Below are 59,523 nucleotides of genomic sequence, written 5' to 3' on the forward strand. Positions count from 1 at the left end.
TTTAAGGCAATGTCACGCTTTTTCATGAGCATCCGTACCTGTTCAGTAATCCATGGTAAGTTATTCTTTTTATGCCTGTTTCCAGCAAATGTAGTATATTTATTCCTTATTTTTTGTATTTCCTCTATAAACATTTTATGCGCAGTTTCCACATCTTCAGTAGATAAAAGGGGTGCCCAATCAATTTGTCCAAGCTCTCCTTCGAACGCACTCATATCCTTTTTTAATATTCTAAAGGAATAGTTCTCTTTATTCTGTGTAGAAGTATGGTAATCAAATCTATTCTTATTTAGTTTCCTAGAAATAAGTGTAAGATTGTGATCTGACAATCCAGTTAAAAAATTAAAAATCTTTATTATTCTATCTGGTTTATTAGTAAAAATAAGATCTAATAAAGTTTGCGAAGTGGCTGTAATTCGTGTAGGGCCCTCAACCATTTGTGTAAAATCATATAATTTTGTTATTTCACTTAATTTTTTTTTGGTGATTTTATCAGACCAATTAAGATTGAAATCCCCCATAACAAGACACTCTTTACGCAAATCAATTTCTTTAAGAAGATTTTTTAAATGTTTATAAAATGAGATATCAGATGAAGGAGGTCTATAAACTGCAACTATAGTAAAGGACATTTGCGAAGATAAAGTAATTAAAACGGCAATACATTCAAAATCTTTTGAACATTCAAGTTGAACTTGTTCACATTTAAAATGATCTTTAACATAAATAAGGAGCCCTCCTCCTCTACCAGTTTTCCTATCGTGTCTGAAACATTTATACCCATGCATTATCAAAGCAGCACTAGGAGAAGTTTTGGTTAACCATGTTTCTGATAAACACAAAAAATCTAAATTTGAATCGTTAAGCAAATGTTCAATTTGTTCATGTTTTGGTAACACACTTCTTATATTTAAATGTCCTCCCAAAATACCCTTCGGTTTAGCCCCGCGGTCCCAAATTACTTTAGAATGGTTCATTGTTTGAAAATATTGCAGCTTACGATGCCTTTCGACAGCCGACAGTCCATTGCGTCTCCCGTCGACCAACACACGGCGGCAAGTCGAGCAAGCCCTCTCAACACAGCCGGACAGCACATCCAGACTACAGCCAGCTCCGGCCTGGCCACCAGCATCCACCGCGGGAAATGCAGGTGAGTCTCCAGCAGGTGAGTCTCCAACAGTCAAGCCACGGCCAATCCCAATCCGACCACAAATATCCACTGGCGGCATCTGAAAAACACCTCCAGGCGATGCTCAAGAATTCAATTCGACACCACCGACAATATCCACCAGCGGCGACTGCAAGACATCTCCAGGCGCCGTGCCAGAATTTAAAGCAAGACACTGAGCAACTCCAATGTCACCAGGTCCTGGATTAACATGAATATCACCAGCAAGGAGAAGCGTCGTCATCAAATAAAGCAGAACCTTTTTCTGGGGCCGCTTAGATGTATCTTGTGTTGAATTCTTTGATACAAATGGTGCCAAAGCTTTTCCGTTTTTTAGAACCATGGAATATGAGGCAAACTGTCCCAGTCCGTTTAAATTACTTGGTGACTGAAACTCGTTGCCGTTTGCACGACTAATCCAACAACAGTGAACCGAAGCGTAAAGGAGGGCAAATACATATGCGAAAAACAGAAATCTCTGCGTAGATTTCGTCTTATGGAGGTTTAAGAGAGCCACGGGAAAATTGATCATTAAAATTAACACATTAAAAAGATAAAAATGAGTTTGCTTTAATCTAGTCCTAAGAGCAGCTCCTGCCATACTGCAACTCAGGTCCGCCATCTTGACAAGAGTTCCTTTGCGGATGATGTTGTCGTGTTGGCCTCATCAAGCCAGGACCTTCAGCATGCACTGGGACGGTTTGCAGCCGAGTGTGAAGCGGCTGGGATGAGAATCAGCACCTCCAAATCCGAGGCCATGGTCCTCAGTCGGAAAAGGGTGGCTTGCCCACTTCAGGTTGGTGGAGAGTTCCTGCCTCAAGTGGAGGAGTTTAAGTATCTTGGGGTTTTGTTCACGAGTGAGGGAAGGATGGAACGGGAGATTGACAGACGGATCGGTGCAGCTTCTGCAGTAATGCGGTCGATGTACCGGTCTGTCGTGGTGAAGAAAGAGCTGAGCCGCAAGGCGAAGCTCTCGATTTACCGGTCAATCTACGTTCCTACACTCACCTATGGTCATGAGCTTTGGGTCATGACCGAAAGGACAAGATCCCGGATACAGGCGGCCGAAATGAGCTTTCTCCGCAGGGTGGCTGGGCGATCCTTTAGAGATAGGGTGAGAAGCTCGGTCACTCGGGAGGAGCTCAGAGTAGAGCCGCTGCTCCTCCACATCGAGAGGGGTCAGCTGAGGTGGCTCAGGCATCTGCTCCGGATGCCTCCTGGACGCCTTCCCGGGAAGGTGTTCCGGGCGCGTCCCACTGGGAGGAGACCCCGGGGAAGACCTAGGACACGCTGGAGAGACTATGTCTCCCGGCTGGCCTGGGAACGCCTCGGTGTCCCCCCAGAAGAGCTGGAGGAAGTGTCTAGGGAGAGGGAAGTCTGGGGATCTCTGCTTAGACTGCTGCCCCCGCGACCCGGCCCCGGATAAGCGGAAGAAGATGGATGGATGGCATTTCAGAATTAACCAATTTTCTTTCTTTTTTTCATAAATACACATTACAAAATTCTACACTGGAATCAGCAAATTCATCATCCGTTTGAGCTGTGGAAGTTGAAGAAAGGGTTTTTCCTGGTCTTTCTCTTTCAGTTTCAGAAAGCACGCTCTTCCACTAAATCTGTGAAGATGTTTGTTTGTCACGATTAACAGCTGGAGTGCCCTTGATAGCCACCAGAGGACACTCCATCCCAGACTATTGCCACATCTCGGACTACATTACCCATAAGCCACTGCCCGGACTAATCAACCATGAGTGTCATCAGCCGTTCCTCATAGCCTTGTTAACTCTGTGTATGTAAGCCTGGTTCACTCTGAGGTTCACTTTAGTATGGAGGGATTATTGGGTCAGATTTAAAACTAAAAGTCTAAAACTAAAAGTCTTAAACGAAAACTAAAAGTCTAAATTTGAAACTAAAAGTCTAAGTCGAAAACTAAAAGTCTAAGTCGAAAATGAATTTGGTATTTAGGATTGGGCATTTGGTATTTAGGATTGGGCATTTGGTATTTAGGATTGGGCATTTGGTCATTTAGGATTTAGGATTGGGCATTTAGGGATTAAGGATTGGGAATTTGGTATTTAGGATTGGGCATTTAATCATTTAGCCATTTAGGATTTAGGATTGGGAATTTGGGGATTTAGGATTGGGCATTTGAGGATTGTGAAACATGGTGTCGAAATGTTCAGCGTTTCCTTGTAGCTCAGAGTGTGTTAATGGACTCTCTTGTCTAGTGTTTAGAGCTGTTATCATTCAGAAGCTCCTGGGTCAGTCCTTTTTTTTCTTTCTTTTTTTTAAATTGAAAATAAGTAATATTTTTTTCCTCAAATAGCTTTGTAGTTACTGCTAAACATACGGGTTTTAAAATAGAAGAAAGCACACATTTTAACACATTTAAACATTTTACCAGTCGGATGTTTTAACTACTTTAAAATGGCTTTTTTGGTCACTTATATCTGAATATTTACAGACATCAAGACAATATAAATATAAGTTCACTCAGCTAGTCCTATCACTTGAAGCAGAAAATCCATCCTTCTGTCCTTTTAAATGTCCGTGTTAAAAGAGCACTTTCGGTGGTTTAGTGAATCTGATTGCTGTAGCTTATATCCGACTTAGGCATGGGGTCAGAGATGAGGAACGATCCCAGCTTTTTCCCTCTCAACTTCCAGCACTGTACCTTTCAGAGCTGAGAAGCAACATCCAACCAAATCATGGAAACCTAAGGCCTTCTTCTCAGTCACCAGAACAGAGATCGAAATTCCTATAACTGGGATGAAATCCCGACTCCAGAAGCTCATACCATCTTAAAGCTGTAGATGACCAGATCGTTTCATTTCATTTTTATGAGGGTACATTTCAGCTTACAAATATGAATATTTTGTTCAAGCTCTTGAATTTTACTTTCAAACAAGTATTAAAAACGTGAATTCTAACTTTGAAACTTTCCAACAAGAGCAAGTTTAGTTACATCTGTTTTTACAGGAATGGAAGAGACAACAACTTTTCTTTTAATTAATGCAGGAAACAGGAAACATTACAGTGTTTATGTGATGTTGGTAATCATTTTGTCCTTTTCTTCTTTTTCACTTTCCATGAAGAATAATATCGTCTGCAAGGTATAAGTTAAAAAAAAAAAAAAGTCCAAAATGAATAATAGGGAGCGGCACACATCCTTTGCACTATGTACCTTTGTGCCTGAAGCTATTTGTTTATGTAAGAAATATGAGTGTTTTTTTTTACCCTCTTTTATTTTAGTATTTAAATGTATTGTGTTGTCTATGTATGTGAACCACCAATGTAGCTGAAACTAATTGACCCAAGGGAATTAATAAAACTTTAAACTTAAAGTGAATGGAGAGTCAGATGCAGAAACTCACAGAAGGGACTATGAGCAGAAATGGACAGAGATCACCACACTTGATCTTGAGTGATGAAACATCCTCATATACCCATACGCTCATGTAATATATGTACATATATTACATTTCCATGCATGAGAAATACAGTAGGAACAATTTCATTTTGTAAATATTGAGGGAAAAACATGCAGAAAACCCTTTCGCACCTGACAGAAATCTGCCAGTGAGTGTCTGTATCTTACCACATGTGCAATTCTTCTTCTGTAATTCCGAGAGCAAATATGTAATTCTCTCCATAGGATGACAAGGACTCTTGTGCTCCTGAAAATTATGAAAGAAGAGGATGCCATTCACATGAATTCTGCAGGGATCAGATACATTCAAAAGTGTTTTCTTACTGATAAATGAGTATTCATGATTACATTATTTACAAAAGGATGTTTGTGCAAAAGTAACTATTCAAAATACACCACATATAAAGTATATCTTTACAGGCTTCTGGCTAATATTGTTCACAATGCTCAGTTCACAAACAGGACAGAATGTAATGATACATTTATGGTATATTATGTGGGTATATTATCAGTAATAAAATACTCATTAAACAATGTGTAATCATTAAAAATAAAAATCAGCCATTTTAACCGATGCGATTCAGAGATGAAGGCTACAATACTAATGTTGTCCAATAGAGGGAGACACAGGATAAAACATCCTTTAAGATCTCAGTTTAAAGACTGAAACTTGCTCAATAAATTGACTTGCAGTAAAAATTTGCATATAAGTTCATTATCGTTTCATAAAGTTTAATAAAGCCCAATATAATAAGTTTGCAAAACCTGTAATCTCCAAAATACTTGCAGACCATTAATTTCTTAATTTTAATGATATTGACAACATATTTGTCAAGTTGCCATGACTGAATGAATGTCCAGAAACTTAAGGACTGTAATAAATGTTGGAGAACAATTGATTATGAATTTTTCTAATAAATCTTCTTCTTCTGAAAATGCTTCTCCTGAAAACTCCCCAGAAATTGAACATGTTGAAGACTGGTGGAATGCATTGAGTGTAACGAATGATGATGAAACAGAGAACAGAAATGTTAATGTGACAGACAAAGTTGAGATGTTTATGGACGATCTTGTAGTTGAACACCTCCAGAGGAACCATGCAAAGAGAGCTCGCAAGACGGAGAAGGAGAGAAAGACGCTGGCGAAGGTCTTCCACTAAGACTCAGCCCCCTCGAGACGAACTGATCCATCGTGCACAGCAGTTAATAAAAATGATCAGACAAGTTGAAAGATTAAATAAGAAAATAAGACACATTGCATACAGTTTTATGGTTGAAAACGAAATAAAATGTTCAAATGAGGATGTGTTGAATTTGCAGGGTGAGCTCAAACTAAAGCCTAGTTTGAGCTTGGCCTGTGAACTTTAGGGTCATAGGAAGAGAGTGTGTGTGTGTAGCTATAGGTACATGACATGTTTAAGGGTGTTAAAACCACACGTGTTTTTGAAGAGAACTTGGAGCATCTCTTGCTTCACAGACAGAAAAGGTGTGAAGCTGAAGAGAGGTCAAAGGGGCTGGAACAGGGGAACTTTCGGTATAGAGCTTTTGGTGTGTGTGCTGCATAAGATAAGGGTGATAAGATCTGTAGATAATCTGAATATGTGCTTTCACAAGCTTACGTTAATGAAGGGACTAGGATAAGTCCCAAGCATGACCTTATAAGGGAATTAACTGTACTAAGATGACAGCCCATAGATAGAAGGCGCCCAAAAAAGAGTTAGTATAAAAAGCCTTGTAAGGTTTTTTTTCAGGTCTGCAATTCGGGTGAAGACACTCACGTGTTTATGTTATTTTTATTTTATTATTATTTTTAAGACAGTACATTACGCGTTTACAGGCAGGAGCCATCTTGGAAAACAGTCTCGACTGTAAACACGTAATGTACTGTCTTTATAAAGTATCTTCTTATTAAACTGTCTGTTTAAAGTTACACTTAAACTTTCACTTACAAAGTTCTTGATGCTTCGGTTTGCATGTAGGGACCCTCATTATGCTACCGGGTTAGTGTGAGGCTATTTTGAGCCTTGTTAGTGGTATTAACTAGCGATTTACTTTTACTTACTCTGTGCCACATATACTAGTGTTATGAGCTAATCTGTTTTTAGAGATAAAACTCTTTACAATTCGATGATCATGAAAACACATCCCAGAGAACGATCGACTCGGTAACCATGTGTTAATTACCCCTAGGTTCATTTTTCACCAGAATTGTCCTTTAACAAACCAGGCACTAAGAAAAACAGATGATTCTGATTTGACACAGACTGTGTTTTTGCAAACAGCTGTTAAACATGAAGAATGCCTATTTTCCACATTCCCGACTGGAGGACTCGGGATTACAGACAAAGACTTTGCTGTGAAAAGTGTATCTAGCAGGTCAAGATGACACTGGTTTCAGTCTTCTAGTGTCCGACTGTTGAAGATATATGCATTTCAGGAGTAGCATTTCAGTAACAAACCAATTTTCTCAGAACTGCAGAGACTTAAGCCACTTTCAACAAACGACTGAAACGCTTCTTTTACATCAACACTTGACCCATTAATACTCACACTTACTATTCTATATTACAATACATTACGAGCTCATGAGGGAAAATCACCATATTTGTAACAAACATCTCAGGAAAGGAGACATATTAAACACAATTGCAAAGGTTTTATTGCGAAAATTAGCATTAATCATTCAAATAAAATAAAAAAAGTTGCTAAAAACAGGAATGAACAGACAAGATACAAGAATCACCAAATCAGCTCCATCACACAGAACAGAGAGAGGATTATACAGTCTGAGTCTGTCCATTACTGTATTTAATATTATATTTAAAGCAGTTTATATATGAAGCACAAGAAAATTTTATCTAAACTTGGTGTCACTATTTCTTCATTGTGATCAGAGTTTTTCTCTGTTTTCTGAGAAGAAGAAAATCTAACAATGAACAATCCTCTGTAAGTTTTTGCTATTGTAAATATTGCTGCAGATTTGCTCTAAACTCATCAGTATTTTATTCTAATATTGTCGGCATCTCTATTTCCTCTGGGTGCTTCGAGTCCTTCCTCCCTGCAAAATAAAAGCATTGACTGACCTCTCGTATGTGTTTTTATCATGATTGCAGATTGTTCCAGATCAGATGAGTGTGAATCATCAGATTGTGTGCGGCTCAAAACTCACCAGCTCTTCTTGCACAGATGATCTGAAGAAGAATCACAGTAGGAGCAGCAAACACTGCGATCTCAACAATAATCACAATCACTGCAGGAAACATGAGAGGAAGAAGAGAAACTGTACATGACTGAAGTCAAGGGTATTCAACTATCAACAGTTATTGATGAAGCTTTTACAGACTGACTGATAGTTTAATGTTATAAAGCTGTCAGTATAAATGAACGTGTCGTACCTCTGTATAATGATCCAGCAGTCACACATAATAAAGTTTCTCCTGGATCTGTGGATCACGTCTGTAAGTTCAGTTCAACACATAATGCCACATATACACAACATCATCATCACATAATACTCGAGCTTCACACAGGATTTTCATTTTAGCGGGGCTCAGCTCCCAATGAGTGTATGATTTAAAAATGGTAACACTTTAGTTTAGGATCTAATTCTCACTATTAACTAGTTGCTTATTAACATGCATATTACTAGGATATCAGCTGTTTATTAGTATAAAGGCAGAGTTTTATAATCACTGAGGTCCCAAATGTGAGGCAGTTAGGAGGGTTCGGTTTAGATTTTTCTGATCTACATATGTGCATTTTAAGATGTTTTGAAGGCCAAAAAATTGGATAACAGTGTGAATTAGATTATTTTCTCTCCTCATCTCCATCACTCTCTTTTTCTCTTTGTTTTTATCTTGCCCTGTCTCTTCCCCTCTGTAATAAATGTCGGAAATTGAGAACAAATGATTATGAATTCTTCTGATAAATCCCCATAAATGGTATATATTAAACACTATCTGCATCCCATAGTTAGAAGGCGCCCAGAACAGGGATGGTTTAAAAAGCCTTGAGTGTTTTTTTGGGGCCGCAATAAAAAAAAAAAAAAAAAGACTTTTACGTGTTTATGTTATTTTTGCCTTTGGATTTTTTTGTCTTTGTATTATTCTGAATCTTTTCTAAATAAAATGAAATCATCATGTTGTGGTGATTCGTAAAATGTTTTAAGCAAGTGTAAGAGTAATTTTTCCCCATCAATATTTTTTGTAATTAAATATTAATATTGGCAAACACCCAGTGTATCCGAATTCAAGATTGAGCCGGTTAGAGGCTCCGCCGAGGACCCTGAATCCACATCTTACATCTGTAATCTACAGGTCAGGGCAATGTTTGATTGCTGCAGATTATGGGAATGTTTTAGAAGGATCTAGAGGTTACAGCGGGATAAAAATACAACACCTCCTGAAGCTGAGCTTTGACTGATATAGGCCTTTCATGTTTGTCTCTGTCAGAGAAGAAAGTAAACACAGGGTCTCAGACATGGTCATTTACTGAAGGCTACCAGGAAAGATAGGTAACTAAATTCATTAAATTCATTCACAATAAGTACACATTCATTATTGGTCGTATGCCTAATACAGGGCCATAGTCATTTAGCAGATGCTTTTATCCAAAGCGACTTACAAATTAGGACTAAATTAAGCGAGTCATCATGAAGAGGCAGAAACAATGCAAGAAGAATTTTTTTTGCATTTTTTTTTTTTCTGAGATTAAAGGTGGGGTATGTGATTCTCTTTTTTGTCCATTTTTTTCCAAAATCACTTGAAATCCTATTCCTAACCCACTTACAGCCACTGAGTTAGAAGCAGGACTGTGGAACGGGCAGGACTCGAAAAACTCCAGCCAATCATTTCCAAGACTACCTAGAATCATTGGACAGTAAGTTCATCAATCAAATGGTCGTACAATACCCCCCTCCCCCTATCCCCCTCCCTCCACACGAATGGGTGGAGTCAGGGCCAGCATTGGAGGAAAGAAGGTAGGACCATTTGAGTTGTGTATTTTCAAAATCTGCCGGGCCATTTTGCAAATCCCATACCCTACCTTTAAGTGCTCACGGAAGAGATGAGTTTTCAGTTGTCGAAGCCTGCTGCCGGTTTCATGTTTTAAAGGGGACTGAAGCGATCACAAATTAGTGTACAGTTAATCACACATATTTTAGGGGGGCTAGGCAGAAGTAACTCTGATAGGTAGCCTATATGTAGCCTATATAAGGTCCTCGAATGACTTTGAATATTTCGCCAGCATCAGCCTTTTCACAGTTTGTATCACTCCGCTTGTCTGTGTTTGCGCAACTTGCATCATTAAGCCAGTAGGTGGCGACAATTGACTGTCTTTATGAATGAACAATTGAACTTTAATTGAACTGATTAGTGCCAAAAACATTGATTAACTCAAGAAAGAAACAAGTTGCTGAAACCAATATTTAATGCTAATATATAAATTGCTAATTTGCCTCTGGACACAAAAAGTTTACATCTATGCAAAATAATCCTTAAAAGATTTCTCATTTAAGGCCATTCCTGTTTGGAATATGTGATTGTGTTTTGTCAACAATAAGCAGAAACATTTTTGCATTTCCATTTTGTACTGTGGATCATTCATTTCAACATTTATTCTTATGTTTAAGAATCTGTTATCTGCTTGACAAATAATTTATGCTACTGCCCACTGACATGCTTTTAAAACTATTGTTGTCAAATTTTTTTGGCCTTCAAACACCTTAAAATGCACATGGTTTGAGAAATCCAAATTTTCTCGGGGAGCATGCCCCCGAATCCCACTAACTACCTCACATTTGAATGCGCGTTTCTGTGAGGTAATGTGGGCTGGTGTGGCAACAGTGCCAGGGCTGAATTTTTGAACCAGTCTGCCCCCTGCATATAGGCCTACAATATACAATATTCTCTGTCTCGAATCATGTTATCTTATTACCCACCCCAGCCCCTGATGTTTCGGGCTCAGCCCCTGATGTTTTTAAAACCTAGAAACGCCTCTGGCGTCAAACGGCGGCTGGCTATGTGGACCTGTTGCAGCGGGCATCCGTCTTGACTGAGAACATTTGGGGATGGATGGCAAGGGAAGTTTACAAAAACGGACGTCAGTTCCAGACCGTGGATGCCCTTCGTGAAGCCATCTTCACCACATGGAGCAACGTTCCCAGCAGCCTCCAGGAAACAGTCGCATCAAGCATGCCGAAACGAGTGTTTGAAGGGATCAACAATAACGGTGGGGCTACTCACTACTGAGTCCTTTTTTGACACTTTTAGTTCTGTTGTGGGTTTATTTTTGGGCTATGGTCTTAAACTTTTGATCAGCTGATGCAGTTTTCAATGAATTGCCTACTCTCTATTTTTTGTCTCTTGCTCCTGTTTCTTCTTTTTGCATTTTGAAGCAGTACTTACAACCCTGTTATGATCCACTAGTGCGCAATGCGTAAAACTTTCAATGTTTCCCCCGGTCTTAATAACATTTCTTGACAGTTTTCAGCATCCCTCCACTCACTCTTGGCCTGTTCTTCCACAGCCTGGAATACGGGGGGAGTACTTTGGGTTCAGCACAGCAAATATGCATTTATTCTATCTGACTTATTTGTAAGTGTGAACTTGTGAAATCTCAATTCTCCAGCGGAAGTCATCTTTGTTGTAAACGAATTCAACCCAAGCGCTCGTTGGTGACGTGGATGACTACGTTACTGTTGATCATCTGTTCATCATCGTATAAAGCCCGCCCTGACAATTTGATTGGTCCGAACAGCTCTGGTTCGGGCATAATAGCTCCACAACGGATCAAGTCCAGACCGAACTTCCCGACCTAAAAATGTTGTGGGCGGGGCTAATTAAGCCTACTATCCACTTGAAAAAGATAAGTTTCAGGACATTTTATCTTTTTTTTCTTTTCTTATAATTCACTCCATCAGTATTTTTAATGTTTTAATTCTAGATGTATATTCATGTAAATTCGACATAACTTTGACATGTTTTAATGGGCGCACACACTGAACATTTGAGTAGCACTTAAACAGGAGCGGAGGGAGTTACCATGGAAATGGGACGGAAACTCAACTGACACTGGAATCTCACTGTTGGACTGTAGATGTAAATTAGCCTATGGCTAACTCTGGTACAATGCATCAAATGGTAACATTTATGTTGGAAATTGTACATGGTCCTTAATAAAAAAAACTAAAAAAAAATTTTGTTTTCACAGCTTTCAGGCAAGTCTATGCCCTAAAGTTACACAAATAATACACACAACTGTTCCTGACACTTTCTTAACACTTCTGTTGAATATTTCGTTTACAGAAATGGTTTGTGTCTTCGAAAAAGTCTGTTAGCATCTTAGCCGTTAGGCTAGTTATAACCCACATAGCAACATTGTGACGTCCCAGATCCGGCCCACGTCTGGCACATGTGGAAAGATGATCTGGCCCACATGCGGCGTGGAATGACGGCCCTTGGGCGGACCGCTCCTGTTTGCCAGATCTGGGCCACAAGCAGGCCATAGCAATGCCACATGTCAGCCACGAGCAAAGAAAGATTTCATTTTGGGGTCATAAGACACCCAGACTTGATGAATAACGACACACGGTTACTAACGTAACCTCGGTTCTCTCTAGAGAGGGAACGAGTGTTGCGTAAATTTAGCTTACGCGACAGGAAAACTTTTTTCGAGAATACTGAAGCAAAAAATTATCCTTAATTTTTAGACTGTAAAACGCATTTGCTGCAGCAGGCAGACATAGACGAGACAGCTTGCGCGCCTATTGGCTGCTCTGCGGCAACTGCTGCAACCTATCAGTGCGTCTTGGCATGACTCCAGCGCCAATGGGAAGCCTTCCCGCGCTGTCGTCATGGCCCGCCAAAAGCGGTGTGGCTTCAGCCTATAAAAACCCCTCGCCCAGGTTGCACAAGTGATTACAGTCGACTGGAAGCGAAACCACAGTGCAGCACAAGCACGGCAGGCTACGCAACACTCGTTCCCTCTCTAGAGAGAACCGAGGTTACGTTAGTAACCGAGTGTCGTTCTCTTACGAGAGTACTCTCGTGTTGCGTAAGTTTAGCTTATGCTACGGGAACCCTATGTAAAGTGCCGTGCGTGCTGAGTTTCCAACACTTATGTCCCAAGGGCAGTAGCCCAGGGCTCATGTATAAGTGAAGTGATCGCAACGGCAGAATAGGGCGGGATGACTCGGTGTTATGAGACAGGTGCATACACATATATACACAGTTAAGGCAGTATGACCACCTTAAACTGCATAAGCCCACAGAACATTGCAGCATATCAACAGTCTAATCGAACTGGGTTGGGTAGACAATGTTAGTAACAAACTCAGACTTCCAGGTTATAAAACCTTACAAATGTAGACATCGAGGCCCAGCCTGCTGCCATACAAATGTTGTGAAGTGAGACACCATGGAAAGGTCCCACATTGGAACCGAGGGTGGCCGAGGAGGATTCAGCTGTAGCGTCTGGACCAATCGTACACACACAATTCATTTATTTTATGAATAATCCAGCAAACTCACTGTGAAACTTTCACCAAAACTTAACATCCCCAAATGAAGCTAACACACTGGCAGGACGGTGTCTTGTTACAGGAAACACAGTTTTACGACCCAAAAGAATGTGACCGCATGTGGAAGAGAGAGACAATGGGAAGACAGAAACACTCTGCAAAACAGACTCTCCTGCATTCATTTAGTGATGAATTGACTAACATAAAATTAACATGCATTCCATAACATTTTGAGAATGATTTACTGTTGTGTGTTGTGTCTTGTAATAATTATGTTGATACTATGATCTCTTTGATACTATGTAGTTATTACAGGACCAACAATCAGTGTACCCCACTTATACCATGTTTGGTCTCGATAAATTGGTACTTTGAAGATTGAAATGATTGTGTACATGATATGCCAATAGCTGTGCAACACATTAGTATTACTAAGAATCTTCCTTAGTAGTGTCATTAAACACCAATCCAGCATGCCAGTCCGAGTGAGCACGCTTAAGACAAAGGCTTGTAAATCCTGGTGAAAGAGGAAACTCCCGCCAGAAATTCTACCCTTCTCATTGGGTGAACCAGCCCGCATAGGGTTGTCCTTTGTCAAGCTTTAAAAGTCACTGACCACAAGATCCGGCCCTCTTAGCTCTTGTCCTCGGACCTAAACTGCAGCTCCAAGTGAAACCTGTGGGGGGGGGGGGGGGGGACCCCTTTCCTCCCCCACTGGGCCCTGCAGGCCTCTGCAGGCCGAGTCAGACTGCCTTTCTGAAATCCAACCAAGAAGGAAACGGACAACTCTTGCCTTAAGGATGCCGTGCGGTCCAGCGTGGCCTCAACAGGTCCAGGGCAGGAGGCTTCGAAGCATCCAGGACATGTGCTCACTCCAGCATCAAGGACAACCTCAGGAGTTCAGTGACTTCATTCAACACGGACGAAGTCCCTCGCAACTCTCACCATGTGCTCTTTGTGTCCTGCCGGCCCAGAGCGTGCAGGCCACAATCTGCACTCCAGCCATGCGAACAGCGACAATACAAGTTCATCCTATCTCCTTCACCCAACGGAGAAGAAAGGATTGCAACTCATACAGTGACATTTGACACTCAAGGACCCAACGACGAATTCAATCTTCAACCACTTCAAGAATTGACCATGCAAGTATAAATTTCATGAGGTGCACTGAAATAAGCTGATGGTTCTTTTCATACTGAAATAGATCTTGCTCCATAGTTCTATTTCCTGTTTCCGGTTCCACATCACTCACCCCTTTACCTATGCATGTATGTATGGATGTATGAATGTATTTATGTTTGTTTAGTGTTAGTTATGTTTGTGATTTAGTTAATAAAACTTGTGCACAATTATGAATTTGATTTCTGATCCTCTGTTTCAGTATGTAAGATTTTGATCGTGTTACAGTATGCTCTAATTTCTGTACATGCTAAGGAATAATTATTTTGCAGTGACAATGAAAGATACACTTTTCTTAGAATAAATGAATAATCAAAGAGTTCATTGGAACTGATTAATTGATTGTAATATTAATTAGCTTACCTCAAAGTTAATCTAATTAACTGACCCAAATATTAATAATTAATCATAATTAGTAATTATGGATTATTATTAATATTTCCCCTAATGTCTTTACACAGCCTCCTAGCTCCCCTGAGGAAACGGATTATGAGGTCGTTCTTTCCCAGCGACTGGCCATTTACAGGTTTCGTAAATGCTGCTATGGCCGCCACATACACTTTGAGCATGGATGGGGTTCTCCCGCTATCCAACAGCTCTTGTAGGAAAGAAAGCACCACCGTTACCTCACCATCTAGCAAGTTTAAGTCATGAGCTGAGCACCATTCAGCGAACACTGACCATTTGGACGCATAGAGCCGTCTAGTAGACGGAGCTGAAGACTAAATTTCATCTTTGAATATAATTGCATTATTTTATATTATGTATCTGTATTATTATTCTTTATTACTATTCTTTATTAGTTTACTATTCTTTATTAGCTGTATTATCTTATGAAGTTTAAAATGCACAAGTTAGACTATAGATTGCATGGACACGTGTTTAAGGAACATATTTTGGACACAAGTAGGGTAGCTCTGAGGATTTGTATACCACTAATGTATTAATGTATACACAGAAGGATAGTGGATTGCACCATGTGTAAGAATTAGGTATACATTCCATTTTTAAACATAAGCTATATGTTTTTGATACCTTAAAAGGAAGACAAAAGTTGCTCAGTTGTGTATTTAAGCTCAATCTTACTGTACCCCCACAGATAAAACTTAATGGCATGAGAAACAGAGGTATGAGGGCAGAGAAACATAAAGCGAGAGAAACCATTTCCATCTAGCATGATGGGATGAGAAGATAAAGAAATGGGGAACAGAGAAATCTGGAATGAAGACCTCTCATGTAGCCTTATTCTTATATGCCTGTTTCTCTCTGTCTGACACATGATACATAATAAATTGAATCTCTTGGCAAAGGTAACTGGTGTAGCTTCCGTGATTCAACCAGATTGTGCTGGCCACATATGAGGAGGCGTTTTGCTATTGCAAGAAGACTCCGGGACCTGAGGCCGCCCTGGCGATTTATGTAGGACACCACCGACGTGTTGTCCGTTCTGATCAGAACGTGCTGGTTCCTCAGCGTGGGGAGGAAGAACTGAAGGGCGTTTTCGACCACTTTCATCTCTAGACAGTTTATGTGTAGACACTTCTCCGCGTCTGACCATAGGCCCATTGAAGGTCTCCCTTCGTTTAGGGCACCCCAACCCATGTTGGAAGCATCTGTTGAGACTACTTTGATTCGTGAAGCGATGCCCAGGTTCACGCCGGACTGGTACCAGCCGGCTGTCATCCACGGTTTCAGAGCTGCTACACATGTCTGATTCACTGTGAGAGGGGGAGATTCTTCCCTACAGCGAATTGTAGCGAGTAGCCCTGTTTCGCTATCTTTAGCACCCATTTTGAAGCCCCTGGGATCCCTTCCCATGCTTTCGTGTGAATGGCCAGGGGTAGAATGAAATTTGGGTTCACGTCGCTCGGATACGGGGACGCGGAGACCCGGCCATGATGACGTACTTCGTTCATCATGCTTATTTCGAATGGGGCAGACGGTACTTCGTGCAGAGGCTCTGTAACTGGCACCCTGGCCGTATAAACGGGAAGATGCTTTATTACAGGCGCATCTCTGTGGGCTCGTGGCGCGGGGCACGGCAAGCTTTCCACAAAGTGTGTGCGCTGAGAGGCAGACACGGGATCTGCACTTGAGACACTGCCAGCGCGAGCTGGGTTCATACACGGAGGCGTTATGTGTGTGCGTAGCACAGATACAGTCATATTCACATTTATTGTTTTCGACCCTGGATGAGTGTGACACACAGAGAGGGTAGTGTTTATGTGCAGGGGTGGGCACTGGGCAGTGGGCACCTGTCCTACGTTTAAAACATCTTCGGTCTGAGCCAAAATATATGACCAGACATAATGCTCTTTTTGAGATTTATGTGGGTTGCCGTGAAAACGGCGTTTGTGTGCAGGCGAGCGAGTTGAGGAACTGACTCGTTGGCTGCTGAATACACTCTTCGAGTCACCTCCGTTGAGGGAACTGAGAGAGCGAGTTGTGCTGCTTTCGATGGCGGTCTGGCCGCGGCGGAACTTAACCATCGGCACCTTCCTAGGGAGGCTAGGAAGACTTGGGAGGCTCAAAGCTCGGCACAAGCTTGTGCCTGGGTCCCCGGGCGGGAGGCGGTCTGTGGCGGCTGGTAGAGCACGAGCGCTGACGCGTATCCCGAGCCTGACGATGTTGCGAAGCAGGCGGCTGCTTCTTAGCGCGACTCGCTGCGGAACTGGAGCACCGCGACATAGCCTGAGATGTTTTCTGTACCTCCATGTATCGCTCCGCGAAGCCCTTCACCGAGGGACCAAAGAGACCGGCTGGTGAAACAGGGGCGTCCAGGAAGGTGGCACGGTCAGACTCAGACATGTCGGACAGCGTTAGCCACAGGTGATGCTCAGTGACAGTGAGAGCGGCCATGTTGCGGCCGATATCCTGGGCGGCGGTCTTAGTAGCTCTGAGAGCTAGGTCCGTCGCGCTTCTCAAGTCCGTCACATTCTCCGCCGATGGGCCAGCCTCGTCCAGTGAACGAAGAAGGTTAGCCTGGTAAATCTGCAAAACGGCCATGGTATGCAGGGCGGATGCGGCCTGACCGGCGGCGGCGTAGGCGCGACCAATCAGCGTTGAAGGCTCAACTTGGACCGCCATCTTGCAGAGGGTGGACACAAGTGCATCACTTCCGCTTCCTCGACAGGAGGAACGGAGAGATATCCCCTGTCTTTCGCGCCGTCAAACGCGTAGAGCATTGAAGAGACAGAGGATCTCAGCCTGGCCAAGTACGGGGCTCGCCACGACCTGGAGAGCTCATCATGCAGCTCGGGGAGGAAGGGAGCGGGCCTCGAAACAGGTGCAGAGCGGCGTCCTGGCAGAAAACAGCCATCGAACCTGTTAGGCACGGGCTCCTTGGGCGTAGACCAGTCAAGGCCGAGGTCCTCCACGGCCTTCGTGAGGAGGCGGAGAAGCTCAGCGTCGACGGAAGCCCTCAAGCTGGATTCCTAAGTCGACGGGGTGGGGTCAGGGATGGATCCCGACCAGTCCTCGCTCCCGGATGCCAGGATCGAACAGCTGTCGTCCTCCGTGACATCCCGCGTCGAGAAATGAGATGGGGGACTCAGAGAAAGAGGCTCGCGGGGACACTGACGGTGAGTGCTCTTTCATAGAGGTTTCTGGTGGCCTTTGTGAGCAACGCGGCCCAGCAGGAGGCATAAAAAATAGCGGACTTGGTGGCGAACAAAGCCTGTCTAGCCCGCAGCGTCGAGAGAGGCAAAGATTTGCATTCACGGCAGCCGCCGTCGGCGAGCGCATGGTCCGAGTGGTCTTTTCCCAGGCAGGAAGCACACAACTCGTGGCGGTCCCTCGTGGCGGTCCCACGAGCCGCAGGACATGGTGGCCATTGAAAAATGTCTTTTGCTCTTTTAGGTGAGAGAACGTGTGTGTCGCAGCGGCGAACACCCACGGAGCAGTAAAATGATATGAGCGCCGGATAGCGCAGTAGGTATGGCGAGCGAAGGCGGCGAATATCCAGCTGGTGTCCTTGAATCGAGCTCGTCCCGCTGAGATGCTGTTCTACGGCGTTGCTTCTCACTCGAAAATCCAGCGAAGTCCTTCGTGAAAGGAGACGAAATCACTTGTGCAACCTGGGCGAGGGGTTTTTATAGGCTGAAGCCACACCCCTTTTGGCAGGCCATGACGACAGCGCGGGAAGGCTTCCCATTGGCGCTGGAGTCATGCCAAGACGCACTGATAGGTTGCAGCAGTTGCCGCAGAGCAGCCAATAGGCGCGCAAGCTGTCTCGCCTATGTCTACCTGCTGCAGCAAATGCGTTTTACATGATGTTTTATTAACAAAGTTCGGGAGGAGCACGTTCAAATAATCAAGCAATCAATCAATCAATCAACTCATCAAACAATAACCATGTCTACCCTATCAGCATGAGAGGAAGCATATATATATTCACTCTGTCTACTCACCTAACTTCCTTGACAGTTTCAGCATCCCTCCACCACCCCGACTCCTCACTCTTGGCTTGTTCTTTCACAGCCAGGAATACGGGGGGAGTACTCTGGGTTCGGGCCAAATACCGAGCCCGGAGCCCTCTCCTCGGACAGCACGCCAAATACGCATTTATTCTATCTGACTTATTTGTAAGTGTGAACTCGTGAAATTCTAAAAATTAAGGATCATTTTTTGCTTCAGTATTCTCGAGAAAAGGAGTTTTCCCGTAGCATAAGCTAAACTTACGCAACACGAGAGTACTCTTGTAACAGAACTGAAGTTTTATATGTTAAACTTGTTGCCAAGCATTTATGAGTGTACATCTTATTTTGTGTTTCTCTTTTTTTTGTATATTTGTTTTGTTCACTTTTACGTGTATGTTTTTTGATAATTTTAGTGAGTGGATGAGCAGTGTTTTATGTCTGTTTGGAGTTTTTCATGGATCTACAGTGAATGCGCTGCATGGATGAGCTCAACATATCGTCTTCATGTGACGCTTTCTGGGAGAATCGAGTGAAAGAACCGGAGTGTTATATGAACACACTACTCTCACTGTTTATACTAAACATGTCCTAGAATATGCATAAGTATGCTAATTGGGACACACCATAAAAGTCCATGAAATGAAACTAAAACAACAACAACTTAGTTTCATAAAAAGTTAATATTTTTGCTGTCAAGTTTCAATTCCTTTATTAATTCCAGCATCACGTTTTGGACTGTTCCTTCACTGCAGTTCATTAGTTTGAAGCAATGCTTTGAGTTACTCTTCTGTGAGAGTCAAAGAAGCTTTTGTTCCCTCAGTTTGTTCTGGTTCAGTGATACTGATAGACCTTAGTGTTACTGACATTATGAGGGTCTTCTAACACTGTTTTCTCACCTGAATACTTGACAGTGTATCTGACTGAGGTCTTGACTTGATTTCTGTGAGTAAGCTGACATCTCCACTCTCTATTGTCATCTTCATTCAGGAGTGTTGTATTCAGAGTGATGATACAGTGATATTGATCTGATGATGATAATATCTGATATCTGGAGTCTGTCTTCAGATCAACACCTGCCTGATTCACCCATAACAGCTCAATTCCCTCAGAACTGGCCAGATCATCACAGGAGAATCCAGCATATGAATACAACTGACAGGAGAGAGTCACAGAGCGGCCTGGACTGATCTCAGTCTGTGAGGATGAAGATGATGATGATGATGATGATGGAGACACTGAAACTGAACACAAGACACAAATCACAGACTCTTCAATCATCATCTGAGTTTTTAAATTTACCACATAATCAAACTTACTATGAAGAACATGCAGATAAACGCGTGCATCAGGTAGTATGTCTTTCACATACTGTCTGCAGATGTAAGATCCATAATCTTCTTCTGTGACGGTCTTGATGTTCAGAGAGCAGTCAGACTCCAGACTCAGTCTCTCATGTCTCTCTGTGTCGTTCTTCTTTATCCCTCCAGCAATCAATTCAACTACTACTGAATGTCTGAATCTGTTATAGTAGATCCATGTAGTTGATTTGCAGTCAGAAAGAGTTTTATTACAGGACAGACGAACATTTTCTCCAAAACTGATGAACACATTCTCAATCACTCCACTGGTTCCTGAAACACAGTATATATCAGTGATCATTATGATATACATTAGTAAATGAAACAGAAAACATACCAGCATTAAAAGCAGAAGTTTTAAATCATAGTATTTTTCCTTACTTAAAGCAAACAACACACTCTCCAGAATAAACTATTAGTCTTTATCAGAGAGCTGTTCAAATCACTGACACACTCTTAATATGAAGATAATTCTTCATCATCAGATGTTTGAGTGACACTATATGTCCAGTATCAGGAATAATACAGTATGATCTGTGTGTATCAATACACAACTCTGAGATCACAACGTGAATGTGTGCAAGAATAAACTGAGCATGTTCAAATGAACTCTTTCCAGACTAATTCCACTAAATGTTGTAAGGGTGGATTTTCTGCAAGACTGCCGAGTGACTAAAGAAACATTGTCAGCAAGACGGTAGAAAACTGTACATTTCTTGTCTATTCCACCCACTGCCACTTATACCAACGACGGAAATAATTTATTAACAACATGGTTATAATTATACTTAAAATAGTTACAAAATAAATGTATGAGACGATAACTTGTACCATTAATTGTACCCAGCATATCGTCGCTGTCGGGCGGAAACCTCGTATGTCCAAATTTGGTCAAATTCATATTTTTCCACAAATCGATGCTATTGGTCAGTCCCCACGTGGTTGTGTTATTTTTACAAATTATTAACCAATCTAAAGTGTTGAAAATAGCTTGAGAGCAAATCTCGTAACTCCATTGGACACTTAAACTGTCTAAGAATCCTCATAACTCCACCTCTTCTTCACTCCGCGGCAGGAGTTTACACGGCATAATCCGGCATTTTGTCTCCTCAGGATTGAAAGTCGCAACGATAAGAAATCCTCGTCGAGTAACACGTAAAGCAAGCCTTAAAGGAGAAGTTCACTTTTAAAATGAAAATTCTGTCATCATATAATCACCCTCATGTTGTTTCAAACCTGTATGAATTTCTTTCTTCTGCTGAACAGAAAGGAAGATATTTAGAAGAATATCAGTAACCAGACAGTTTTTGGGTCCCATTGACTTCCATAGTATATTTTTTTCCTACTATGGAAGTCAATGGGACCCAAAAACTGCCTGGTTACTGATATTCTTCTAAATATCTTCCTTTCTGTTCAGCAGAAGAAAGAAATTCATACAGGTTTGAAACAACATGAGGGTGATTATATGATAACAGAATTTTCATTTTAAAAGTGAACTTCTCCTTTAACTTTGATTTTATCTGTGTTAAACTATGAGTTATTGATATATTTTAAATGTCTACGTATATAGGCTTATTATTACTAGGCTTATTATACGTGTGCATTGTTTTAAAATGTATAATAAATAAGTTACTTGAATTGAAATAAATGTTTTGGATACCAGCATTAAATTATTGTTTTTATTATTATTTTACTGACTCGAAGTTGGCACTGTGCATGTAAAATACCCCAAGTAGCAGGTTTTATTTATGGGAGAAAAAGGGTCTGTCTAACGTTAACGTTTCTGGCGCCAGTAGCAGCTAAGCCTATCATTGCATAACTCTGTCTGTTGTTTTAGACAATAACGAGTGAAAATAGTTAGGTTAGATACATTTGAGTAAGCTTGTTTTGTTAAAAATCGATTGCTGTAATGCTTTGGTGCAGAAGGAAGCCCGTGCAGATTAGTGCAGATTAGGCTAATTTCCGCCTATTAGACAGCCTAGTTACCTCATCGTTTTTTGTTCTGCTTCACGTATAGCTCTTAAACCTTTAAAATAGAGTTTAGGAAGATGTATGTAACCACAGTCGTTAGCTTTGGTTAACTATTGAAGCCTTTTCTCTTGTCAAAAGGCTCAACGCGACCGCCGACTTTGCGTGCAGATTAATTTCCGCCTATTTTAGACAACCTAGTATTTTGGTATTACATCACTCATATCTCTTAAACGTTTAAAATAGAGTTTAGGAAGATGTATGTAACCACAATCATTAGATTTGAATAGCTCTTAAAGCCTTATCTCTTGTCAAAAGGCTCATCGCGACCGCAGACTTTGATGAACACTGCTGGCACCAGCGACGTCTGTGTCCGTACCATTCTAATCAATGACAGCGTAACCTCGTATCTCCCTGCTCCCAAGTCATAAAGCTCGTATCTCCGATTAAACATGATTTTGGGGAAATGTTGTGTTAATGTTGGTATACAACAGTATATGATAGCAATATAAGTTAAAATACCAACTTTAACGATACAATGTTTAATAACTCAAAAAATATGCAGTTTTTTTAATTTCCTGAAAAATAATGGTTTAGGAGATATGAGGATTCCGCCCGACAGCGACGATATGTAACATGTTACCAGAGAGACAGAGAGAGAGAGAGAGAAAGAGAGAGAGAGAGAGAGAGATAGAGAGAGAGAGAGAGAGAGAGAGAGAGAGAGAGAGAGAGAGAGAGAGAGAGAGAGAGAGAATAAAAGAGACAGATTAACAGTTTTAATCTTCTTTTATCCTTTTCCTGACCATGTGACTAAAACCCAAATGTGAGACGTTCAAACTGACCAATCAGATAATTACAACTTCCCCCACGGTACTAAATGTGTGACAATTCATCAACCCCTGAAGTACACACATCTTGGCCTACAGTGATCACTATCAGCCCCTCTGTGCCTTTAGGAACTACAAATGGTCATTGTGGTAGAAAGAGGGGGTGGAAAACAGTAAAGCAAACGTCTTTAGAGAAAATACAGATTTCTTTACCTGTGAGAAGTGAAGAGAAAATGATCAGTCCCAGCAGACACAGATCACACTTATCAGCCATTTTCTGTTTCTGTTAGTCTTTCACTTCATTATATATAGTTACAGCTCTTCCCTTAAACATCATCAGCTCCTCCTCTGGTTGGTAACTTCCTGTCATCTGATCAAATGAGTGTTTAAATCCTGCTAGAGTTGCTGTTTAGTGACACTAAAGTGTTGCTTTAAGTGTGTGTGAAATGTGTGAGAAGTGAATATACTGTGAACCACACTGTCTCACACACACATCTGCTCTGAACAGTTTATTGGCTACTTTTGCACATGAGAGAATTACGGTTAGTCTCACTTCTTTATTTTAGCAGTTTCCAGCATGCCGTTAAAATCTAGTAATAAAATAATTACATTATTAGTAATAAAATAGTTTGTTACTGAAAAGGTTTCCACTATCCATGACTAACTTGTAGAAAATGAATTCTAAAACAGTTTTTAAGGTATTTTGAAATGATTAACGTCAGCTCCAGTTTGGTGAAACAGAAAGTATTTGCACACACTTCATGAGCGTCTGTAAAGCAGATATTAAATGTCTTCAGGAAGAGTTTCTACACATGGATTATAATGTTCTGCTTTACTCTCTCCAGCCCTGAGAAAATAGATCAGATCCAGACTCCTTTACTAACAATACGAGAAGATCTATCTATCTATCTATCTATCTATCTATCTATCTATCTATCTATCTGTAGCAAGGTAAAAGTGATATGGCCCGTTTAAGAGTGTTTGTTTGTGCACGCGATTAGATTTCTGTGCGCTGTTTAAGACCAGAAGTTTGCGTGGGCTACTGGCTTTGTTTTCCGTTTGAGACTTCAAAGAAGGTAATCGTTGTTGCTACTTTGTTGTTGCAAAGCTGAAGCTTTGTGAAGCACTGGGGCTTTCCCTCTTGAATGTATCGTAAAATGGTTCACACTAACGACATCTTGTGGTCAAAAGGTGGAAACGTCTCTGTCAGAAAGTTAAAAGTAAGAGTAGCTGCATTTATTTATTTTTTTCCACAGGTTTGAAGGTCATGGTTGATCATAAACACAAGGAGGCTAAGGAGAAGGCCAGGGAGCAGTTGCAGAACATTTCGGCTATAAGCCTTTACTCGGACATGTGGACATCCCTAAACATGGATGCCTACCTAGCAGTAACTTGCCCTTTCATAGATGACAATGACAAGCTCTACACTATTTTACTAGGTGTAGAGCATTTCCCTAAGAGACATTCTGCTGAGAACTACTGGACATATCAAGCTCATGGAGGAGTGGGGCATAAAGGATGAAGTGAAGTGCCTGGTAACTGATGCTGCAGCCAACATGACAGCATGTGTAAGATCATTGAATGTTAGGCATGCGATATGCACTAAACCTTATTGTGAGGAAATCTTTTGATGACATCAGTAGCTTCAACGACATTCGATCCAAATGTAGGAAACTTGTGACCTATTTCCGAACCAGCACTCCAGCAAAAGAGAGACTGGCCCAAGTACAGGAGCAGATGGGAGATCAGTCCTGAAAATGATAACTGAAGTGGACACTCGCTGGAACAGCTCTTATAACATGCTGGAGCGTCTCTGTCAGCTGAGAGAGCCAGTGGGGGCAGCCCTGACCTCTCTAAAGACTGACGTCACCCCTCCTACAGCCCTGGAGTATGAGGCAGTCCAGGATGCTTTAGATGTTCTTGCCCCTTTCCGCCAGGATACAGTAGAGCTTTCGGGAGAGAAAAGGGTGTCTGCCTCCAAAGAGATACCTCTGATGAAGATGCTTAATCACGCTGTAACGAGCAAGCTAGAAGGCCTCACTTCAAATTTAACATCATCTGGGTGACAGCCTTGTGCGGAGGGTCAGGGAACATGCAGTACATTTAGAATCAATAAGGCTACGTCTACATTAATCCGGATACATTTGAAAACGGTGTTTTCGTTTATAAACGCTCTCCGTCCACACTAGCGTTTTCAGGCGGTTTCAGACGTTTCAGTGTGGATGAGAAACTTTTGAAAAACGCTTGAAACGCTAAATTCACCTTTACTGCGCATGCGTAAAACCCCGCAAAAGATCACTGATATGATTCAGATGGAAATGTAAATAATGAAGTTATCGCCCAATTCTTCTGACAGGATCATTTTATTTAGTAAAATATCTCAGCATTCACTGATGCGGTCCAGGTCGCACGCAGACACCATATGTTTGGTCTAAAACGCGACTGCTCTCATGTATTGCCGCAGGACAGCAAATGTGAGTAAATTCTGTCATCTTTGCAGGACTGTGATATGAAGAGTGTGCAATGTAGAATATTTTTAGCAACAGTGTGAAAGTGAATAGCACATAACAGGCACAATACTGGTATAAACATGAATATCTATTGGTACAATATGCGTCACATGACTAACTTGCGTCATCGTTTCTAAATACCACCGGTTTCACAGTCCACACTACAACGTGAAAACAGCGTTTTCAAATGTATCCACTTTGGAGTGCGTTTTCAAAAAGCTTAGTTTTCATTAAAAAAAAACGCCGTCTCAGTGTGGACAAAACGGAGAGAAAACGTATTAGTGTGGACATGGCCTGAGTGTAATGACCATACCCACGTTATTGGATCCCAGATTCAAAAAATGGGATTCTTAAGTCAAGGGAAACTGCAAGAAGCGGTATCAAGATTAAAATCTGAATGCGCTTCTGTAATCAGAAGTTCTGGTCTCCATTCTGCTTCCACCAACACACCCCCAGCTCAGCTGCCAGCCTCTTCAGAAGCAGGGCAATCTTCAACAGCAAGTAGTGTATGCCTTTGTTGTGTGAATGTTCACATTAGTGATTAGTATTGTGAACCATTGTTAATGGATGTTTTTTACTGTGTACCTTTATTATTAGGTGACCTTTGGCCTCTGCTGGACAGCACGGTTGATCACAGTAGAAGGAGCTCAAGTGCAACAGCAGATGCTACTGTAGAAGTGGACCGATATTTATCAGAAGTGAATCTGTGTGAGTGGTATTAACATATACCATGTGTCACTTTTGGATCCACTAGTATATTGGACTCAACATAAGCATCAGTATCCTCATTTATATCAGCTGGCACTGGCGTTTTTATGTTCCCCTGCATCCTCTGTTTCATGCGAAAGGATCTTTTCCAAGGCTGGAGAGGTTTTGTCCGAGAAGAGGAATCGTCTAAACCCCAACACACTTGAAAAAATTCTGTTCCTCAATAAAAATCATTTGTAATCCTTCCTTCACCCACCCCAACCTGCAGTGTTGCAGTTTGCTCCTCTATATCCCCAGTCCCATAAGCACAACACTGCACTAAAACTAGTAACAGTTCAATGCACTAAACAACCCAGAAACAATTATTAACCTTTCCCACCCCACACTTTTCTGTTGCAGTTTACTTTATTACACTCCCTCCACCATAAGCACTGCACTCAACACAGTCTCACTTTTGTTGTTCATACTGTCACTATCCAAACCAATAATTAATGAACTGTGTGTGTGACAGTTGTCTCTGCACAAGTAAATTCAGACATATTTTATTTTATACCCAGGCAATGGACAAATGTCTGCTCAGGTCATTGGTTCAGTATTGATTTATTTGTCTGCTGTTTCTTTGCACAGTCGCTAGGTGTCACTAGTGAGCAATGCTGAATGAAGCTTCGAGTAATAACCCTTTGAGTGAAGCAATGGGCTGCGAGGTCTCAGTGGTTCAGGAAGCCTCATTTCGCCATCACTACCCTTGTGAAAAAGAAGTGTGCTTAATTGTATTGAAAGCGTACTTTTTGTGTGCTTAAAATAATCAAAGTATACTTTTTGAAAAGTGCACTTGCAGATAATATAATAAAATTAAAATTAAAGACCACTTAAGTGTACTTAAAGGGAATACACTTTAATGACAATATTTATTAACACACTTAAGTGCACTTTTTACAAATGCACTTTGTAATAATATCTAATTAAGTTTAACTTAAAGTACACTTTCATCACAATATTTATAAAGACACTTAAGTGCATTTAAAAAATTGCACTTTGTAATAATGTCTAATTAAGCTTAACTTAAAGAAAGTACACTTTCATCACAATATTTATAAACACACTTAAGTGCATTTAAAAAAATGCACTTTGTAATAATGTCTAATTAAGCTTAACTTAAAGTAAGTACACTTTCATCACAATATTTATAAACACACTTAAGTGCATTTAAAAAAATGCACTTTGTAATAATGTCTAATTAAGCTTAACTTAAAGAAAGTACACTTTCATCACAATATTTATAAACACACTTAAGTACAATTTTTACAAATGCACTTTGTAATAATATCTAATTAAGTCTAATTTAAAGTAAGTACACTTTCATCACAATATTTCTTAACACACTTAAATACACTTTTTAAAAATGCACTTTGTAATAATGTCTAATTAAGTTTTACTTAAAGAAAGTACACTTTTATCATAATATTTATAAACACACTTAAGTGCACTTTTTATGAATGCACTTTGTAATAATATCTAATTAAGTTTAACTTGAAGTAAGTACACTTTCATCACAATATTTATAAACACACTTAAGTGCACTTTTTACAAATGCACTTTGTAATAATATCTAATTAAGTTTAATTTAAAGTAAGTACACTTTCATCACAATATTTCTTAACACACTTAAGTACACTTTTTAAAAATGCACTTTGTAATAATGTCTAATTAAGCTTAACTTAAAGAAAGTACACTTTCATCATAATTTGTATAAACACACTTAAGTGCACTTTTTACAAATGCACTTTTTAATAATGTCTAATTAAATGTTACTTAAAGAAAGAACACTTTCATGACAATATTTATAAACACACTTAAGTGCATGTTTTAAAAAATGCACTTTGTAATGTCTGCTAAGTTTTACTTAAACATACATTTTAAATAATTATGATTTATAGTGTTTTAAATTTATTAAAGTTAAAGTTATAAGTTATTAAAGGGAATTTATTTTGATGTATTGACTAATATATAAAATAACAGTTTTAATGGAAAACATGGAAAACAATTGATTTTAATTCCAACTCAAGTGTGTTGTCCAAAATTAATTTGTTAATGTATTTTAAATGTGTTTTGTCTATAATATATACTGTGTGCATTATGCAGTTGAAATTTATTTTTCCAATACATCTGCTTATACAGTATAATCCAGTACAACTTATTGTTGACATTTTTATCACCAGCCCTTGCTCTATGAACTCAACTAGTGTCAGCTTTCTACATAATATTTGAAAATAAAATGTAATATATGAGAGGAGTCTAATAGTAATGTGTTGTAGCTACTTTACATTTGTGAACATAATACTTTCAATATCATTATGTTGTTCTAAGTCAATTAAACACACATTTAAAATTGTATTAATTGCGAGCAAAAGTTAAACAAATGTAAACAAAATGAATTTGCATTTAAATTCAGTTAAAATACATTTCATTTTAATCACACTAGACTACATTGAGAAAAAAAAAAGATTAACTTTTAGTTAGGTTAATGAGTAAAGTTTTGTGAACTTACAGAGTTTAACAACACAATGAGTTAGAACAACTTCAACAGAAAAGCTGAAATAACATTTAACCATGCATGAATATGAATATGAATATGTTGTTTAATGCGCATGCGCGAGAAATACTACGTCATTATGACGCTCTACTTCACTAGAGTTTGAAAAATGCGCTATGTTTTGCGATCCGTTTGCGATGCGTGATGATAATGCTAGCCAAACAAGAGAACAAAAGGAGCACCACGTTTGGATGTTTGTTTGCAGATGAGACGTTATGCTGCAAATAATCAAGTAAGTGTATCTTGATGCTTTCTTTAGTTATTTTTTTTTTCACCGTAACATGTCAGTTGCTGAGTGCATTTTAATCGCAGATATTATAAACTCAATAGACTCGGGAGGTGAATTAATCATGTTTTCAATAATTTATATATGATTGCATTCTAATAATGTCTTACATTGTAATGTGAGGAAGGCGTGTGTGGTCGTGTTCGAGGAATTTGGTTGCTGATTTTTTTTAAAAACTAAACCGACTTTTTAAATTATTTTAAACAAGCTACTAAACATTTGCTGAATGCTAGATCCAATATTGTAACACTCGAAGACGTTTATTTAATACAAATAATCAATCTTATAACCACCATAAATATTTAATATATTACCCACCTCTAGAAAAAATGCTTGTAATGTGTTCAATTTCTTTTTTTATTTAAAGAGTTGTTCAATTACTATTTGTTTTTTAAATGCTTTGAATCTTTTGCATGTGCAAGTAATAAATTCCCACCTGTGCATTTACACATGCGCCTATAATCATCATATATTTTATAGGTAACAAACCAAAGGAAGAAGGCTTGCAGCATTGCTGTGTCAACCGTGGTAAATACAGGAACAGGAACATCCTTCATGAAGATGTGGGGCAAGCTTAAAATGTAAGAATACCTTTCTTAATTTGCATTGGTCCTGGGTTTGCATGGGTCATATATCTATATTTGTGTAATTGATAAAGTTATGCTTAATTCCCTGTAAAGTAGCAATAAAAAGGTTCTCTATTTTTAATCACTTTAAGCCCAGTGTTAGTAAAGATGGCGTAGTCAGTGGAATCCTGGTGTTTGTGGGAAATAGAAGGAACCTTGCCCAGCTTTCTACTACGATGTGGCCCTGGTGACTGAGGTAATCAATCACATCACACATTCATCAACAGTTAACAGTCAAAAGTTTACATACACCTTGCAGAATAAACTGCTTCATCAGGGTAGTACTAAATAAAAATAAAACGTATACATTTTTGTGATCCCTATTATTGATAAAATTGTTAACATTTTGCAGATACTGCAAGGTGTATATCAACTTTGAAGTGCAACTGTATATCTATCTATTTCATTCAATTGAGCCAAATATAATAATGGACTGGATCTGTATTATAAACAAATTTTCTGTTTTTTGTGTTTGTTTTTTTTCCTCAAGGCATTTTTTCTGACTTTCCTGCATCTTTGAAACATTTCCATTCACATATACTCTGGAGAGCATCTGGGACATTGACATAAACAGCACTTTCCAACAACTTAAACAATTGGGTGACAAATCATTTTGGTTTTTGTGCTTTTGGAGTTCTTCAGTGTTTTTTTTTTTTGTGTGTGTTTTTTTTAGACAAACTTAGATTCACTGTAATGCTGGAGTAAGCATTTGGTCCTGTTTAATGTTGGTGCTGGTAAAGGTTTAAATGGATACTCCACTTTAAAATGAAAATTCTGTCAATCATATACTCACCCTCATGTTGTTTCAAACCTGTATGAATTTCTTTCTTCTGCTGAACATCCCTTTAAGAGCTAAATAACAAGGTTCGGTAACTTTTAATTAGGTCTCATTTGTTAATATTAGTTTATTTTTTAGCCAACATGATCTAACCAAGACTAATATTATCTTACTTAGACTAATAAATGCTTAATAAAGTATTATTCATTCTTAGTTCATGTTAACTGAAGTAGGTAACTAATATATTTTTGTAAAGCATTACCCAAAGGTCTCTTTCCAAAACTGTTTGTGTTTATGCATAGTGTTTCTTGGGGTTTTCTTGTGCATCAACAGAAAGGTTTTTATGTACTTCTTTTAGAGATTATTTTGTCAGTAAATTGAGAGGGTTTTACATTTAGTTTTGTTGATTGTAACATTGCATTTAATTCACACTTAAGTGTATTGTTAACTGACATTAAAGTATATTTTAAATCACATTAATTACGTGTCATTATATTGTGTAGTGCACTGTAACTATATTTTGAAGATATTAGAAGCAATTATGAAAGTAGATATAAAGTTGTATTAAAGTACCAATTAAGTTGTTCCAAAAAATCACTCTTAATGGCTACTTATTGCATTTTATTTCAACTTAATATGTGATATATTTTAAATTAATTGCACTTAATGTGCATTCAGTGTGTCGAAAACATTGCATTTAATTTACACTTAAGTGTATTGTTAACTGACATTAAAGTATATTTTAAATCACATTAATTGCGTGTCATTATATTGTGTAGTGCACTTTAAGTATATTTTAAAAACACTAGAAGCAATTATGAAAGTAGATATAAAGTTGTAATAAAGTACCAATTAAGTTGTTCCAAAAAATCACTCTTAATGGCAACTTATTACATTTTATTTCAACTTAATATGTGATATATTTGAAATTAATTGCACTTAAAGTGCATTCAGTGTGTCGAAAAAACATTGCATTTAATTCACACTTAAGTGTATTGTTAACTGACATTAAAGTATATTTTAAATCACATTAATTGCGTGTCATTACATTTTGTAGTGCACTTTAAGTATATTTTAAAAACACTAGAAGCAATTATGAAAGTATATATAAAGTTGTAATAAAGTACCAATTAAGTTGTTCCAAAAAATCACTCTTAATGGCAACTTATTACATTTTATTTCAACTTAATATATGATATATTTGAAATTAATTACACTTAATGTGCATTAAGTGCGCCGAAAAGATGGCATTTAATTCACACTTAAGTGTATATATTTAAAGTATATTATTTATGTAATAAGTACACTTTATAAAAGTACACTTAAGTGCACTTTTTTTTCACAAGGGTAGGGAAGTGTCTCTTTATAGTGTGAGTCGGTGATGATGTGCAGGAGCGGTGAATCAGACTTCCGGGGAGAGGGAACGAGTGAGCGGAGCGAGCTGACCTGGTGACTCCGTGACACACTTATTACTGACCAGATTTACTTTATTTCTGGACTCATAGAAACACTGAGCAGTGTTCATTTAACACTGGTAAATTTGCTGTGTAGAGTTTTATTGCACCTGCGTATAATGACAATAAAGACTATTCTATCCTACTTTATTCTGCTCTATTATTTATGGATGTTTGAAACATTCACACTAAGATGAATATCATTCATTTAGAAACATGAATTTTCATTTAATGCTAACTTTAAGTAGAGAGATCTGCAGTATGATATATAAAAATAATACTGCAAATATCATCTTATTTTAATGTTCATAAACTGTTAATAGTTTCACATAGTTTCACATTACAGCATGTTTTAATATTTTCCCCTGTCTAATCAAACCCAAACACACATATATGACTGATGTTTTAAACCTCATGTTATTAAGTTACAATGTAATCACTTATATTATTTTACCATGGCTTGGAAGATAGATTTTTTTTTTAACCTCAACATAGCATAGCCTAACCCCATCGCTGCTAGCTTACCTCTTCTCTGCTCTGCGTCAATAACAAGCTCTGTTCTCAGAACAGGTTAAAGCGCTGATAAAGCTGTGGAGCAGATTTGAGGAAGTGAAACATGGTGTTGAAATGTTCAGCGTTTCCTTGTAGCTCAGAGTGTGGTAATGGACTCTCTTGTCTAGTGTTTAGTGCTGTTATCATCCTAGGTCCCCCCTATTTTTTTTATTTTTTTATTTATTTTATTTTAAATTGAAAATCAGTAATATTTTTTTCCTCAAATAGCTTTGTAGTTACTGCCAAACATACTTCTGTTTTCCAGTGGCGGCTGGTGGGTTTTAAAATAGTTTTTTTTTTTAAAGGAGCAAGTTTAGTTACGTCTGTTTTTACAGGAATGGAAGAGACAATAGCTTTTATTTTAACTCATGATTTTTCATGCTCTTTATTGTCACATGTAAAAAAAGAAAGAAATAACGGACATTTAATAGCGTGACATATACACACTGCAAAGTCAAATTTTTTAATATTTTATGACAATATAATGTGAGCAGACACTGATGTAATTCTCAGACGGACGTCTCTCTGTAGAAGAAACAGCTGATATACAAGCTGAAGCAAGAGGATCATTTCAGCATGAGCTTCTGCATGAAGATGAAGGTTTTCAGACAGAAATCCAGCGGATAAACAGACTCCAGTCATGGAAGAGGCTTGAGAGACACTAGATTGAGTCTGGCCTGTATGAAAACACATCAGGGCTTCAGTCTCTAACTTTACTGTAGCTGTGATGATATAGATGAGATTCTGTGCTCTGACCAGATGATGATTCACAATAAATCTCATTCATATTCACAGGACATTCAACAAATATCTGCTCGTTCACACACAAATATATAATTCCTCCAAACACCAGAGAGATGAAATCTTCCCGTCTGCTCCTGATATGATGAGCTCATGATCTGTATCATTAATGTTGATTTGTGAAGGTCTTGTTCTTGTTCACAGAGGCGTAAAGTTCATCCTGCGGTTGATCTTCTCTTCCTCTGATGGCAGCATAAGTCACTGTATCATCATGATCCTGAAAGAACAGATTCTGTCCATCAATGTTTGAACCCCAGCGATTATTATTATTATTATTATTAGAGCATGAGCTTCATTTATCTGAGAGTCAAACTCATGTGCTGATATCTACTCACATTGAGTGATTTTACAGGCTTTGTATTGGAGGAAGTGACCTCAGAATAAGTCACATCATCTGTCTGCTCCTAAACATCAATGCAAACGTGCAGAGAGTCAAGTTTAACACACAGAACAGACATATCTCTCGCTATAATATGTAGAATAACACAAAAGCCTTTAAATCACATTATTGAACAGACAGTGAACGTAATGTTTGGTGATTTAGTGGACTCACATTGGCTCTTGCAGCGGGAGGAATGGACATGTTGATCATCTCATACGTCCCTTTATGATCATTCTCATCTTTGACCTTCAGAACAAACAGTTAAACTGCATGAATGACACTTTATTGAGCTTTAAAGACAGTAATCAGATCTAAATCACTGCATTACTGAACTCACCGCAGAGTCGCCAGTCCCTCTTTTATTATCTGAAAACAAGTGCCTCATGAAATATGAGTTATGATCAAACACACATGAAAAACACAATGTTAAGCATTAAGCTTTTTCAACAATCAGATTTTGTTGAAGCATTAAAATGAATAATAAAAATGATTGTTGACTTGATAACTCTGTGATATTGACATTTCAGGATTTCTCAGCAGGAATAAACTTCTATTTGAGAATTTCATATAATCCACATGTTTCTATGATACTTACAGTCTGAACATGATGTGTTTGTTTGCTCATCTGAACTGATTTTAATTGTTGTAAAGGAGTAAATCTGAAAACTCACAAGCTCTTTTTCTGCAGATCAGCCAGAGAAGAGCAAGAAGGAGAACAGCGACTGCAGCGACAGAAATCACTATGACTGAAGAAGAGATCGAGCACAGAGTCAGAGACGGACAGGGCAGATTGGGGACAATTATAGACAAAGACAAAACACTGTGATTATGTACCTGGTGTGTTTGTAGTCGAATGACCCTGAGAGTCTGTGCCTGGTGAAAAGGATGAATGGGAACAATTATATACAAAGACAAAAGCCCCATCGACAATGGTGTCACATGCTTCATGCCGCAATGCATGCTGGGAGCCACCCATAGTATAAAACTCATTGCTCCCAGCATGCATTGCGGCATGAAGCATGTCACACCACACAACTCTATATAGTATGATATTAGGCTTTTATTTAGATTCTTTTTTAAATATATTTTCTCCAACAGCCCAAGCATACACACAGGCCTATATAATGGTGTGTAAAACAAATGTATAGTTTATAATCAGCTCCATATTGGATTCCAAGTGATCAAGGGCTTAGAGCATTTCATTCAAACTCATTTCAAGAGTTCACCAGTAGAGGATACTCGTGCGACTATGCTTTGGGACACACTTATTTTAATCTCACACACTCTTTAGGAAGGATAGTATGGACATTGAGACGCAGGGCGAGGCTGTGTTTACATCCACTTTTTATGTATGTTGAAGAGTATGCCAGAAGTCTCCAGATGGTCTACTATTTCCGGAGGATTTTCGATCCGTACTCACTATAAGGCTAATATTACCCACAACCCATTGCGCTTTGGAGGAGGATTCGGTTCAGAACTATGAACACGAGTAAAAAGTGTTTAAAAAAAACTGACAAAACATGGCGGATATGCGCGACCGTAGGGCTGGGCGATAAAACGATAACGATAATTATCGCGATACAATTTTTCTCGATAAAACGATATCAAGAGTTCGATAAATGTTCGATAATGTTTATGCGCCAAAAGCGGAACGAAACTCATTTGAACCGCGCGCCACACAGACCATTTATCCGCTCGGCTCAAAGTCCAAATGGCAGCGCAGCGCGAGCTCACTAGAGCAGATGCATTTACTCTGATCGGTCCAGGTCATGAGATCCAGTGAGAAGCGCTTGAATTCAGCGAAGAACACAATGTCTCAGTGATTTAAACCAGTTTAAAGGATGAAACAGCGCTGACAAACAGGAGAAACACTGTGCGCAACAAACCCGCGACTGCAGATCAACGTGATTCTGCATTTCTCTCTGATATGGTAGGAAATGAAATTAAATGTGGAGGATTTTATCTTTGACAAGATGATTGACAGGTCAGTTTGAATGTCAGGATGTGCGTAACTAATCAACAGAGAGCAACCGTTAAAGACGCAATTGTATGACATGATAGTTTGTCCCAAAGCTTGTCTACTCTTCTGCTACACACTCAAAAGTATACACCTTTTCTTCCCAAAAAGAGTACATACTTTTAGGGCGTAGTATAAGTAGGCGAATTGAGCATTAGAAGTAAAAAATAAGTGAAGTCGGCCATTTTCTCTTCAGTTTCATCTGAGCTGTTGAGGTGAATGGCAGGACAAACTTTCTCCGGTCAGACAGAAACAAAATGTAGGCAGAGATAACTATTTTTCTTTAAGGTCAAATATATATATATATATATATATATATATATATATATATATTAGGCTTGCCACGATTAGTCTGTGTTACATGGTGTTCAGTCGGAACACAGGTTTCATCACTTGCCCACCGCGGCACCGAAAAAAAAAAAAAAAGGTTTAAAGTGTTACAAATATTTAATGCAATTACGCAGTCACCCGTTGACTAGTGTTGTATGATCACGCTCTTATAAATGTGAATGCTTTTAAACCATTCAAGCGCGACAAGACTAAAGAGACCACGCTGTAAGTCCTGCCTATTACACACACACACACACACACACACACAGAAAAGACGCGTGTCAGTATCGAGTTCTCTTTGCGGGCTTGAACAAACGATAACACTCACAAATTATGCCAAAATGTCCGTTTTGTCGAGTGTCCTCATAAGAGCAGTCTTAAATGATTTAAATAAAGTCTTAAATGAACGTAGAGATTTGTGAGGAAATGGGACGAGTCAGATCGCGTCTCTGTCAGCAGCGGCTGGTCTTAAAGTGTCATTAATGTTAATCAAAGAACAAAGGTAAGAGAGTAAATGACTCACTCAGACCCGGCGCCAGGAGGATTCGCTAAAGAAAAACTCTTTATGAAGCGCAGTGAAGTTCAGCGACCTATGTGCCGTTTCCTGATGGATCGAGGTTGTTTGTTAACTTCATTTTATTTGTGCAATTCACACGAGCTCTAAGCGCATGCAAATAGGGCGTTATTTGAGGAGACAGCCATTTTTAGTGGTGTCCGAAACCATAGTGGACGTTATTGAGTGCACTTATTCAATCCCACATTGCGCTGCATTAACGAGTGTACAGCTTATGTACGCTCAACGGGTGTCCGAATTCGCTCACTCGTTTTCAGTCACTCCTTCAAGTGAACGGTGTTAGTGGACTAACGTAGGGAATATGCCTAACTTAGTGAATGAGGGTTTAGGGGGCGATTTCGGATTCAACCCATGTTCTCAAGCAGTGAAAAATAGAGGACACTGACGACGCGCTGACAGACAGGACTGAGCAGGAAATATTTAATATGAAACAAAGTCTCAACTTTCAAATTTGGTCAGTCAAAGAAAATTAAACAATAAATAGGCCTACCGTTTTGTGGCTCTGTAATGTGTCGTGACAGATTGCCTCAGTTAAAGCTGCAGTCGGCAAGTCTGGCAGATTGAGTGGACTTAGCCAAAATTTTGAATGTTTACAACTCTCATGCCCCTCCCCCACTACCAACGAGCACCCGCCCATCGTCACTGTGCGTGTGTACCTGATTTTCTGTGAACGCGTCCGTCTCTTCAGCATCGATCAACACCATGGACTCGGAGGTAGGCTGCCCTGGCTAATCTATCCATAGATAGCAATAACCGAGGAATTGGAAGCTTGTTAGTAGATTTTCTCTCCGCCATCACGCTTCGTACAATCTTCAGGCGAACTTCAGGCGTGTCGTGTGCATGTGATATTAATGTGCGCGTCTGCGCGAGGGAGGGGGGATCTGTGGCGTGTGCACGAACTGTGATTGACAGTCAGATCTCACACCCCCCTGCGCTGATTGGACCCGATGAGACGGGAGCGGTGGATTTTTGCAAAACAAATAACATGCTCCAGGTGGAGTTAGAAGCTCGGGTTTTTTTCTAAAACCACCTTATTTATGTTGTTCTGTCGGATTATAGTGTCAATTTCACTGAATTTGATCAAAAAAATGTTGCCGACGGCAGCTTTAAAGCCAAGTTCAAATCCACCGACGTCAATCTACGGATTCAACCCATGTTCTCAAGCAGTGAAAAATAGAGGATAATGACAACGCACTGACAGACAGGACCGAGCAGGAAATATTTAATATGAAACAAAGTCTCAACTTTCAAATTTGGTCAGTCAAAGAAAATTAAACAATAAATAGGCCTACCGTTTTGTGGCTCTGTAATGTGTCGTGACAGATTGCCTCAGTTAAAGCCAAGTTCAAATCCACCGACATTAATCTACTAACTCTCCTGACTGCTTTGTCGGACAAAAATGGTGGATTTTGATTGGTCAGAATCGCATGTCAATCAAACTCCCTGCAAAGGGTGAATTGACGCTAATTTAAAATTTTAATTTAAAAGTGATTAGGCTTTTTATAAGCAATGTAATTTCTGCTTTCTGGGAGAATCGAGTGAAAGAACCGGAGTGTTATATGAACACACTACTCTCACTGTTTATACTAAACATGTCCTAGAATATGCATAAGTATGCTAATTGGGACACACCATAAAAGTCCATGAAATGAAACTAAAACAACAACTCAATGTGACAATCATACTGTAGAATATGACAGTCATATTTTGACGAGTTAACACTGAAGATAACTCTAGCATTATGCTCTGAAAAGCACTGATGTGAGAAAGACAGTGATGATGTACCTTTAGAAACGTGTGTGTTTATAGTTGAGGGATCCTGAGAGTGTGTGATGTGGACTGGATTCACTGCTGTCGTTGAATCAGCTTGAGCTGTGAAGATGAATGTTAGTTCAGATCATTAATACTGTACAATATGACCATCATATTTTAACTTTGATCATCACATTACATAAAAAGTTGATATTTTTGCTGTCAAGTTTCAATTCCTTTATTATTTCCAGCATCATGTTTTGGACTGTTACTTCACTGCAGTTCATTAGTTTGAAGCAATGCTTTGAGTTACTCTTCTGTGAGAGTCAAAGAAGCTTTTGTTCCCTCAGTTTGTTCTGGTTCAGTGATACTGATAGACCTTAGTGTTACTGACATTATGAGGGTCTTCTAACACTGTTTTCTCACCTGAATACTTGACAGTGTATCTGACTGAGGTCTTGACTTGATTTCTCAGAGTAAGCTGACATCTCCACTCTCTGTTGTTATCTTCATTCAGGAGTGTTGTAGTCAGAGTGATGATGATACAGCGATATAGATCTGATGATGATAATATCTGATATCTGGAGTCTGTCTTCAGATCAACACCAGTCTGATTCACCCACAACAGCTCAACTCCCTCAGAACTGACCAGATCATCACAGGAGAGTCTAGTATATGAATACAACTGACAGGAGAGAGTCACAGAGCGGCCTGGACTGATCTCAGTCTGTGATGATGATGATGATGATGATGATGATGATGATGATGATGATGGAGACACTGAAACTGAACACAAGACACAAATCACAGACTCTTCAATCATCATCTGAGTTTAAAAGGAGAATCTGCCCTTTTAAAATTGACCACATAATCATAAACTTACCATGAAGAACATGCAGAAAAACACGTGCATCAGGTCCTTGTTGTGTGTTATTCACATATTGTCTGCAGATGTATAATCCATGATCTTCTTCTTCTGTGACGTTCTTGATGTTCAGAGAGCAGTCAGACTCCAGACTCAGTCTCTCATGTCTCTCTGTGTCTTTATTCTTTATCCCTAATTTAATCAGTTCAACTACTACTAAATGTCTGAATCTGTTATTGTAGATCCATGTAGTTGATTTGCAGTCAGAAAGAGCATTATTACAGGACAGACGCACATTTTCACCAGAACTGATGAACACATTCTCCTTCAATCCACTGGTTCCTGAAACACAGTATAGCTCAGTGATCATTATGACATATGGTAATAAATGAAGTCATAAAACATACCAGCATAAAAAGCGGAAGTTTTAAATCATAGTATTTTCCCTCACTTAAAGCAAACAACACACTCTCCAGAATAAACTATTAGTCTTTATCAGAGAGCTGTTCAAATCACTGACACACTCTTAATATGAAGATAATTCTTCATCATCAGATGTTTGAGTGACACTATGTCCAGTATCAGGAATAATACATAAAACATGCCAGCATAAAAAGCAGAAGAATCAAATACACACTGTAAAACACTGTGCTGATAAAATACATTAGACAATAAATGAGATCTGTGCCACTAGATGATGATTGTGACCATTAACAAACAGCCATTGTCATCTGACCCTGTTTTCTTTCAGCTTTTTTGCAATATCAAATGTATTTAAAGACAAAGCTATCGCAGTCAAAGAAAAACTAATGTTCAAAAGTCAAGGGTCCAGAGCCCAACTAAAGCAAACACTGATCATCGTCATGGTGACATCAAATGATCTAAACCTCTGCCACCTTTTAATAAGAGCTTCTGTAGACGTCTGACAGAAATAAAGTCAGTCTGGTTAGTAACTAGATGTACCGCAGGGCGGTACAAAATATGACCGCCGCTCAGGCCTGCACTGGCTTTCCACAAAAATAAATGACGTGGAGAAATTTGGCTGTATTGCGTGTTTATGTATATAAGTTGTATATTTTAAAAGACTGTCTGGAGTATTCCTGTGGATCATGGATAATTTAGAGTTTTGTAATTATTTGCCATTACTATTTAAGTTTTATATCAAAAGTCATTAGTTTAGACACTTAACATCCATAATGTGAAAACGTCACATCCATAACAGTGGTTTTCCCTACATAATGTATTACAAAAATGAGTTTCAAAAACACACTTATTGTGTTCAAGCAAGTCTTTTTCATGCTACATCGGCAGTTTGTTTAATAATTCACAGAGTTGATTGAATTTTAACAATAAGTGTGTGTTTGTGTGTGTGTGTCTGTGCATGTGGATTTGTATGTGTGTGTATGGGTGTGTGTCTGTGCCTGTGGATGTCAGTGTGTGTGCATGCTTGCGTTTGTTTGTATTCCTGCATGTGTGTGTGTGACAGTATCATCCTAAACCAGCAACCATTCGCTCAACACCACCATCTACAGGCCGATGAGTGTACAGTCACTAAATGTGCACATAAATGAATTTATTTTATACCCCCCCCATGGATGAAATTCTACGAAACTTAGCATACCCCCAGAGGATGTCAAGTTAATCATACACATGAAATATGGTGCAGTTCTGAACATCTCAACTGAAGATAGGGGCGATTAAAGCAGAATAATATTGAATTTTCATTTTTTATGGGAAGGGGCGCAAATCACAAATGAGTGATTATGGGCTAGGTTGATGTGGGCCCTTAAGAGCAACATACCATAAAAATTTCTTCATCCTCGGTGCCACGGTTCAGGTAGTTATTTAGGAAAAACTGCATTTTTGGGGTTTGGGGGGGCCCAGCGCCGGGGGGGAGTGGCCCCCGGGGACCAAACGAAATTTTTCCGTAAAAGTCTAGTGGGGCTACGTGCCCACCCTGTGTCCCTGGTATCGGTGTCCCTGGTATCGTTGACGAAAAAAAAAAAAAAAAAAAAAAACTTTGACAATCCCTATATGACCGCTTTCGCTAGCTGCGCTAGCGGCGGTCATAATAATAAGCACAATGTGTTACTGAATTGATTATACATATGTATGTTGTGTATTGTGAGTTTTCTGTGACGCACGTGGAGCTAACTAGTGATTTGTGCACAGCGTATAACGTGGGAAGAGGTCTGCGCAACGGATAGTATTCTGATCAAATTGTCCCATGTGTTTCCAGGTTTGTTCAACTCTTCAACTTAACCAGTATAAAGTGATCTAATTTATGTAATTTGGGTCTATAATGTATATCTGGATTGTGCTTTTGACAGGTATCCTATCTTTATTTCTCATATAATACATTCTATAATTTTACTTCCAACTATTACGCTGGTTTTGCGGTTCTAAAGAGTATAATGTGACTGTGCAAGATGTTTTGAGGGAATATTTGTTTGATTCGTACAAACATTATTCTTATGTTATTACTGATATGTTTGAAGAATACACATCCAGCCATTTTATTACTTTCTTTATTTTTCCTTTAACAACAGAATGGATTGTTATTACTTTAATGTGTAGGCTAATACATAATGTTAAACATGTATACAAAGTGAGTTACGTCAGCCTGAGATCGCAAATGGACGCTGGCGAGTGTATAACGTGGAAAGAGGTCTGCGCAACGGATAGTATTCTGATCAAATTGTCCCATGTGTTTCCAGGGTCAATAAACACAGTTGTTTTGAAGCCATCCTGCTGTCTGCTGTGTGGATTATCTTATGTACAGAACTGGATCTGCTACATCAGCAGAGGAGGATTAAACAACTCCACAAACAGCATTACCCTCACTTAAAGCAAACAACACACTCTCCAGAATAAACTATTAGTCTTTATCAGAGAGCTGTTCAAATCACTGACACACTCTTAATATGAAGATAATTCTTCATCATCAGATGTTTGAGTGACACTATGTCCAGTATCAGGAATAATACAGTATGATCTGTGTGTATCAATACACAACTCTGAGATCACAACGTGAATGTGTGCAAGAATAAACTGAGCATGTTCAAATGAACTCTTTCCAGACTAATTCCACTAAATGTTGTAAGGGTGGATTTCCTGCAAGACTGACAAATGACTAAAGAAACATTGTCAGCAAGATGGTAGAAAACTGTACATTTCTTGTCTATTCCACCCACTGCCACTTATACCAACGACGGAAATAAGCGCAGTTACAATAGATTAATATGTGGGAGTTTTTTGCTGTAGAGAGTGACAATATTGTATTGCAGTAGATAGCACTATTATACTATATAGCAAGTCAATACCAAATCAAAACTAGTTAGCACATTATTTGTAATTGAAATTAATGACAACATGGTTATAGTAATACTTAAAATAGTTACAAAATAGATGAGATGATAACTTATACCATTAATTGTACTCAGCATATATGTAAAATGTTACCAGAGAGAGAGAGAGAGAGAGAGAGAGAGAGAGAGAGAGACCCAAGAAAGGGACCCAGAGAATAAAAAAAAACAGAGCAACAGTTTCAATCTTCTTTTATCCTTTCCTGACCATGTGACTAAAACCCAAATGTGAGACGTTCAAACTGACCAATCAGATAATTACAACTTCCCCCACCGTACTAAATGTGTGACAATTCATCGACCCCTGAAGTACACACATCTTGGCCTACAGTGATCACTATCAGCCCCTCTGTGCCTTTAGGAACTACAAATGGTCATTGAGGTAGAAAGAGGGGGTGGAAAACAGTAAAGCAAACGTCTTTGTTCATTTCAAATATTATTTTCAATCCTACAATGTCTTTAGAGAAAATACAGATTTCTTTACCTGTGAGAAGTGAAGAGAGAATGATCAGTCCCAGCAGACACAGATCACACTTATCAGCCATTTTGTGTTTCTGTCAGTCTTTCTCTTCATTATATATAGTTACAGCTCTTGCTTTAAACATCATCAGCTCCTCCTCTGGTTATTCACTTCCTCTGTTCTCATCAAATGAGTGATTAAATTCTGCTAGAGTTGCTGTTTAGTGACACGATGTCACAGTGAAGTGTTGCTTTAAGTGCGTGTGAAACGTGAGAAGTGCATATACTGTGAACACACTGTCTCAACACACATCTGCTCTGAACAGTTTATTGGCTACTTTTGCACACGAGAGAATTACTGTTAGATTCACTACTTTCTTTTAGCAGTTTCCCACATGACATTAAAATCCAGAAATAAAATAATTACATTATAAGTAATAAATATTAATTTGCTACTGAAAAGGCAAAAAAAATCTGACCTGTACGTGCAGCCGCACGACACAAACAGCACTTCCCATCCTCATACTAAATTTCTGGAGCCTTATAGGCCTGACTCCTCCCTCCCCCCGGGACGTACCACTTGAAAAGGTAATGTGTTTCACATAAATCACATATAAATAATAATAACAATAATAAATACAACAACTCATATCTGCAGATACACATCACAGCATAAATACACACATAAATAATAAAACAAATAACTCATAAAACATTTCTTTTGTACAGCTATGATAGATGGACCCTCCGGTGACGTCACACACACGGACGCGCTACCAAGATGGCGCGAACACCATGTATAAATAGACCTGATTTTTAACTGAACAGGTTTGGCAAATGACTCGTCAAATGTGGTAAGTATATTTGTATCACTCTTAACACTGTACTTAATAAACCATATAAACCAAATAATAGTGGTGGGTGATTTATTTCTGTACATAAGACAACAATCCTATTATGTTATCATATGCGCTGATGTTACAGCCACTGATTCCCCATATAACTCACGTAAACCAGGTAATACCAACATACAGGACATAATACACCACAACACACCTTTAAACACACAATACCATCAAATGCTACACAAGTCCGTGTATACATGATTGTCAGTGCCGGCAAACAGACTGTGTTAACATGACGCCGGTGTATGTGCGAAATGTGCGTGTGTGTGTGTGTGTGTTCAGTCTGTGCATAGTCACAGGCTTACCCTGTGACAGTTTCCACTATCTATGACTAACTTGAGAAAACTAACTTTAAACTAAGTTTAAAACTAACTTTTTCCTTGTAAAAATATAATGATAATATCATTATATAATATAATAAGATAATATCTTTTATTTTTTCCTTTTGTAATGAAACGGGTCTTGACAGATTTCTTGAGTCACAATTATGCCCTTATGAGACCCTCCATCACTCCTCCTGTCATTACGAGTCCCTCCATCACTCCTCCTGCCCTTATGAGTCCTCCATCACTCCACCTGTCCTTATGATACCCTACATCACTCCACCTGTCCTCATGAGACACTCCATCACTCCACCTGTCCTCATGAGACACTCCATCACTCCACCTGTCCTTATGAGATCCTCCATCACTCCACCTGTCCTTATGAGACCCTCCATCACTCCTCCTGTCCTTATGATACCCTACATCACTCCACCTGTCCTTATGATACCCTACATCACTCCACCCCCTCCATCACTCCTCTCGTCCTTATGATACCCTACATCACTCCACCTGCCCTTATGAGACCCTCCATCACTCCTCCTGCCCTTATGAGTCCTCCATCACTCCTCCTGTCATTATGAGACCCTCCATCACTCCTCCTGTCATTACGAGTCCCTCCATCACTCCACCGGCCCTTATGAGACCCTCTATCACTCCACCTGTCCTTATGAGACCCTCCATCACTCCTTCTGCCCTTATGAGACCCTCCATCACTCCTCCTGTCATTACGAGTCCCTCTATCACTCCTCCTGCCTTTATGAGTCATCCATCACTCCTCCTGCCCTTATGAGTCCTCCATCACTCCACCTGTCCTTATGAGACCCTCCATCACTCCTCCTGCCCTTATGAGTCCTCCATCACTCCTCCTGTCATTACGAGTCCCTCCATCACTCCTCCTGCCCTTATGAGTCCTCCATCACTCAAACTGTCCTTATGAGACCCTCCATCACTCCTCCTGTCATTACGAGTCCCTCCATCACTCCTCCTGCCCTTATGAGACACTTCATCACTCCTCCTGCCCTTATGAGTCCTCCATCACTCCACCTGTCCTTATGAGACCCTCCATCACTCCTCCTGCCCTTATGAGTCCTCCATCACTCCACCTGTCCTTATGAGACCCTCCATCACTCCTCCTGCCCTTATGAGATCCTCCATCACTCCTCCTGTCATTATGAGATCCTCCATCACTCCACCTGCCCTTATGAGACCCTCCATCACTCCACCTGTCCTCATGAGACCCTCCATCACTCCACCTGTCCTCATGAGACACTCCATCACTCCTCCTGCCCTTATGAGTCATCCATCACTCCTCCTGCCCTTATGAGTCCTCCATCACTCCTCCTGTCATTACGAGTCCCTCCATCACTCCTCCTGCCCTTATGAGTCCTCCATCACTCAAACTGTCCTTATGAGACCCTCCATCACTCCTCCTGCCCTTATGAGATCCTCCATCACTCCTCCTGTCATTACGAGTCCCTCCATCACTCCTCCTGCCCTTATGAGACCCTCCATCACTCCTCCTGCCCTTATGAGTCCTCCATCTTTCCACCTGTCCTTATGAGACCCTCCATCACTCCTCCTGCCCTTATGAGACCCTCCATCACTCCACCTGTCCTCATGAGACACTCCATCACTCCTCCTGCCCTTATGAGTCATCCATCACTCCTCCTGCCCTTATGAGTCCTCCATCACTCCACCTGTCCTTATGAGACCCTCCATCACTCCTCCTGCCCTTATGAGATCCTCCATCACTCCTCCTGTCATCACGAGTCCCTCCATCACTCCTTTTGCCTTTATGAGACCCTCCATCACTCCACCTGTCATCATGAGACACTCCATCACTCCTCCTGCCCTTATGAGTCATCCATCACTCCTCCTGCCCTTATGTGACCCTCCATCACTCCTCCTGTCCTTATGATACCCTACATCACTCCACCTGCCCTTATGAGACCCTCCATCACTCCACCTGCCCTTATGAGTCCTCCATCACTCCTCCTGCCCTTATGAGTCCTCCATCACTCCTCCTGTCATTACGAGTCCCTCCATCACTCCACCGGCCCTTACGAGACCCTCCATCACTCCACCTGTCCTTATGAGACCCTCCATCACTCCTTCTGCCCTAATGAGACCCTCCATCACTCCTCCTGTCATTACGAGTCCCTCCATCACTCCTCCTGCCCTTATGAGTCCTCCATCACTCCTCCTGCCCTTATGAGTCCTCCATCACTCCTCCTGTCATTACGAGTCCCTCCATCACTCCTCCTGCCCTTATGGGCCCTCCTGCCCTGCCCATTCGGTTGCTTCCTGTTTCCTGTCCAAGATGGCGCCTGTGTTTGGCATTGCCGCTGTGGCTGGAGGATCGTTTCGTCTTGTTTTATTTATTTTATGTGCTTTGCTGTTATTAAGTTTGTCCTCCTATGATGTGTCTGCCGTGTGGGTGTATGATCGCCAAACGTTGATCATGATTCGCTCATCTGTGACCAAGTGTGGCGGCTTTTGTACTTGGAGTGGCTTGGGCGAATCAACCCTATATCGCTGTCCACCTGCATTGGCTGCCTGCATGCGGGAAGGAGAGGGACCTAAGAGATGTACTAAGAAGCGGAGGAGAAGAAGAGGAAAAAGGGCTGGGAGACAGGTGCTCCTCAGGAAACTTTGGAGGTTGGAGCAATGCTATGCTGTTTCCAGATTGGTTCCGAATGTCTTCAGTGGTCCGTTTCCTTTGCCCCTGAGAGTTTCTTCGACCGGTCGCGGTGTATGCGACGAACATTTGAGGCCGCTGTTGCGTACTTCTGTTTCTGCTCCTGGTGGGAGATCTGCACTGCTTAAGATGGCTTTGCTGAACGTTCGATCAATCAGAAACAAGGCATTTCTACTCAATGAACTATTCACTTACAAAAATTTGGACTTTATGTTTTTGACGGAGACATGGCAACGGAGTATAGAGTTTTCCCATCTGATTGAGCTCTGTCCTGCGGAATGTTCATTCATCAGCACACCAAGGCTCGTGGGCCGCGGGGGTGGACTTGCTGCTGTTTATAAAAATCAGTTTATTTGCCAGTTGATGAACTCCAATACGTACTCGTCCTTTGAATTACAGATGTCTAAGGTTGGTCGATTAAATTCTTTTTATTGTATTCTTGTTTATCGGCCTCCTGGGATTTTGGGTCCTTTTCTGAGCGATTTTACTGACTTTTTATCCTCTATTATTAAGTTGAATAGAGTTATTATTGTCGGTGATTTTAATATTCATGTGGATAATGCTGCATGTAATACTGTTTTAAATTTTTTAAATTTAATGGATTCTTTTAATTTTGTTCAACATGTCTCTGGTCCTACACATGATAAAGGACACTTGCTTGATTTAGTGTTTTCTCATGGTTTAAATATTGACGATGTGTGTACATAAGATGTCTTTGTTAGTGACCATAAATGTGTTTTATTTAATCTTGCGTGTAACGAAAATTCACCGCCGGTTAAGCGGGTGTCTTGTTCTCGCATGATTACCCAAGTTGATGTTGAGAATTTCTCGACTGCTTTTGACTCCAACTCGGTTATTTTTTCAAATGACATTGACAGTTCTGTACAGTCGTTTAATGATCACTGCACTGTTCTATTGGATAAAGTGGCTCCATTTAGGAAACGGAATATTTCCGTGGTTAAGACTTCTCCATGGATAACTGATGCCATTCGCAGTCTCAGACGTGTGTGTCGGAAGACTGAACGCTTGTGGAAATCTACGCGGCTCCAGGTTCATCGTCTGTATTTTAAAGAGTTACTGTCTGATTTACATGAGATGATTAAGGTGGCCAGAGCGCTGTATTTTAAAAATTTGATTTCAACTTGTAAAAGGAAGCCCAAGATTTTGTTTGACACTATTAAGAGCCTTGTGTCGCCTGTTACATCATCTGTACCTGCTTTTTCAAATGATGATTGTAATGATTTTTTATCTCATTTTGTGGGTAAGGTTATGGCTGTCAGGGCTAGTATTTTACCATTAGTTATTTCCCCTGTAATTATTACAGAGCGGCCCGCAATTTTAAGCTCTTTTCAGTCAATTTCTTTTAATGATCTTATTAAGATAGTTTGTACGATTAAACCTTCTCAGAGTCCGGTGGATGTTTTGCCTGCTTCTGTGGTCAGAGAAACTATTACATCCATTGGTCCATGTTTAGTCTCAATTATTAACCTTTCTCTAAAGCTGGGCCAGGTCCCGAGGTGTTTTAAACACGCTGTTGTTCAACCTCTCTTGAAAAAGAGTAATCTTGATGTTACTTCGCTAAACAACTATAGGCCGATCTCTAAATTGCCCTTCATTTCTAAAATCCTGGAGAAGGTTGTAGCAATACAGTTGAATGATATTCTGGAGACTCATAATATTTATGACAAATTTCAATCAGGTTTTCGTAAAAATCATTCTACTGAAACTGCCTTACTTAGGGTATCAAATGATATTTTGATGGCCACAGATGCGGGTGAATGTTCCGTGTTGGTTATGTTAGATCTCAGCGCAGCGTTCGACACTGTGGATCACTGCACTCTGATTAATAGATTACGCTGTTTAGTAGGTATTTCGGGTTCGGCTCTGGACTGGTTTTCATCTTATTTGTCCGACAGACTTTTTCGGTATCTGTTGGATCCTTTATGTCTGATTCTGCATTTTTGTCTTGTGGGGTGCCACAAGGTTCTGTGCTGGGCCCTTTGTTGTTTAATTTGTATATGCTTCCTCTTGGACAGATCATTAATAGTTTTAAAACAATATCTTATCATTTATATGCAGATGACATTCAGTTACTTTTTTCGTTCAAACCTGATAGTCTAGATAAACTGTCAGTTCTACAGGACTGTTTAGTCTCCATTAACAAATGGATGGCAAACAATTTTTTGCAACTTAATAAGGATAAAACTGAATTGATGATCTTTGCTCCTGACAATATTATACCTAAGATTAAGCAGGTTTTGGGGGTTTCAGCCACCTCAGATTGTAGTGAAATGAGAAATCTGGGTGTCTGCCTGGATAGAGCCATATGTTTTAACAGTCATATAGCCTAAAGTCTGTAGTTCGCTCATGTTTTTACCATCTTAGGAACATTAGATCGGTAGTCTCAAGAAAAGAGATGGAGATGCTTGTTCATGCCTTCATCTCGTCAAGATTTGACTACTGTAATGTTCTGTACACTTGTTTGAATAAGTCTTCTATGCAGTGACTACAAGTTGTACAAAATGCTGCAGCAAGGCTTTTGACTGGTACCAGTAAGTGGTCTCATATAAGAGGTCTCAAGGACCTTCATTGGCTTCCAGTTGAATTCAGAGTGCAGTTTAAAATTTTAGTTATCACTTATAGAGCCCTGCACGGCCAGGCACCTCTCTATATTCAAGATCTTTTACACAAACATTCACCGGGTCGGCTCTTACGGTCTTCTGGTATGGACCTTCTAATTGTCCCTAGAACTCGTCTAAAGACTAAAGGGGACTGTGCCTTTTGTACTGTGGCACCTAGGCTTTGGAACTCACTTCCATTAGCACTGAGAACTATGGATTCTGTCAGTTCTTTTAAAAAACATCTGAAGACGCATCTTTTTGGGCTGGCTTTTATTTGACAGCATTGGTTACTTGTGTTTTGTGTGTTGTTTTGCTAGATCTATTGTTTGCATGTCTGATCTTTTCTTTTAATTAACAGTTTGTAAAGCACTTTGTGACTTTTTGTCTGTGAAAGGTGCTATATAAATAAATTTTACTTACTTACTTACTTACTTATGAGTCCTCCATCATTCCACCTGTGATTACGAGTCCCTCCATCACTCCTCCTGCCCTTATGAGTCCTCCATCACTCCTCCTGCCCTTATGAGTCCTCCATCACTCCTCCTGCCCTTATGAGACCCTCCATCACTCCACCCACCCTTATGAGACCCTCCATCACTCCTCCTGCCCTTATGAGACCCTCCATCACTCCTCCTGCCCTCATGAGACCCTCCATCACTCCTCCTGCCCTTATGAGACCCTCCATCACTCCTCCTGCCCTTATGAGACCCTCCATCACTCCACCTGCCCTCATGAGACCCTCCATCACTCCACCCTCCCTTACGAGACCCTCCATCACTCCACCCTCCCTTACGAGACCCTCCATCACTCCACCCGCCCTTACGAGACCCTCCTCCATCACTCCTCCTGCCCTTATGAGACCCTCCATCACTCCTCCTGCCCTTATGAGACCCTACATCACTCCACCTGCCCTTATGATACCCTACATCACTCCACCTGCCCTTATGAGACCCTCCATCACTCCTCCTGCCCTTATGAGACCCTCCATCACTCCTCCTGTCCTTATGATACCCTACATCACTCCACCTGCCCTTATGAGACCCTCCATCACTCCACCTGCCCTTATGAGTCCTCCATCACTCCTCCTGCCCTTATGAGTCCTCCATCACTCCTACTGTCATTACGAGTCCCTCCATCACTCCATCGGCCCTTACGAGACCCTCCATCACTCCACCTGCCCTCATGAGACCCTCCATCACTCCACCCTCCCTTACGAGACCCTCCATCACTCCACCCGCCCTTACGAGACCCTCCTCCATTACTCCTCCTGCCCTTATGAGACCCTCCATCACTCCTCCTGCCCTCATGAGACCCTCCATCACTCCTCCTGCCCTCATGAGACCCTCCATCACACCTCCTGCCCTCATGAGACCCTCCATCACTCCTCCTGTCCTTATGATACCCTACATCACTCCACCTGCCCTTATGAGACCCTCCATCACTCCTCCTGCCCTTATGAGACCCTACATCACTCCACCTGCCCTTATGAGACCCTCCATCACTCCACCTGCCCTTATGAGTCCTCCATCACTCCTCCTGCCCTTATGAGTCCTCCATCACTCCTCCTGTCATTACGAGTCCCTCCATCACTCCACCGGCCCTTACGAGACCCTCCATCACTCCACCTGTCCTTATGAGACCCTCCATCACTCCTCCTGCCCTTATGAGTCCTCCATCACTCCTCCTGTCATTACGAGTCCCTCCATCACTCCACCGGCCCTTACGAGACCCTCCATCACTCCACCTGTCCTTATGAGACCCTCCATCACTCCTTCTGCCCTAATGAGACCCTCCATCACTCCTCCTGTCATTACGAGTCCCTCCATCACTCCTCCTGCCCTTATGAGTCCTCCATCACTCCTCCTGCCCTTATGAGTCCTCCATCACTCCTCCTGTCATTACGAGTCCCTCCATCACTCCTCCTGCCCTTATGAGTCCTCCATCATTCCACCTGTCATTACGAGTCCCTCCATCACTCCTCCTGCCCTTATGAGTCCTCCATCACTCCTCCTGCCCTTACGAGACCCTCCATCACTCCACCCACCCTTATTAGACCCTCCATCACTCCACCTGCCCTTATGAGACCCTCCATCACTCCACCTGCCCTTATGAGACCCTCCATCACTCCTCCTGCCCTTATGAGTCCTCATCACTCCACCCGCCCTTACGAGTCCCTCCATCACTCCTCCTGCCCTTATGAGACCCTCCATCACTCCTCCTGCCCTTATGAGACCCTCCATCACTCCACCTGCCCTCATGAGCCCCTCCATCACTCCTCCTGCCCTTATGAGACCCTCCATCACTCCATCTGCCCTCATGAGACCCTCCATCACTCCACCCTCCCTTACGAGACCCTCCATCACTCCACCCGCCCTTACGAGACCCTCCATCACTCCACCCGCCCTTACGAGACCCTCCTCCATCACTCCTCCTGCCCTTATGAGACCCTCCATCACTCGTCCTTCCCTTATGAGACCCTCCTGCCCTCATGAGACCCTCCATCACTCCTCCTGCCCTTATGAGACCCTCCATCACTCCACCTGCCCTCATGAGACCCTCCATCACTCCACCCTCCCTTACGAGACCCTCCATCACTCCACCCGCCCTTACGAGACCCTCCTCCATCACTCCTCCTGCCCTTATGAGACCCTCCATCACTCCTCCTGCCCTTATGAGACCCTCCTGCCCTCATGAGACCCTGCATCACTCCTCCTGCCCTTATGAGTCCTCCATCACTCCTCCTGTCCTCATGAGACCCTAGATCACTCCTCCTGCCCTTACGAGACCCTCCATCACTCCTCCTGCCCTTATGAGTCCTCCATCACTCCTCCTGCCCTTATGCTCGTAAGTTAAAAAGTTTACATAACATAACAAAGTTTACATTTTAGGACATTATTCAAAAAATGTTGCAAGTGATTTACTACAGTAAATACATATATATATATATATATATATATATATATATATATATATATATATATATTTTTTTTTTTTTTTTTTTTTTTTTTTTGCAAATATACAGTTTAACTGTTGAGCTAAGTGAACCTGAAGGTATTTATGGTGAGATTTAGCTTCAGCCTGATGTGTGTGAAAATGGTTGATTTCTCAAGGCTTCGAATGCACACAGCGACACCTGCTGGTCAATGCTAATATTGTGCATGAAGAATGCCTATTTTCCACATTCCCGACTGGAGGACTCGGTATGACAGACAAAGATTTTGCTGTGAACAGTGTATCTAGCAGGTCAAGACGATACTGGTTTCAGTCTTCTAGTGTACGACTGTTGAAGATATATGCATTTCAGGAGTAGCATTTCAGTAACAAACCAATTTTCTCAGAACTGCAGAGACTTTCATCAGGAATGAACAGACAAGATCCAAGAATCACCAAATCAGCTCCATCACACAGAACAGAGAGAGATTATACAGTCTGAGTCTGTCCATTACTGTATTTAATATTATATTTAAAGCAGTTTACATATGAAGCACAAGAAAATTTAATCTAAACTTGGTGTCACTATTTCTTCATTGTGATCAGAGTTTTTCTCTGTTTTCTGAGAAGAAGAAAATAAAACAATAAACAATCCTCTCTAAGTTTTTGCTATTGTAAATATTGCTGCAGATTCGCTCAAAACTCATATTATTGTAATATTGTCGGCATCTCTATTTCCTCTGGGTGCCTCGAGTCCTTCCTCCCTGCAAAATAAAAGCATTGACTGACCTCTCGTATGTGTTTTTATCAGAGCCGGACAGTAACGGAGTACATTTACTTGAGTACAGTACTTAAGTACAATTTTGAGGGATCTGTACTTTACTCGAGTATCATTTTTGGGGAGTACTCATGACTTTACTCAAGTACATTTGAGAGGCAAATATTGTACTCTTTACTCCACTACATTTCTATCCATAACTGTGAGTACCCGTTACTTCTTCTAAAAAAAAAAAGAAAAAAAAAAGGAAAAAAGAAACATCTCGGACACCTTCAATTCGTTGTTTCCCTCTCAAATGTGATTGGATTGTGCAGGCGCCACTGATTGGGACAGCCTATCAGCAATCACCTTCAGCTTTCTGCCAAAGTCAACTCCACGGTCAGATTTAGATAAGAGACAAAACCATGGATGAAGACGCAGCAGGTCCATCACGGGAGTATTTTTTTTCCCAGGATGGTAGGGGAAGACTCATGAATATTCATTAGGGAAGTCATCCCTGATTGGTCTTAACCCCAGTGACGGGTAGGTTTAGGGGCGGGGTTAGGGAGGTCATAAGACCCCCAGTGACGGGTAGGTTTAGGGGTGGGGTTAGGGGTAGGTCATCAGACCAATCAGGGATGACTTCCCTAATGAATATTCATGAGTCTTCCCCTACCATCCTGGGAAAAAAATATCGCATCCCGAACCCGTGGCCCCACCTCGCCAGACTATTTCAATTTTCTGAACAAGTTAATGATAGTTTTCGCTTCAAGTGTTTGCTGTGTTTACCAATGTAAGCACTGTGGCAGTAGTAATGCAATATTTAGAAAATGTACTCTTGTACTCTTGATACTCAAGTACTTTTAAAAACAAGTACTTTAGTACTTTTACTTAAGTAGACATCTGACTGTAGTACTTTTACTTGTACTTGAGTAAAATTTAGCAAGGGGTATCTGTACTTTTACTCAAGTAATGAAGCTGTGTACTCTGTCCGCCTCTGGTTTTTATCATGATTGCAGATTGTTCCAGATCAGATGAGTGTGAATCATCAGATTGTGTGCGGCTCAAAACTCACCAGCTCTTCTTGCACAGATGATCTGAAGAAGAATCACAGTAGGAGCAGCAAACACTGCGATCTCAACAATAATCACAATCACTGCAGGAAACATGAGAGGAAGAAGAGAAACTGTACATGACTGAAGTCAAGGGTATTCAACTATCAACAGTTATTGATGAAGCTTTTACAGACTGACTGATAGTTTAATGTTATAAAGCTGTCAGTATAAATGAACGTGTCGTACCTCTGTATAATGATCCAGCATTCACACTGACTTCAGTTTCTCCTGGATCTGTGGATCACGTCTGTTAGTTCAGTTCAACACATAATGCCACATATACACAACATCATCATCACATAATACTCGAGCTTCACACAGGATTTTCATTTTAGCGGGGCTCAGCTCCCAATGAGTGTATGATTTAAAAACGGTAACACTTTAGTTTAGGATCTAATTCTCACTATTAACTAGTTGCTTATTAACATGCATATTACTAGGATATCAGCTGTTTATTAGTATAAAGGCAGAGTTTTATAATCACTGAGGTCCCAAATGTGAGGCAGTTCGGGGGGTTCAGTTTAGATTTCTCTGATCTACATATGTGCATTTTAAGATGTTTTGAAGGCCAAAAAACAATGGCTTAACAATGGCTTTAAAATCATTTCAGTGTGAAGTAGATTATTTTTCTCTCCTCATCTCCATCACTCTCTTTTTCTCTTTGTTTTTCTCTTGCCCTGTCTCTTCCCCTCTGTAATAAATGTTGGAACTGGAGAACAAATGATTATGAATTCTTCTGATAAATCTCCAGAAATGGTATATATTAAACACTATCTGCATGCTTTGAATGTAACGGATGGAGATGACCCAGAAATAAGAAATGTTAATGTAACAGACAAGGTTGAGATTTTTATGGACGATCTTATAGTTGTACACATCCGGAGGAACAACGCAAGGAGAGCTCTCAAGACGGAGAAGAAGGAGAGAAAGGCGCTGGAGAAGATCTTCCACTAATGCTAACTAACTCCCTAAGAACGGACTGATTCATCGTGCACAGCAGTTAATAAAAATTATCAGACGAGTCAGACGATTAAATAAGAAAATAATCCACATTGAGAACAGTTTTATGATTGAAAATGAAATAGATGGCTCAAATGAGGATGTGTTGAATTTGCAGGACAAGCTCAAATTACTTTGAGCTTGACCTGCAAACTTAAGGGTTGTTGTTAGAGGTGTTATTTGTGTGTGTGTGTGTGTGTGTGTGTGTGTGTGTGTGTGTGTGTGTGTGTGTGTGTGTGGTCGCAACATGTTTAGGTTGTTAGGGCTACATGTATTTTTAAAGGGGAACTGTGAAGATTTGTGTAACGATGCAGCTTGACACAAAGGAGGAAGCAGGATCCACATGCAGCAGCTTTATTAGATTAACTCAAAACTTGACAGACTTCGAACAGGGAACAGGACAAACAGCATTACAAAGTCAAGAACCCACCACGTGACGTGAACGGTCTCTGTATCGGCAGACGTGACGTGAACAGTCTCTGGATCAGCAGACGTGACAAGAACAGTCTTTGGTTGGAGACTCCCCAAAGCTGCTGCTAGATCCATTTGGGGGCGGGTTCAACAAAGGAGGAAGCAGGATCCACGTGCAGCAGCTTTATTAGATTAACTCAAAACTTGACAGACTTCAACTAGGGAACAGGGAACATGACTCAGGAATAGGGGTGGGGGATTCTTAGATGCATCGCGATGTGTATGTGGACGATTCTGAATCGATTCACAAATGTCAAAAATCGATTTTCTTTAAAAAAATATATAAAAAAATGTGTATATATATATATATATATATATATATATATATATATATATATATGTATATATATGTATATATGTGTATATATATATATATATATATATATTTTTTTTTTTTTTCTAAAAAAGGCGGAACTCTAAAGCGGACATGCATGATCACGTAACAGAGATGCATGATGGCTGAGCGCCAAATTCGAATGGCATCGTTAAAAGCTAACGTATGGAAAATTGGTCATTTCATTGTGACCTATTTAGTATTTTTTGTATGAGAGCTGCTTTCTGTATTGTTTAGTTTTCACATCAAGCTGCTGTAAACCGATCTGTTATACGTACATTACACTGCCCTCCACAGTCACAGTGTGTATCAGTGCAATGCCAGTCACAAAAAGTTACATTTTGACTGTGCTCTCTGCAGATGTTCATTCACTTTTTTTGTATAAGCTGTTTTTGATTGTGGTATACAGCAAACATTTCAAGTCATAACTCTTTATTATATAGTTGTGTATAAGAGCGTCTTTGTATGTTACTAATTATTCAAAATATGCGTACTCCACAAGCATTATGTTTGTATGAGAGCTGCTGGTACAGGATTATTTTATTTTTTAATGAAAACTGTTTGTGATTTTGCTACAGCAAAATGTTTTTTTTATTTATTTTTTTGTCTGAAGGATTATATTGCTCATTGGAAATAACAGGAGGATGTTGGTTAGAAATCCATTATTAAATGCTAGAGATTCAGAATATGCTGAAGTTTGTATTCATTTTCTACAAGTATGCTGCTAGTGTTTATTGTTTATATACGAGCGTATGGGACGCTCAAAGGGTTCGTTAAGCACTAGTAGAAATGGTGGTGGGAGTTTCCGGTTAGAGAAACTGGAGCAAGAGAGAGATTGTCCCAGCAGTAGGGTTTTATTTGGATTATTTCAGCATGTATGAAGTATTACAGGCATTTGCCCATAGGTATATGTGGTCTACAATGAACAGAGAAAACAAAATACAATATAAGTTTGCTAGTATAAACAGTATTACCGATAGCATAAAGAATAGTCACTATACAAAACAGAAGTAATAGTAAATCAGGTTATCATTACTCTGGTAAAGTGTATTCAGTTATTTAGAATCTAAATATATAGCATAAATGATTTGCTTACACATCTGAATTATACTGCAGAACATAAACCACTGAACAGTATCAAACTAGTTTCAATATGACTTTACATGAATTTAGATAGCATGCAATTCACACAGAAATATAATTATTCAAATTACTAGTTGAACTAGTACATTGCACAGATGACAGTAACTGAATATACAGAATATTAAAGTTCGAACAGCATAGAATGTAAAACAGATAACTTACTTCTTAATCAATCACTCACGGGAACAACAAACATGCAAAAGTCCGCTTTGTGTAAGAAAGCAAGTCAGTCTCTCCACCTATGTATATGGACTGCCCTCTGTAACTAGTTCAGACATGCCCAGACTTGTCCATGCCGTGCAAGCACCAACAAAGTAACTTACATAAAGATACCTCCAGGGGGCATTGTTGGGCTTTCGTACAGTTTACATGTTTACATGTTTATTTTCCTGCTGGTTCTTTGCAATGTTGTGACAAATGCTGGCAAATGTAACCTTACAGTTGACTTGCCAAATCACTTCCATTTGTTTTATTAATAAAATTAATATAGGAAGTATTGGAAGTAAATGATTTATGGGTTATTGTTATGTTGCTTGCTAATGTCTTATATGAACAATTCTATATTCACACACAGAGCAACACTCGCACGCATTTTTACCGTTTACTCACTTCTTCATGAACTGGTTTATTTACATCCAAGAACTCCACCACTTACAGAACACTGATGCGCCCTAGTGGTCACTCTTCATATAGCACAACATTTAGCTGCATATATAACAGTTATCATGGGGGAGACAAATCAAGATGGCGAAGAAGGCTCCGAAGAAAAATTCGTTTTTCAAGTCCAACTTTTAAAGGAAAAATCAACCAAACCATATTGTGACAGAAGTGACTGTTATTCGTTTTTGACAAACTATTAAGCTTTTGAAGAATTGCACCGAAATTACTAACTACCAGAAAGATGGAAAAACTTGGTGAAGCTAACATCGTCGACCATAGCTACGGCACCACTGCGCTGAGAGATATGAGTGAAACGAGCGAAAATTAAATCCAAGAAATGGAGCAATCTTCTGCTAATCTCGAGGATGACCAAACTCCTGTAAATAGTCCGCAACCCAAAAAGTTGAGGAAGAGAGGCGCGAAGGCAAGGGAGGAGAATGCAAATAGCTTTACGCTAGCTATTGAGTCTGTGATGAAAAGATTTGACGGTCTAGATGGGAAGCTGGAAAACATCGAAGAGAGGATGAATAATGTTCAAGAAGCTTTGAAAAAGTTTGATGCCCTAGAAGTCAAACTTCAGAACATCGAAGAACGCACCGACGCCATTAAACGAGCCACGGATGAAAATAAAGAAAACATCGAGAAGATACAAAGACAAGTTGAGTTCCTGGCTGCAGAAAACAAATCCCTGAAGGAGAAGGTTTTGAAAGCTGCGAGATACAAGATGAGATGGAACCTCAGGCTCTTGGGGTTACCTGAGAAGGAAGATGAGAAGACCAGAGATGAAGTCATGGGTATCTTTACGAGAGTGGTCCCCATGTCTGCTGATGAGCTCCGCCGAAATGTTGACACCATTCACCGTTTGGGGATAAAAGGTGCAATGAACAACAGCATGCCAAGATCCATCATTATGCAGTTTGTTTCGCGAACGGTGAAGGAGGACGTGTGGAAGATGTCGAGGGAGGCCAGAGTATGCAAAGAGAAGAAGATCATCTTTAAACAGGACTTCTCCAAAGAAGATCGGGAGGCGAGGGAGAAGCTGTGGCCACGGGTGGATGAAGCCAGGCGCCGCGGAAAGAAGGCTTTTTTGAAGGAAGGATACGCGATCATCGATGGGGAAAAGATTTATCCTTGATGCATATATGGTACGTTCCACAACTTTGATTGAAAAGCTGATCACACATTTTCCAAGTTGTTGTTATTCTGTTTTTATGGGCTGTTGAATAGACTGGGAAAAAGGACTCATTGATATGATTAAATAGCCCAAGTTTTTTTTGACTGAACTTTTGGAGGTTTTGTTGAGCCCTAATATACTTTGGACAGAATTGCTCATTCCTGCTCTTTTGTTAATTCAAGAGCGTTTTCAGTAGGCACTATCTTTATTTGTTTTTTAGTGTTCAATGTCGGTTTTGTTTACTTCTTTAAATGTTAGAGGTTTGAAAAATCTTACAAAGCGCAAGGCACTTTTTTTTTATTTTGTAAAGAACTTAAGGCTAATTTAATTGTTTTACAGGAAACACATTCGGGTACAGCGGATGAAAAATTTTGGAAACAGCAGTGGGGGGATAATGTTTTATATTCTCACGGTACCAATTATTCGGCAGGTGTTATGATACTTTGTAAGAGGTTTACAGGAAAAGTAATTAGTCACG

At 40.2% G+C, this 59,523-nt stretch overlaps 2 protein-coding genes and 2 long non-coding RNA genes across 4 annotated transcripts; 1 reads left to right on the top strand and 3 right to left on the bottom strand.

The window, feature by feature from the left end:
• Positions 1-7,374: 7,374 nt before the first annotated feature.
• Positions 7,375-8,036, bottom strand: LOC311078793. The gene is made up of 3 exons (XR_014605273.1): positions 7,990-8,036; positions 7,764-7,844; positions 7,375-7,652 (listed from the first exon to the last, which is right to left on the bottom strand). It is a non-coding gene; the product is annotated as an uncharacterized lncRNA (long non-coding RNA).
• An 11,504-nt stretch (positions 8,037-19,540) lies between these two features.
• On the bottom strand, positions 19,541-23,187 carry LOC311082107 (uncharacterized protein; the record flags this gene model as incomplete). The annotated part of the gene is made up of 3 exons (XM_084112851.1): positions 23,076-23,187; positions 20,026-20,340; positions 19,541-19,950 (listed from the first exon to the last, which is right to left on the bottom strand). Exons 1-3 carry the CDS (start codon positions 23,134-23,136, stop codon positions 19,541-19,543), a joined length of 786 nt encoding a protein of 261 aa, XP_083968977.1. The 5' UTR covers positions 23,137-23,187.
• Positions 23,188-29,438: 6,251 nt separating this feature from the next.
• Positions 29,439-30,541, top strand: LOC311078778. Its single transcript, XR_014605269.1, has 3 exons — positions 29,439-29,540; positions 29,678-29,781; positions 30,076-30,541. It is a non-coding gene; the product is annotated as an uncharacterized lncRNA (long non-coding RNA).
• A 2,139-nt stretch (positions 30,542-32,680) lies between these two features.
• Positions 32,681-57,557, bottom strand: LOC311082116 (uncharacterized protein; the record flags this gene model as incomplete). Its single annotated transcript, XM_084112859.1, has 12 exons — positions 32,681-33,387; positions 33,506-33,574; positions 33,724-33,798; positions 33,890-33,918; positions 34,224-34,298; positions 34,387-34,425; positions 38,259-38,345; positions 38,652-39,011; positions 39,109-39,432; positions 54,225-54,305; positions 54,451-54,498; positions 57,545-57,557. The coding sequence occupies 12 exons, from the start codon at positions 57,555-57,557 to the stop codon at positions 33,277-33,279; spliced, it is 1,311 nt and encodes a 436-aa protein (XP_083968985.1). The 3' UTR covers positions 32,681-33,276.
• Positions 57,558-59,523: the final 1,966 nt, after the last annotated feature.

The sequence above is a fragment of the Abramis brama genome, assembly GCF_963993115.1.
Source record: "Abramis brama genome assembly, chromosome: 1".
Lineage (NCBI taxonomy): Eukaryota > Metazoa > Chordata > Actinopteri > Cypriniformes > Leuciscidae > Abramis > Abramis brama.